This window comes from Electrona antarctica, assembly GCF_951216825.1.
Source record: "Electrona antarctica genome assembly, chromosome: 9".
In the NCBI taxonomy this organism is placed as follows: Eukaryota; Metazoa; Chordata; class Actinopteri; order Myctophiformes; family Myctophidae; genus Electrona; species Electrona antarctica.
In genome coordinates this window covers 54,772,521-54,844,609 of record NC_136790.1, presented here as the reverse complement: position 1 = coordinate 54,844,609, position 72,089 = coordinate 54,772,521, and the positions used below count along the sequence as shown (strand labels likewise).

The following is a 72,089-nucleotide window of genomic DNA, read 5'->3' as shown; positions in this document are numbered from 1 at the left end:
TGGTGGATCACGTATCGCCATGCAGAACCGTCATAATCGGAGATCGCTCGGACGTGTGATTGTAACGCTTTTTTATTCATTATAATTGTAGTGATAAGACCGCAATGAACGCATCGGGGACGTAATCGACCCGGGTGTAATGTATAACGAACTTTTCCGCGTCCTAAACCGTGGTGTTGTGATCCGTTGTCGTCGACATCACAGCCGGGTGAATCTTTTTTTCCTCCTCCATCGCCTCCAACCTGCATGCCCAGGCATGTTCTCTTGTTAGTAAATATACTTCACTAGCTTGAAAAACAAAATCAGCTGATGATGACAACGCGTCTCACCGTTATACTATAGTTCTGAACCGAACGGTGGAATGGGACTTTTTATAGCCGTACGGATCAAGACTTTTGCTGCCCAATGTGCCCATGAACCCCCCCCCCCCCCCCCCAATGTTTTGCGATCAAGACAATGAGGCAATGAGGCAATCATCATCATCATCAAATCAAATTGTAAATTGTAAATTGTAATCATCTAAGAAAGCAGAGTTATGAAGGTTTATAGTCAGACATTGACAGGCAGATATAACAATAAACACAATAAATATGCTATACATCCTATACATCGAATGAAAGCCCTGAATGTGTACTTTTACGAGGAAAAGAGTAAACATTGATCCCATGTACAGTTTGTCATAAATTGGTTACATTGCACATTGCGCCCACCAGATATAACTGCAGAGAAGACATGGACCCGAACTCAATATTCACAAAATAAGGCCTATAGCGACATATAAATACTATATACCGTATGAAACAGAAGACTCTCTGCTTTCATAAGAAAAAAACTTCTACTGTAGTAATAATAAAAATCACACCCATGTGAAGTGAGTGGTGCAACTCTGTCCCATATTCTGTTCTCTGCTTATTCAATACAGCTCGCTATATACGGACTGAGGCAGAAAGTCATGTAAACCTTTTATTTACAGTTTGGTCTGTAAACTTCTACTGTAATAATAAAAATCACACCCCTGTGAAGTGAGCGTTGCAACTAGAGAACTGCGGATGAGCTTTTTTGTCACCCTAATCCGCCCGTACATATTAATGATCCGCCCGTTATCCGACCGCATTAATTAATTAATCCAATTAATATATCCGCAACCACCCGAAATCCGCTGCAGGGCTAGCCAATCTACAAGCTCACAACGCGTCGCTGGCTCGCTGCGACGCGTTGTGAGCTTGTAGATCGGCTATTTATAAGTTGTGTCACTCACCACTGCCGACAGTTCACCAAAGTTACGGTTGTATATTCCCATTTCCATGGCAACAAGGCTGCCGTCCGTTCAGTCAGTCACGTTCGCACATCGCAACGAACGTCTTTTCATGTGGCATATATCCAGCCCTCGCTCCCATGCAGTCCCATGGCACCGAGTCCCACGCCAAACTTATATTCTTCCCTTCTGTTTCAGTTAGTTGTAAGTTTCTTTCATACTCTCAGCTGCCTGTTAGCCTAGCAGCTAGCAGCCCACTCGTTGTTGTGGTCCTTCTTAGCCAATATAGGCGTCTAATTTATGCCTGATGGAAAATATTAAAATACTACTAACGCACGCATGCTGAGATTTTGTGCCTTTTAAAAAATATATTATAAGACTATAGATAGATAATGATATCATTAATTTATTTCCGTTTTAAAAGTTATAAAGCCTATAGATAGATGGCTGCCATTCATTTATTATTTCCAGCATTATTTCACCCGCGGTTTATCCGATATTAATTTATAATATATTGAATTGACCCTAATCCACCCTAAACTGCGGTTCACCCGCGGCAACCGCGGCTAAATCCGCCACCCGCTGGTCTCTAGTTGCAACTGTTCTGTACTTATTCACTACAGCTCGCTATATACGGACTGAGACAAAGTCATGTAAACCTTTTATTTACAGTTTGGTCTGTAAACTTCTACTGTAATAATAAAAATCACACCCCTGTGAAGTGAGCGGTGCAACTGTTCTCTACAGTTGCGCGGTGCAACTGTAGAGAACTGTATTGAGTTGGACTGTACCTATTCTGTATTGAGTTGGACTGTACCTATTATTGTATTATTGTATTGAGTTGGACTGTACCTATTATTGTATTATTGTATTGAGTTGGACTGTACCTATTCTGTATTGAGTTGGACTGTACCTATTCTGTATTGAGTTGGACTGTACCTATTATTGTATTATTGTATCGAGTTGGACTGTACCTATTATTGTATTATTGTATTGAGTTGGACTGTACCTATTCTGTATTGAGTTGGACTGTACCTATTATTGTATTATTGTATTGAGTTGGACTGTACCCATTATTGTATTATTGTATCGAGTTGGACTGTACCTATTATTGTATTATTGTATTGAGTTGGACTGTACCTATTCTGTATTGAGTTGGACTGTACCTATTATTGTATTATTGTATCGAGTTGGACTGTACCTATTATTGTATTAAGTTGGACTGTACCTATTATTGTATTGAGTTGGACTGTACCTATTATTGTATTATTGTATTGAGTTGGACTGTACCTATTATTGTATTATTGTATCGAGTTGGACTGTACCTATTATTGTATTATTGTATTGAGTTGGACTGTACCTATTCTGTATTGAGTTGGACTGTACCTATTATTGTATTATTGTATTGAGTTGGACTGTACCTATTCTGTATTGAGTTGGACTGTACCTATTATTGTATTATTGTATCGAGTTGGACTGTACCTATTATTGTATTATTGTATTGAGTTGGACTGTACCTATTCTGTATTGAGTTGGACTGTACCTATTATTGTATTATTGTATCGAGTTGGACTGTACCTATTATTGTATTATTGTATCGAGTTGGACTGTACCTATTCTGTATTGAGTTGGACTGTACCTATTCTGTATTGAGTTGGACTGTACCTATTCTGTATTGAGTTGGACTGTACCTATTATTGTATTATTGTATTGAGTTGGACTGTACCTATTCTGTATGGAGTTGGACTGTACCTATTCTGTATTGAGTTGGACTGTACCTATTCTGCATTGAGTTGGACTTATTCTGCATAGCCTACTGTTAATAAATACTTTGATCAAGCAATCAAAGAAATGGGAGGTGTGGCGTGAGTGCGTGTGAAAGACTGTGTGAGTGTTGGCAGTAGGGCTGGGTGCAATAACCGCAATATCGCCATACCGCCGGTATACAACGCATACCACGGTATCGGGTTCGTTACCGCGGTAAAAAAAAAACCTGGCGCCCTAGGTTCTAACCCTAACCCTAGTTCTAACCCTAACCCTGGGTTCTAGGCCTAAGTGCATATGGTTGATATGAAATAAAGTGTATCATAATAAACAGTGAGGCTCAGTCAGTCTAATCATATGCCAGCAACACCAGAGGGAGTTCAACAAACCATGTGCAACCCAGATTCGGCACAAACAAGTATTGATTGATTGATTGATTGAACTATTTATTAACAGTTTGCAGAATTACAGTAGCCTACATTTCAAGCACAACTCAATACAAAGACTGTTAACTGCGAGTGGACGACCCAATAAAGCATTACACTTGTTTACAAGAGGGTCCACCTAAATTCATTTCACTCCTATGCCACAAAAATGTGGAACGCCCTACCAACTGTCATTAAGACATGTAAATCCCTTGACTCCACCCACCCCCACCCACCCCTTCCCCCCCCCCACTGTATATGTTTTCCCCCCTTTTTACCTCCTTTATGATGATTTCCTGTTTTTGGCTTTATAGAAGTACTAGTGTACAAAATGTTATGATGAATTGAACAAGGTGGACCCTCTTGTAAACAAGTGTAATGCTTTATGGTGTCGTCCACTCACAGAGTAACAGTTAACAGTTTTTGTATTGAGTTGTGCAAATGTACTGTAAACTGTTAATACAAACTTAAATCAATCAATCAAGCAATAATGTTAACTCATGGCTTGGGGACTGGGGAGGCGCGCAGTTGCTGTGTGGTGTGGAGCGGCTGGAAGTTGAACCTTTCAATTCATCATATATTAAATCTATCAGTTAACTTGGAATTTGTTTAATATGTTTAAGATTTTAGGTTCCATGATGAGGGGACGTTTTTGAATGGTGACGTGTTTGTTTCATGCGATGCGCTGCTGAGCGGGCATTTCATTGGAGTGAGAATGGTTGCCATTGCGATTCCAAGTGAAGACAGTGTGCAGGATTTTTTTTTCTCTACTTCTCAGTTCCAGTTATCCGACGCACCTGTCCATTGTAGGTGTGCAGAAGGACTTTTTCTTATAGTCAGTCAAAAGATAAAAACAGTTATGTCCGTCCTGTCTGTACAGCTCTCTCTCTCTCTCTCTCTCTCTCTCTCTCCCTCCCTCTCCCCCTTTCTCTTCTCTCGCTGACAAACATCAATACAAAGTTGAAACCGTTACAACGATGCGCCCTTATCCATAGGCTACACGTTTAGCCTAATGTTTCTCTCTCTCTCCCTCCCTTCCTTTCTCTTCTCGTCTCTCGCTGACAGACATCAATACAAAGTTGAAACCTGTTACAACGATGCGCCCTTATCCATAGGCTACACGTTTAGCCTAATGTTTCTCTCTCTCTCTGACGGTCTGAGCAATGCACGATGCACCTGTGATGAATTGAACAAGGTGGACCCTCTTGTAAACAAGTATAATGCTTTATTGGGTCGTCCACTCACAGTTAACAGTCTTTGTATTGAGTTTGTGCTTGAAATGTACTGTAATTCTGCAAACTGTTAATAAATACTTCAATCAATTTTTTCAGCATCACAAACAAACACATTCCATTTCATAACAAAACAGCAACAAAACTATTTCCCCCCAATTGAGACTGTCCTTATATTATCCCTGAATGCACACACAAACAGTCCACTCCACAAACAGTGGATTCAACCCTTTTCCTAAAAGTAAACATATCAGAACAGAGATAGAGTTGATAAACGTCACAGGAATGTAAAATATTAAGTCAGGGGTGAAACAAGCACTTAAATCAGACTTGAATAAAAATGTAGTCCAGTCAACCCTCGTCCGCATGCGCAGTGCTGCTTCCGTACGATTGCATAGTGAAAACATGGTAGGCCTACTGTCTGGCTGCGTTCGAATTGCTAGGGTTGTTCCCTACTCCCTACTCCCCATACGGGGACCCAGACTCAGTGGACTCAAATAGTGATTAATTCGGACAATACTCCCTGTATGGGGAGCACCGACTCTGACGTCAATATCGGTAGAGGGCGCTATAGGTCCGCGGGTTCATGTACTTTTTATTTGCATTGTAATCCCCATAGGGTTTTTTCAGATCAAATATTTCTTGGCTGGTCAACCTTGGGTGCTGTGCGTGGGACAACGCGCACAGTGTTTTGTTGGCATCATTGGTGTATCAAGTTAATGAATACACACAGTATGAATCAGTCACCCCACATACACTCTCGGTCATGCCAGCATGGTCTAGTTCAGTGGTTCTCAACCTGTGGGTCGAGACCCCTGGGGGTCCCCACATAATATTCTTTTAATTGTATTTATTTATGTTTTGACTGTATATGTAATGACTCAACTCCTACAATCCTAAGTGCTTGTCAGGGTGGGGATCCATAGATCAAATATGATTATTTTGGGGGGGTCACGGCCTAAAATAAATTGAGAACCACTGGTATATCTTCTCCATCTGTAACCTCCTTTTTCCATGTGATGGTAGCAACTTTGGGATTATCAGTGTCCTCTGTTTGATTTTTGGAGGGTCACACTAGTAAAATACTTCTCAGCAACAATCACTGGAATTTAACAATAATTTCAAAATGAGATATCCACCAAAATATGGCCTCTCTTAATGTCTGCCATTGAGATATAATAATCACCATGGCACAAGTTGAAACTTGTGTTGCCAGGCATTATGACATTGTTTACCCCGCTTCCTGAAATAAAGCTGGTCATATTGAAATACAATTTATGGTTTTATGATCACCAATCCGGGAATCTTGCTGATCTTTGTGCAGTACAGTGTGGTTGGAGAGGTATGTTTCCAGACTCCAGGTGATGTAGGCTGTATATCAGGCATTTTTGCTTTGAGGAAAAACTTTCAAATGAAAAGATGGGTGTTCTAGTGACTTTTAAGAGGCTTGCCTCTGGCATACTCTCCAGCCATTGCTCCTGCTTTGATGAGTAGCAATTTGCGGTGTTCTTAGTTTTATATTAGCTTAGTAGTTTCTTGATGTATTGTTCTTATTAGTCTCTTTTAGTCTGTACTTGGTTTAGTGGTTAGCTATTTAGACTCTCTCTGAGTCTCCCTGGTAGTAGGTTTTTGGTATTACGGAGGTCATATGTTTGTCTTGTCATGTCCTGTATTTGTTGTTACTGGCAGAGCTGTGTAACACTTATTTGCCTCTTCTCTTGGCCAGTGCGCACTTGTAAAAGAGACTTTGGTCTCAATGTGATTTTACTGGTTAAATAAAGGTTAAATAAATAAAATAAATATTTTATTTGGGTGACATAAAAACCTCCAGTCCCATTTCTTCCTAGTATTTCCTGCCTGTTTTACTAGCATTATGTAATAGATATTATTTCCTAAATAATACCAAATTGTATTTCAATTACAAAAAAAAAGAAAAAAAGAAAAAATAATTTAATAAAATTCTACAGAATTGTTTTGAAATGTGTTTATAGTTGTCCTGAATTGACATTTACTTTCACTTTTAGGCTGTAAAAATACAATACGAATAACTGCATGATAAACGCTTGTTCTGTCTTGTTCAAATGTTGGATCAGTCACCACCAGTATACGGTGTAACACAAGTTTAAAAAAAGAAGAAAACAAAGTGTTTCTTCACATTGAATAAACTGACCAATGGTTGTAGGATATATTAGTCCTGATTAGAATTAGTTAAAAACACAATACTCACCACAGTTCACTGTCCACAATGTCCCAACAATCAGGAATGTTAATATGGAATACATATTGTTACTATCCAATAGTCTCAGGACATTGCTTGGAAGGTTTCAGTGAGGACTTATTCCGGCTGTTGAATTGACCTGTTATGCGAGTATACTGTACTTTACCCGTCTACCCGTTTGCCTTGGGTCCAAAGTCCTGTTAATATGGGTGCCGCCTTTGTAGGAGACATTACATTCATATAAAGGCCAGGTGAAACAGTTCTGCTTCTACATTCTGTTAAAAGTTGTCATGTCACAGGCCTATTTCTTCTTAGATACAATCCTTGGGTATTACTGTTTTACCAGCATTATGAGAGCAGAGCCACAATCAGACAAGAAAGCCACACTTGCGGCTTGAAGATGTTGTAAATGCACTTTATTGGAAGTAAATGCAAAGCAAAAATGACGTACAACTAAAAGGCAATTTAAGGTGTGTTCTACAAATCTGAAATCGAAAGAGAAATTGTTTATAAGCCATTAATGTATAAATATAATCACCGTATAACATATAATATATATATATATATATATATATATATATATATAAATACTCCCTGTATAATATACAATATATAGAAATATAGTCACGGTATCATATATAATACATATAAATATACAATAATCGAGTATGTAACAGTAAAATATAATGAAATGTACCCATTCTACATACTGTGAAATATAATGAAATGTACCCATTCTACATACTGTGAAATACAATGAAATGTACCCATTCTACATACTGTGAAATATAATGAAATGTACCCATTCTACATACAATTTACAATTACAATTTAGGCATTTAGCAGACGCTCTTAATCCAGAGCGACTTACATTAAGCAAGAACAAAAAGCATGGGAATACATCACATATGTAAAATGCATTTATCGCGAAACATGCGTAAGCTAAGAACGTGACTAGAGCATATCTATATAATGACACTATACATATAAACTATAACTAGAACATATCTATATAATGACACTATACATATAAACTATACATATATGCTATACTATGCTGTACATATATACTATGAAGTGCTATGACTACATACAATGCACTTATTGTGCTGTCTACATGACATGCTATAAGTCTGTTTCAAATGCTATATAAGTCTAAGATACATACTGTGAAATACAATGAAATGTACCCATTCTACATACTGTGACATATAATTAAATGTACCCATTCTACATACTGTGAAATATAATGAAATGTACCCATTCTACATACTGTGAAATATAATGAAATGTACCCATTCTACATATTGCGAAATATAATGAAATGTACCCATTCTACATACTGTGAAATATAATGAAATGTACCCATTCTACATACTGTGAAATATAATGAAATGTACCCATTCTACATACTGTGAAATACAATGAAATGTACCCATTCTACATACTGTGAAATACAATGAAATGTACCCATTCTACATACTGTGAAATACAATGAAATGTACCCATTCTACATACTGTGAAATATAATGAAATGTACCCATTCTACATACTGTGAAATATAATGAAATGTACCCATTCTACATACTGTGAAATATAATGAAATGTACCCATTCTACATACTGTGAAATACAATGAAATTTACCCATTCTACATACTGTGACATATAATTAAATGTACCCATTCTACATACTGTGAAATATAATGAAATGTATCCATTCTACATACTGTGAAATATAATGAAATGTACCCATTCTACATATTGCGAAATATAATGAAATGTACCCATTCTACATACTGTGAAATATAATGAAATGTACCCATTCTACATACTGTGAAATATAATGAAATGTACCCATTCTACATACTGTGAAATATAATGAAATGTACCCATTCTACATACTGTGAAATAATGAAATGTACCCATTCTACATACTGTGAAATATAATGAAATGTACCCATTCTACATACTGTGAAATATAATGAAATGTACCCATTCTACATACTGTGAAATACAATGAAATGTACCCATTCTACATACTGTGAAATATAATGAAATGTACCCATTCTACATACTGTGAAATATAATGAAATGCACCCATTCTACATACTGTGAAATGTAATGAAATGTACCCATTCTACATACTGTGAAATATAATGAAATGTACCCATCTACATACTGTGAAATATAATGAAATGTACCCATTCTACATACTGTGAAATATAATGAAATGTACCCATCTACATACTGTGAAATATAATGAAATGTACCCATTCTACATACTGTGAAATATAATGAAATGTACCCATTCTACATACTGTGAAATATAATGAAATGTACCCATTCTACATACTGTGAAATAATGAAATGTACCCATTCTACATACTGTGAAATATAATGAAATGTACCCATTCTACATACTGTGAAATATAATGAAATGTACCCATTCTACATACTGTGAAATATAATGAAATGTACCCATTCTACATACTGTGAAATATAATGAAATGTACCCATTCTACATACTGTGAAATATAATGAAATGTACCCATTCTACATACTGTGAAATATAATGAAATGTACCCATTCTACATACTGTGAAATACAATGAAATGTACCCATTCTACATACTGTGAAATATAATGAAATGTACCCATTCTACATACTGTGAAATATAATGAAATGTACCCATTCTACATACTGTGAAATATAATGAAATGTACCCATTCTACATACTGTGAAATACAATGAAATGTACCCATTCTACACACTGTGAAATATAATGAAATGTACCCATTCTACATACTGTGAAATATAATGAAATGTACCCATTCTACATACTGTGAAATATAATGAAATGTACCCATTCTACATACTGTGAAATACAATGAAATGTACCCATTCTACATACTGTGAAATATAATTAAATGTACCCATTCTACATACTGTGAAATATAATGAAATGTACCCATTCTACATACTGTGAAATATAATGAAATGTACCCATTCTACATACTGTGAAATATAATGAAATGTACCCATTCTACATACTGTGAAATATAATGAAATGTACCCATTCTACATACTGTGAAATATAATGAAATGTACCCATTCTACATACTGCGAAATATAATGAAATGTACCCATTCTACATACTGTGAAATGTAATGAAATGTACCCATTCTACATACTGTGAAATACAATGAAATGTACACATACTGTGAAATATAATGAAATGTACCCATTCTACATACTGTGAAATATAATGAAATGTACCCATTCTACATACTGTGAAATAATGAAATGTACCCATTCTACATACTGTGAAATATAATGAAATGTACCCATTCTACATACTGTGAAATATAATGAAATGTGCCCATTCTACATACTGTGAAATACAATGAAATGTACCCATTCTACATACTGTGAAATACAATGAAATGTACCCATTCTACATACTGTGAAATAATGAAATGTACCCATTCTACATACTGTGAAATATAATGAAATGTACCCATTCTACATACTGTGAAATATAATGAAATGTACCCATTCTACATACTGTGAAATAATGAAATGTACCCATTCTACATACTGTGAAATATAATGAAATGTACCCATTCTACATACTGTGAAATATAATGAAATGTACCCATTCTACATACTGTGAAATACAATGAAATGTACCCATTCTACATACTGTGAAATATAATGAAATGTACCCATTCTACATACTGTGAAATATAATGAAATGTACCCATCCTACATACTGTGAAATATAATTAAATGTACCCATTCTACATACTGTGAAATATAATGAAATGTACCCATACTACATACTGTGAAATACAATGAAATGTACCCATTCTACATACTGTGAAATATAATGAAATGTACCCATTCTACATACTGTGAAATATAATGAAATGTACCCATTCTACATACTGTGAAATATAATGAAATGTACCCATTCTACATACTGTGAAATATAATGAAATGTACCCATTCTACATACTGTGAAATATAATGAAATGTACCCATTCTACATACTGTGAAATACAATGAAATGTACACATACTGTGAAATATAATGAAATGTACCCATTCTACATACTGTGAAATATAATGAAATGTACCCATTCTACATACTGTGAAATATAATGAAATGTACCCATTCTACATACTGTGAAATAATGAAATGTACCCATTCTACATACTGTGAAATATAATGAAATGTACCCATTCTACATACTGTGAAATATAATGAAATGTACCCATTCTACATACTGTGAAATACAATGAAATGTACCCATTCTACATACTGTGAAATACAATGAAATGTACCCATTCTACATACTGTGAAATAATGAAATGTACCCATTCTACATACTGTGAAATATAATGAAATGTACCCATTCTACATACTGTGAAATATAATGAAATGTACCCATTCTACATACTGTGAAATAATGAAATGTACCCATTCTACATACTGTGAAATATAATGAAATGTACCCATTCTACATACTGTGAAATATAATGAAATGTACCCATTCTACATACTGTGAAATACAATGAAATGTACCCATTCTACATACTGTGAAATATAATGAAATGTACCCATTCTACATACTGTGAAATATAATGAAATGTACCCATCCTACATACTGTGAAATATAATTAAATGTACCCATTCTACATACTGTGAAATATAATGAAATGTACCCATACTACATACTGTGAAATATAATGAAATGTACCCATTCTACATACTGTGAAATATAATGAAATGTACCCATTCTACATACTGTGAAATATAATGAAATGTACCCATTCTACATACTGTGAAATATAATGAAATGTACCCATTCTACATACTGTGAAATATAATGAAATGTACCCATTCTACATACTGTGAAATATAATGAAATGTACCCATTCTACATACTGCTAAATATAATGAAATGTACCCATTCTACATACTGTGATGTATATGTATAGGTTTGAAATTCTGAAAAAGGAAGGGATGTCCGCACACTGAGTTGTAGCTCCCAGGAAGATTCTTTATTTGTTACAACGTTTCGACCTCTGTGGGTCTTCGTCAGGTATGAGTACACAACATCAAGAGGCGTATTGATTGATTGATTGATTTAAATATTTATTAACAGTTTGCAGAATTACAGTACATTTCGAGCACAAACTCAATACAAAGGCTGTTAACTGGGACGACCCAATTAAGCATTACACTTGTTTACAACAGGGTCCACCATGTTCAATTCATCAAAACATTTAGAGACGTACAAATAGACACTTCTATATAGACAAAGAACAGAACAGGAATTCATCAACAGCATATGGGCAGGTCAACAAGGAACAAGCTCTGTTGCAATGATGAAAATCAAGCTAGACACGCCCACCGCATCAGAAAGGATGAGGCTGCAATCAGCATTTAGGGAATGTCTAGCTAAGGACTCTATATATATATAAATATATTGAAAATAGTGGCTCTAAGGCCAACTCTTTAGAACCCAAAAGAAAAGTATAAAGGTGCAGACATAGTTAAAAGTAAGCTGCAAACCAATAAGAACATTGCAAAGGATACAAATACTGCCTACAGGATGAGACCAAAATATAATAGGAAAATAATCAAAATATATAATAGGGTACTGTAAAATAATGAGGACATAGCATAGGGCCAAAGAATGGCAATAACACAAATAATACACAAAAGTTAAAAAGATAAAACATAAAAAGAAAGAATGAATTAACCCCGAAATGGCTTGACATCAAATTTCTCATTAAGCCCTTGAGGCGCCATATAGTGTTGAGTGTATAAATGTAAAAAGCTTCACGTTGGAGTAGGAGTCGATTATGGTCACCACCCCGAGGGGGTCTCTCTACTTTTTCAATGCCCCAATATTTTAAAGTAGAAATATTATGTCCCATTTTTTAAAAATGGGCTGCGACTGGATTTCGGAACATGTGATGGCACCTCTTATTGCCATCTCTTTGCCACTGTGGGGATGTGTAAAGTATTTGCTTTTGGACGTGAAGCTTAAGTTTAGGATCAGTCTGAATGATATGCCAGTGTTTGTGTAGGATCCTTCTGAATTCAAAGCCCATAGAGGAGTATCTAGTAATACAGAAAGGGGAATTATCATTTGGTTTAGTGCATGTAGTGGGTTTCAAACACTCCTCCTGTGTGACAGACTCAAAACGTTTAGCTGCTGTGTCAATCCATTCTGGTTTGTACCCCCTTGTAAGAAATCTATTTGTTAAATCAACTGCTTGCCTTTGATCCAGCTTCACGTCCAAAAGCAAATACTTTACACATCCCCACAGTGTCAAAGAGATGGCAATAAGAGGTGCCATCACATGTTCCACCACTTTTGTTGTTTATCTTATTAAATGCCCCTGTGGCTTAGCCTATGTTGGCAAAACTAGCAGAGCCCTACGCACACGTATCAGTGAACATAGAAGTAATATCAGATGTGGCGACGAGCGAAATCCAGTCGCAGCCCATTTAAAAAAAAATGGGACATAATATTTCTACTTTAAAATATTGGGGCATTGAAAAAGTAGAGAGACCCCCTCGGGGTGGTGACCATAATCGACTCCTACTCCAACGTGAAGCTTTTTACATTTATACACTCAACACTATGGCGCCTCAAGGGCTTAATGAGGAATTTGATGTCAAGCCATTTCGGGGTTAATTCATTCTTTCTTTTTATGTTTTATCTTTTTAACTTTTGTGTATTATTTGTGTTATTGCCATTCTTTGGCCCTATGCTATGTCCTCATTATTTTACAGTACCCTATTATATATTTTGATTATTTTCCTATTATATTTTGGTCTCATCCTGTAGGCAGTATTTGTATCCTTTGCAATGTTCTTATTGGTTTGCAGCTTACTTTTAACTATGTCTGCACCTTTATACTTTTCTTTTGGGTTCTAAAGAGTTGGCCTTAGAGCCACTATTTTCAATATATTTATAGAGTCCTTAGCTAGACATGCCCTACATGCTGATTGCAGCCTCATCCTTTCTGATGCGGTGGGCTTGATTTTCATCATTGCAACAGAGCTTGTTCCTTGTTGACCTGCCCATATGCTGTTGATGAATTCCTGTTCTGTTCTTTGTCTATATAGAAGTGTCTATTTGTACGTCTCTAAATGTTTTGATGAATTGAACATGGTGGACCCTGTTGTAAACAAGTGTAATGCTTAATTGGGTCGTCCACTCACAGTTAACAGCCTTTGTATTGAGTTTGTGCTCGAAATGTACTGTAATTCTGCAAACTGTTAATAAATATTTAAATCAATCAATCAATCAATACGCCTCTTGATGTTGTGTACTCATACCTGACGAAGACCCACAGTGGTCGAAACGTTGTAACAAATAAAGAATCTTCCTGGGAGCTACAACTCAGTGTGCGGACATCCCTTCCTTTTTCATTGTACGTATATTCTTTGACCAGCACCTGCAGAATGTCTTGAGATGTGCGTGCTTCCTGTCGGATCCTATCTCAAGGTTTGAAATTCTACCACTAGGTGTCAGAGTTGAGTCATATTTACTGGCTATATATCCTGAGGCCTCCAGAGTTCTGGAGGTAGCCTAGAGTTCAGATTTTTTTTTAACTAAAAAGTTGTATGAAATACTGACCAGAACTAAATAGTTCCGGTCATTTTGTGGGGGGTACTGGGGCCACACAATTAATTCACAAAACTAACGTTTTTTGTATTGTTGACCTATTTCTAAAATATTAATATAATGAAATGTACCCATTCTACATACTGTGAAATATAATGAAATGTACCCATTCTACATACTGCGAAATATAATGAAATGTACCCATTCTACATACTGTGAAATATAATGAAATGTACCCATTCTACATACTGTGAAATACAATGAAATGTACACATACTGTGAAATATAATGAAATGTACCCATTCTACATACTGTGAAATAATGAAATGTACCCATTCTACATACTGTGAAATATAATGAAATGTACCCATTCTACATACTGTGAAATATAATGAAATGTACCCATTCTACATACTGTGAAATAATGAAATGTACCCATTCTACATACTGTGAAATATAATGAAATGTACCCATTCTACATACTGTGAAATATAATGAAATGTACCCATTCTACATACTGTGAAATATAATGAAATGTACCCATTCTACATACTGTGAAATACAATGAAATGTACCCATTCTACATACTGTGAAATATAATGAAATGTACCCATTCTACATACTGTGAAATATAATGAAATGTACCCATTCTACATACGGTGAAATATAATGAAATGTACCCATTCTACATACTGTGAAATACAATTAAATGTACCCATTCTACATACTGTGAAATATAATGAAATGTACCCATTCTACATACTGTGAAATATAATGAAATGTACCCATTCTACATACTGTGAAATATAATGAAATGTACCCATTCTACATACTGTGAAATACAATGAAATGTACCCATTCTACATACTGTGAAATATAATGAAATGTACCCATTCTACATACTGTGAAATATAATGAAATGTACCCATTCTACATACTGTGAAATATAATGAAATGTACCCATTCTACATACTGTGAAATACAATGAAATGTACACATACTTTGAAATATAATGAAATGTACCCATTCTACATACTGTGAAATAATGAAATGTACCCATTGTACTGTGAAATATAATGAAATGTACCCATTCTACATACTGTGAAATATAATGAAATGTACCCATTCTACATACTGTGAAATACAATGAAATGTACACATTCTACATACTGTGAAATATAATGAAATGTACTCATTCTACATACTGTGAAATATAATGAAATGTACCCATTCTACATACTGTGAAATGTACCCATTCTACATACTGTGAAATATAATGAAATGTACCCATTCTACATACTGTGAAATAATGAAATGTACCCATTCTACATACTGTGAAATATAATGAAATGTACCCATTCTATATACTGTGAAATATAATGAAATGTACCCATTCTATATACTGTGAAATATAATGAAATGTACCCATTCTACATACTGTGAAATACAATGAAATGTGCCCATTCTACATACTGTGAAATATAATGAAATGTACCCATTCTACATACTGTGAAATATAATGAAATGTACCCATTCTACATACTGTGAAATATAATGAAATGTACCCATACTACATACTGTGAAATACAATGAAATGTACCCATTCTACATACTGTGAAATATAATGAAATGTACCCATTCTACATACTGTGAAATATAATGAAATGTACCCATTCTACATACTGTGAAATAATGAAATGTACCCATTCTACATACTGTGAAATATAATGAAATGTACCCATTCTACATACTGTGAAATATAATGAAATGTACCCATTCTACATACTGTGAAATACAATAAAATGTAACCATTCTACATACTGTGAAATATAATGAAATGTACCCATTCTACATACTGCTAAATATAATGAAATGTACCCATTCTACATACTGTGATGTATATGTATAGGTTTGAAATTCTGAAAAAGGAAGGGATGTCCGCACACTGAGTTGTAGCTCCCAGGAAGATTATTTATTTGTTACAACGTTTCGACCTCTGTGGGTCTTCGTCAGGTATGAGTACACAACATCAAGAGGCGTATTGATTGATTGATTGATTGAAATATTTATTAACAGTTTGCAGAATTACAGTACATTTCGATCACAAACTCAATACAAAGGCTGTTAACTGTGAGTGGACGACCCAATTAAGCATTACACTTGTTTACAACAGGGTCCACCATGTTCAATTCATCAAAACATTTAGAGACGTACAAATAGACACTTCTATATAGACAAAGAACAGAACAGGAATTCATCATTATATACAACAGCATATGGGCAGGTCAACAAGGAACAAGCTCTGTTGCAATGATGAAAATCAAGCTAGACACGCCCACCGCATCAGAAAGGATGAGGCTGCAATCAGCATTTAGGGAATGTCTAGCTAAGGACTCTATATATATATAAATATATTGAAAATAGTGGCTCTAAGGCCAACTCTTTAGAACCCAAAAGAAAAGTATAAAGGTGCAGACATAGTTAAAAGTAAGCTGCAAACCAATAAGAACATTGCAAAGGATACAAATACTGCCTACAGGATGAGACCAAAATATAATAGGAAAATAATCAAAATATATAATAGGGTACTGTAAAATAATGAGGACATAGCATAGGGCCAAAGAATGGCAATAACACAAATAATACACAAAAGTTAAAAAGATAAAACATAAAAAGAAAGAATGAATTAACCCCGAAATGGCTTGACATCAAATTTCTCATTAAGCCCTTGAGGCGCCATATAGTGTTGAGTGTATAAATGTAAAAAGCTTCACGTTGGAGTAGGAGTCGATTATGGTCACCACCCCGAGGGGGTCTCTCTACTTTTTCAATGCCCCAATATTTTAAAGTAGAAATATTATGTCCCATTTTTTAAAAATGGGCTGCGACTGGATTTCGGAACATGTGATGGCACCTCTTATTGCCATCTCTTTGCCACTGTGGGGATGTGTAAAGTATTTGCTTTTGGACGTGAAGCTTAAGTTTAGGATCAGTCTGAATGATATGCCAGTGTTTGTGTAGGATCCTTCTGAATTCAAAGCCCATAGAGGAGTATCTAGTAATACAGAAAGGGGAATTATCATTTGGTTTAGTGCATGGAGTGGATTTCAAACACTCCTCCTGTGTGACAGACTCAAAACGTTTAGCTGCTGTGTCAATCCATTCTGGTTTGTACCCCCTTGTAAGAAATCTATTTGTTAAATCAACTGCTTGCCTTTGATCCAGCTTCACGTCCAAAAGCAAATACTTTACACATCCCCACAGTGTCAAAGAGATGGCAATAAGAGGTGCCATCACATGTTCCACCACTTTTGTTGTTTATCTTATTAAATGCCCCTGTGGCTTAGCCTATGTTGGCAAAACTAGCAGAGCCCTACGCACACGTATCAGTGAACATAGAAGTAATATCAGATGTGGCGACGAGCGAAATCCAGTCGCAGCCCATTTAAAAAAAAATGGGACATAATATTTCTACTTTAAAATATTGGGGCATTGAAAAAGTAGAGAGACCCCCTCGGGGTGGTGACCATAATCGACTCCTACTCCAACGTGAAGCTTTTTACATTTATACACTCAACACTATGGCGCCTCAAGGGCTTAATGAGGAATTTGATGTCAAGCCATTTCGGGGTTAATTCATTCTTTCTTTTTATGTTTTATCTTTTTAACTTTTGTGTATTATTTGTGTTATTGCCATTCTTTGGCCCTATGCTATGTCCTCATTATTTTACAGTACCCTATTATATATTTTGATTATTTTCCTATTATATTTTGGTCTCATCCTGTAGGCAGTATTTGTATCCTTTGCAATGTTCTTATTGGTTTGCAGCTTACTTTTAACTATGTCTGCACCTTTATACTTTTCTTTTGGGTTCTAAAGAGTTGGCCTTAGAGCCACTATTTTCAATATATTTATAGAGTCCTTAGCTAGACATGCCCTACATGCTGATTGCAGCCTCATCCTTTCTGATGCGGTGGGCTTGATTTTCATCATTGCAACAGAGCTTGTTCCTTGTTGACCTGCCCATATGCTGTTGATGAATTCCTGTTCTGTTCTTTGTCTATATAGAAGTGTCTATTTGTACGTCTCTAAATGTTTTGATGAATTGAACATGGTGGACCCTGTTGTAAACAAGTGTAATGCTTAATTGGGTCGTCCACTCACAGTTAACAGCCTTTGTATTGAGTTTGTGCTCGAAATGTACTGTAATTCTGCAAACTGTTAATAAATATTTAAATCAATCAATCAATCAATACGCCTCTTGATGTTGTGTACTCATACCTGACGAAGACCCACAGTGGTCGAAACGTTGTAACAAATAAAGAATCTTCCTGGGAGCTACAACTCAGTGTGCGGACATCCCTTCCTTTTTCATTGTACGTATACTAGAATTTCGCGGGCCTTCGGCCCGCTCATCCTCGCGCCATGCGATGCGTCGCAAAAGGGAAGAAGGCAATGGCAAGCCATGATGTTTGAATTGATGCATTTGCTTGGAAAGCGCAAAGTTGCCAAGCTGGCTGAGTGGCCCTGTGTGGTTTTGTGTATTTGCGTCTGAAAGTGAGCATGGCAAGGCGCAGGAACAGTATACTGTACTGTACTGTGCTGTACTGTAAGTCTTTGTACTGTACTGTACTCATGTGTACTGTACTGTACTGTTCTCTGTGCTGTTGTATTAGTGTTATTTTTTATTATTATTATTATTATTATTACATGGATTAATATTCTGATGTACTGTACTGTACTGTTCTCTGTACTGTTGATATTATAGTTATTAGTGTTGTGTTATTATTTATTATTATTATTATTAGTATTATTACATGGATTAATATTCTGATGTGAGCTTTGTTTCTGTACTGTACTGTACTCATGTGTACTGTGCTGTTCTCTGTGTTGTTGATATTATTGTTGTTATTAGTAGTGTTATTGATTATTGTTATTATGATTGAAAGAGAGCATGGCAAGGCGCAGGAACAGTATACTGTACTGTACTGTACTCATGTGTACTGTACTGTACTGTTCTCTGTACTGTTATTAGTGTTGTGTTGTTATTTATTATTATTATTATTATTACATGGATTAATATTCTGATGTACTGTACTGTACTGTTGTCTGTACTGTTGATATTATAGTTATTAGTGTTGTGTTATTATTTGTTATTATTATTATTATTGGATATGGATTAATATGCTGATGTGAGGTTTGTTTCTGTACTGTACTGTACTCATGTGTACTGTACTGTTCTCTGTACTGTTGTTATGATTAGTGTGTTGTTGTAATTTTGTGTTATTATTATTATTAGCGTTTTGTGGCGTGTGTGTGTGTGCCATTTCAGCTGCATCGCGAGGCGATCCAAATTCCCCCCCCCCCCCCCCCCCCCCCGCGCACGCACACACACGTGTCTGCAGTGACACTGCGTTGTACACAGCTGTTGTATTTCATCCGTACTGACTGCCAGAGGCAGTGCTTAACACTGGACGCAAATCATCCAGTGTTAAGCAGTCATCCAGGATTCATAGAACCATAGTTACATACGTAACTTACGTGTTGTGTTGCATCGCGTTGTTGCAGCGTCTGCGTGTAGTGTTGGCGTTGTTGTTGTTATCCATATATGCGGCTCGGTTCGGCCCGATTGTACCACGTCAGGTGTCGATGCGGTCGTGTTTGCATGATTGTAACGTTGTATGTATGTAATCGCGGCGCTCTCCATCCAAGTTAGAATCAGTGTAGAACCTGTGTTGTTGTTGTTCTTCTTCTTCTACTGTTGGTTTCCGGCAGGCTGTACACTGTGTGTGTGTCACACCAAAAGTGGTGACCTATAGAATCCTGTACATAGAAGCATCACGCAATCGTCTCCCTCCCTGTGTGGGTCACGTGGTGGGCTGTGAGCCAATGGGAGAGGGAATGTAGTGTTGCCAGGTCCGCGTATTGTAAGCGAGTGGTAGTGTGTGTAAGTAGCGTGTTGAATGGCATTTTTTCTGTGCTTGTTTTCATAGACGTGGCAACAAATTAGGCGGGGGTGTCGGTGCTTGTGGCGTGTTTGTGTTTATTATTGATATTGATATTGTTTGCGAGTGTGGACGGGAGCCGGCTGTAGTGGCAGTGCGATGACAATTTTTACGCGGCTGGTGTCGAGTGTGGCCGTGCGGCGCGACATGAGGAGATAGGGAACCAACGACGCGGAGGGTAAGTGTGTGACGTGTTAGTGTGTTGTTGCAGTGTGTGTTGCAGCGTGTTGCAGCGTGTCAGTGACGTAGTAGCTGGTGCCTTTTGTTCCTGTCCTGGGGACACCTCCTGGGGACACCTTTTCAATTGTATATAAGATTCTTTGACCAGCACCTGCAGAATGTCTTGAGATGTGCGTGCTTCCTGTCGGATCCTATCTCAAGGTTTGAAATTCTACCACTAGGTGTCAGAGTTGAGTCATATTTACTGGCTATATATCCTGAGGCCTCCAGAGTTCTGGAGGTAGCCTAGAGTTCAGATTTTTTTTTAACTAAAAAGTTGTATGAAATACTGACCAGAACTAAATAGTTCCGGTCATTTTGTGGGGGGTACTGGGGCCACACAATTAATTCACAAAACTAACGTTTTTTGTATTGTTGACCTATTTCTAAAATATTAATATAATGAAATGTACCCATTCTACATACTGTGAAATATAATGAAATGTACCCATTCTACATACTGCGAAATATAATGAAATGTACCCATTCTACATACTGTGAAATATAATGAAATGTACCCATTCTACATACTGTGAAATACAATGAAATGTACACATACTGTGAAATATAATGAAATGTACCCATTCTACATACTGTGAAATAATGAAATGTACCCATTCTACATACTGTGAAATATAATGAAATGTACCCATTCTACATACTGTGAAATATAATGAAATGTACCCATTCTACATACTGTGAAATAATGAAATGTACCCATTCTACATACTGTGAAATATAATGAAATGTACCCATTCTACATACTGTGAAATATAATGAAATGTACCCATTCTACATACTGTGAAATATAATGAAATGTACCCATTCTACATACTGTGAAATATAATGAAATGTACCCATTCTACATACTGTGAAATACAATGAAATGTACCCATTCTACATACTGTGAAATATAATGAAATGTACCCATTCTACATACTGTGAAATATAATGAAATGTACCCATTCTACATACGGTGAAATATAATGAAATGTACCCATTCTACATACTGTGAAATACAATTAAATGTACCCATTCTACATACTGTGAAATATAATGAAATGTACCCATTCTACATACTGTGAAATATAATGAAATGTACCCATTCTACATACTGTGAAATATAATGAAATGTACCCATTCTACATACTGTGAAATATAATGAAATGTACCCATTCTACATACTGTGAAATATAATGAAATGTACCCATTCTACATACTGTGAAATATAATGAAATGTACCCATTCTACATACTGTGAAATACAATGAAATGTACCCATTCTACATACTGTGAAATATAATGAAATGTACCCATTCTACATACTGTGAAATATAATGAAATGTACCCATTCTACATACTGTGAAATATAATGAAATGTACCCATTCTACATACTGTGAAATACAATGAAATGTACACATACTTTGAAATATAATGAAATGTACCCATTCTACATACTGTGAAATAATGAAATGTACCCATTGTACTGTGAAATATAATGAAATGTACCCATTCTACATACTGTGAAATATAATGAAATGTACCCATTCTACATACTGTGAAATACAATGAAATGTACACATTCTACATACTGTGAAATATAATGAAATGTACTCATTCTACATACTGTGAAATATAATGAAATGTACCCATTCTACATACTGTGAAATGTACCCATTCTACATACTGTGAAATAATGAAATGTACCCATTCTACATACTGTGAAATATAATGAAATGTACCCATTCTATATACTGTGAAATATAATGAAATGTACCCATTCTATATACTGTGAAATATAATGAAATGTACCCATTCTACATACTGTGAAATACAATGAAATGTGCCCATTCTACATACTGTGAAATATAATGAAATGTACCCATTCTACATACTGTGAAATATAATGAAATGTACCCATTCTACATACTGTGAAATATAATGAAATGTACCCATACTACATACTGTGAAATACAATGAAATGTACCCATTCTACATACTGTGAAATATAATGTGTAAGCGCCCTCGGTTTGTGAAATAATTAGAAGTGGATGGTCTCAACGGGTGTCGTTTATTTTTTCTTCGGGTACAGATGAAGATCATAGGAACACCGTGAAAACTATAAAACAGAATAAATACTTTAAGAATCATACCAAACATTTCATAGTTTCATTCAATAAAATCAGTGCATTAAGTTAATCACTTTTGTACAATTCAACAATAAAATAATTCATTTATAGTTGATCATAATCAGTGATTCAATATAACTCAAGTCATTTCAATAAACAAACAAGCAGATCGTGAAGCAAAAGCACCACAAACAATGAAAATAAACCAAACATCAACCAAACAAAATGCAACTAAAACTAAAGTAAATCATGAAAGAGACCCAAACAAACAAAACAAAGGTAAGTCTGTACCTCGCTCCGCTAACTGAGGGGCTAAAGGCTGAGTAGAAAGCCACCTTAGACTTCAAACATCACCAAACGATTAAGGGATAATTAGATGCAGGTATTTGGCACATCGGTCACTGTCCCAGCAAAGCAGACACTGTGGACAATATGGACAGGTTCACTTAACGGTCGACCAGCGCTACACATCATCTAGCAGGTTTTCAACATTACACAATTAGTATGAACATGAATGCTGCAAACAAAATAAAACATACCGTCTGGCGCTGCTACTTTCAAACATACACTGCTCTCTCCCCTGTCACTCTGTCACTGTTTGTGTGTGAATGATCAGGTGAGTGAAGTGAACAGACTTATGTGCGTGTCGGTGCGGTGACAGGAAGTTCCAAAGTAAAAGGGGAACCAAATTACAGGAAATGTCAAATTAAAGGTTAACCACATAAGTAACGAAAATAACAATTAAAGTTAAGTTAAACACTAAGTGTCACGGGCAGTTACACTCCCCCCAATCATGTTACCTAGGGCAATCATTTTGAATTGCAGATTACATGATTCACGACATCTTTACAGGTCAATGAGATTGAGGATTATTTGGTCATTCGCTCTACGAAAATAACCACGTTTTTAGTTGGCCTTTCGATGACAAGATTAGCGGAAAAGATCTTACTTCCAATTGGGTTTCTAGCTCCCGAATCTCCACGTAGGTCTCCATTTCCCCTTTCAGCTTGATTGGTGTTAGTCCTAATGAGTCGGATTGGTCCTTGGTTAGTGCTTTGCTGCTGTCCACGCTTGGTAGAGGCAACCTCTCTAGCAGCATGCATGTCTCCCAGCTCCCAACTTCCAGGGGAGTCGTTGTACTGGAAATGTATGGGGTCATCCATTTTTCCCACAGCATCCGGTATGATGCCCTTGGCTTCCACTACAGCACACTGGAGCGGACAGGACTGGTTTTCATGGAGCTTCTGTATCAGCGTGTCTTCATGACACCCCTGCTCAAGTTGGGCCCGTGGGCTTCCCAGTTCTTTTCTCAATCGCTCAGTCTCCTGCTCTGCCGTGATGGCAAGCTGTTGTTGAAGCCGAGCTCGTAAGGCCTCCAGCTCTCTATTACTTCTATCCATCTCCATGTCTTTATTTCGTAGAGTGTTGTGTACGTCAGCCAACTCAGCTTTCTGTTCCATCAACTCTTTGTTCAGTCGATTGATCTCTTGATGCTGCTCATTCGTCTTGATTCTGGTGTTGTGTCGGAGGAGGTCTAACTCACTGTCTAGCTGCCCTTTGGACCTGAGGAAGTCATCCTGGCTCCGTTTTATGGTATTCAGAAGTTTAGCTGTTTCCATGTTCCCTTTCATCAGCTCAGCCACTTCCAGCCGCAGGTGTTCATTATCTGCCAAGGCCATCCGTTTGTGGGTGCGCAGGTCGTCTAGCTCGTCCTCTAAACGGTTTACTTTAGACTTCAGCTCAGTCGCCCACCTCTGTGGGTCCTCTGTAGATGGCATGTAGACATGACTGGCAGTATGGGTCTCCTTACTTGTACAGCTATCCGTGGACTCCTTCGCCATGTCTCCCCCCGTTCTCTTATCTCTGCCATGATGCAGACAGGTAGGATGAGGTCGATAACATATGCCACATGTATGTCTTCTCCTGCATCTCTTGCCGACGTGTCCCCTTCTCAGGCATCCAAAGCAGAGGTTATTTTCAAATATGTAAGCCTTCTTGTCTTCCATAGTTGTGCGCGCAAATCTGGGGCATGTAGCAATACCATGCGCTTTCCGAGCACAGATGGGGCAGGTGAATGGAGGCTTGGGGTTGGACTCATTCTGGGTAGTCGTGTGGAAAGCTCTGGCTTTTTTAGAAGTCCTCTCAGACGCAGGTCTGCGATTAATTGGGGAGGCAATAGAGTGACAGGATATACATGGTTCTGCTTGGAGGTACTTTGTGAAACATGTGAGGTTTGGAGGAGCAGAGGGTAGTTTATTGCAGTGTTCATTATCACCTTCAAATAGCTTATACACTTGAACCCGTGCTGCTGCTACTCTGATGTCCTTTTGGACCTCAAGTCGCTGTAGTTTCATCTTTTCCTCTTGTAGTTTGGCTTGCTGGTTAAGGATCTCCTGCAGTGCTTTGGCCTTTTCCCGTTTGGCGGCAAGATCTGCTTCTGCATCAGCTATTTTCCAGGAGGCTTTGGAGGAAGTGTTAGAGTGGTGGCTGGAGGTAGATTTTGAATCATCACTGGAGGCTTTGGAGGAAGTATTGGAGTGGTGGCTGGAGGTAGATTTTGAATCATCACAGTTTGCTATGGAAGGGGTTTTGGATGAATGCAATGGATGGGTTCCACGGGACTGTGCATGGTTTTCCGTCCCCTCTGAAGAGTCAGAGATGATGGTTTCTGTATTGGTGTGTCCGAAAATGGATCCATACTCCTCCTTATCTAAGGCCATCCTGACACGCAACTTTGCCAGCACCTCATTGAAAGGCTGATTAACAGTATCCAGGTATTTATCAGCCATTTCACAAATCTCTGAGGTGATTATTATACAGGCATCCATTTGTTTGACAATGTCTGGGGTAGTAGTGCCGTTGCGTTTGATGGATTCATAATGTTCATTTATTGCATTGTGTTGGTTCTGAATACCTTCCTTTATGTCATGGAGGTCCTCTGCTAAGCAAAATGTTTTTAATGCCGTTCGAATATTTATTGCCATATGCGTCCAGGTGGTATAAGCCTTGGTGAAAGCCTGTTCGTGTTCAGCAGTCTGTTCAGAATTGATTGGCTGCTGCATATTTACTGTTGTCTCATCAGGGGTTGGCATTTGTTATATTGTTTGATGCTTACACTTCAGAGAGTATTTTGGGTCAGTTTGAAATTCAGAGTATACATATACACCATGAGGCAACTCAACAGACAAACTTTGCACCCCAAAATGAATGATATCAAACAATTTAACCATAATTTATGCAAAATGTCCCATTTAATGTTTCATTGGTTCATGCAGCAACTCTGTTTTGAGAAATACCTCAGGACCAGAAATAGATGAATAACTTAGGACCAGAAATTAAAACCCTTCACCTTGGGAAAACACATTAGGTTTTCCCACATTTTTTTTATTTTCATTTTCTTGTTTTTATAATTTTTTCATTTTTCCCTTCGTCCCTTTAGAACCTTTAGTCCAGCAGCAATAAATGTAGGTCCAAGGTACCTCTTAATGTGTAGGTTACTGTGGTGTGAGTGTGACAAACTTGTGACTATGGGCTGGTGACTTGAAGAGCAGGGTGGCTGTAGATGAGATGTAGGTGTCGACGTTGAGCTGCTGTGCATCCAGCGTCGAGTTTTCACTGTAAGCGCCCTCGGTTTGTGAAATAATTAGAAGTGGATGGTCTCAACGGGTGTCGTTTATTTTTTCTTCGGGTACAGATGAAGATCATAGGAACACCGTGAAAACTATAAAACAGAATAAATACTTTAAGAATCATACCAAACATTTCATAGTTTCATTCAATAAAATCAGTGCATTAAGTTAATCACTTTTGTACAATTCAACAATAAAATAATTCATTTATAGTTGATCATAATCAGTGATTCAATATAACTCAAGTCATTTCAATAAACAAACAAGCAGATCGTGAAGCAAAAGCACCACAAACAATGAAAATAAACCAAACATCAACCAAACAAAATGCAACTAAAACTAAAGTAAATCATGAAAGAGACCCAAACAAACAAAACAAAGGTAAGTCTGTACCTCGCTCCGCTAACTGAGGGGCTAAAGGCTGAGTAGAAAGCCACCTTAGACTTCAAACATCACCAAACGATTAAGGGATAATTAGATGCAGGTATTTGGCACATCGGTCACTGTCCCAGCAAAGCAGACACTGTGGACAATATGGACAGGTTCACTTAACGGTCGACCAGCGCTACACATCATCTAGCAGGTTTTCAACATTACACAATTAGTATGAACATGAATGCTGCAAACAAAATAAAACATACCGTCTGGCGCTGCTACTTTCAAACATACACTGCTCTCTCCCCTGTCACTCTGTCACTGTTTGTGTGTGAATGATCAGGTGAGTGAAGTGAACAGACTTATGTGCGTGTCGGTGCGGTGACAGGAAGTTCCAAAGTAAAAGGGGAACCAAATTACAGGAAATGTCAAATTAAAGGTTAACCACATAAGTAACGAAAATAACAATTAAAGTTAAGTTAAACACTAAGTGTCACGGGCAGTTACATAATGAAATGTACCCATTCTACATACTGTGAAATATAATGAAATGTACCCATTCTACATACTGTGAAATAATGAAATGTACCCATTCTACATACTGTGAAATATAATGAAATGTACCCATTCTACATACTGTGAAATATAATGAAATGTACCCATTCTACATACTGTGAAATACAATAAAATGTAACCATTCTACATACTGTGAAATATAATGAAATGTACCCATTCTACATACTGCTAAATATAATGAAATGTACCCATTCTACATACTGTGATGTATATGTATAGGTTTGAAATTCTGAAAAAGGAAGGGATGTCCGCACACTGAGTTGTAGCTCCCAGGAAGATTATTTATTTGTTACAACGTTTCGACCTCTGTGGGTCTTCGTCAGGTATGAGTACACAACATCAAGAGGCGTATTGATTGATTGATTGATTGAAATATTTATTAACAGTTTGCAGAATTACAGTACATTTCGATCACAAACTCAATACAAAGGCTGTTAACTGTGAGTGGACGACCCAATTAAGCATTACACTTGTTTACAACAGGGTCCACCATGTTCAATTCATCAAAACATTTAGAGACGTACAAATAGACACTTCTATATAGACAAAGAACAGAACAGGAATTCATCATTATATACAACAGCATATGGGCAGGTCAACAAGGAACAAGCTCTGTTGCAATGATGAAAATCAAGCTAGACACGCCCACCGCATCAGAAAGGATGAGGCTGCAATCAGCATGTAGGGCATGTCTAGCTAAGGACTCTATATATATATAAATATATTGAAAATAGTGGCTCTAAGGCCAACTCTTTAGAACCCAAAAGAAAAGTATAAAGGTGCAGACATAGTTCAAAGTAAGCTGCAAACCAATAAGAACATTGCAAAGGATACAAATACTGCCTACAGGATGAGACCAAAATATAATAGGAAAATAATCAAAATATATAATAGGGTACTGTAAAATAATGAGGACATAGCATAGGGCCAAAGAATGGCAATAACACAAATAATACACAAAAGTTAAAAAGATAAAACATAAAAAGAAAGAATGAATTAACCCCGAAATGGCTTGACATCAAATTCCTCATTAAGCCCTTGAGGCGCCATAGTGTTGAGTGTATAAATGTAAAAAGCTTCACGTTGGAGTAGGAGTCGATTATGGTCACCACCCCGAGGGGGTCTCTCTACTTTTTCAATGCCCCAATATTTTAAAGTAGAAATATTATGTCCCATTTTTTTTAAATGGGCTGCGACTGGATTTCGGAACATGTGATGGCACCTCTTATTGCCATCTCTTTGCCACTGTGGGGATGTGTAAAGTATTTGCTTTTGGACGTGAAGCTTAAGTTTAGGATCAGTCTGAATGATATGCCAGTGTTTGTGTAGGATCCTTCTGAATTCAAAGCCCATAGAGGAGTATCTAGTAATACAGAAAGGGGAATTATCATTTGGTTTAGTGCATGGAGTGGATTTCAAACACTCCTCCTGTGTGACAGACTCAAAACGTTTAGCTGCTGTGTCAATCCATTCTGGTTTGTACCCCCTTGTAAGAAATCTATTTGTTAAATCAACTGCTTGCCTTTGATCCAGCTTCACGTCCAAAAGCAAATACTTTACACATCCCCACAGTGTCAAAGAGATGGCAATAAGAGGTGCCATCACATGTTCCACCACTTTTGTTGTTTATCTTATTAAATGCCCCTGTGGCTTAGCCTATGTTGGCAAAACTAGCAGAGCCCTACGCACACGTATCAGTGAACATAGAAGTAATATCAGATGTGGCGACGAGCGAAATCCAGTCGCAGCCCATTTAAAAAAAAATGGGACATAATATTTCTACTTTAAAATATTGGGGCATTGAAAAAGTAGAGAGACCCCCTCGGGGTGGTGACCATAATCGACTCCTACTCCAACGTGAAGCTTTTTACATTTATACACTCAACACTATGGCGCCTCAAGGGCTTAATGAGGAATTTGATGTCAAGCCATTTCGGGGTTAATTCATTCTTTCTTTTTATGTTTTATCTTTTTAACTTTTGTGTATTATTTGTGTTATTGCCATTCTTTGGCCCTATGCTATGTCCTCATTATTTTACAGTACCCTATTATATATTTTGATTATTTTCCTATTATATTTTGGTCTCATCCTGTAGGCAGTATTTGTATCCTTTGCAATGTTCTTATTGGTTTGCAGCTTACTTTTAACTATGTCTGCACCTTTATACTTTTCTTTTGGGTTCTAAAGAGTTGGCCTTAGAGCCACTATTTTCAATATATTTATAGAGTCCTTAGCTAGACATGCCCTACATGCTGATTGCAGCCTCATCCTTTCTGATGCGGTGGGCTTGATTTTCATCATTGCAACAGAGCTTGTTCCTTGTTGACCTGCCCATATGCTGTTGATGAATTCCTGTTCTGTTCTTTGTCTATATAGAAGTGTCTATTTGTACGTCTCTAAATGTTTTGATGAATTGAACATGGTGGACCCTGTTGTAAACAAGTGTAATGCTTAATTGGGTCGTCCACTCACAGTTAACAGCCTTTGTATTGAGTTTGTGCTCGAAATGTACTGTAATTCTGCAAACTGTTAATAAATATTTAAATCAATCAATCAATCAATACGCCTCTTGATGTTGTGTACTCATACCTGACGAAGACCCACAGTGGTCGAAACGTTGTAACAAATAAAGAATCTTCCTGGGAGCTACAACTCAGTGTGCGGACATCCCTTCCTTTTTCATTGTACGTATATTCTTTGACCAGCACCTGCAGAATGTCTTGAGATGTGCGTGCTTCCTGTCGGATCCTATCTCAAGGTTTGAAATTCTACCACTAGGTGTCAGAGTTGAGTCATATTTACTGGCTATATATCCTGAGGCCTCCAGAGTTCTGGAGGTAGCCTAGAGTTCAGATTTTTTTTTAACTAAAAAGTTGTATGAAATACTGACCAGAACTAAATAGTTCCGGTCATTTTGTGGGGGGTACTGGGGCCACACAATTAATTCACAAAACTAACGTTTTTTGTATTGTTGACCTATTTCTAAAATATTAATATAATGAAATGTACCCATTCTACATACTGTGAAATATAATGAAATGTACCCATTCTACATACTGCGAAATATAATGAAATGTACCCATTCTACATACTGTGAAATATAATGAAATGTACCCATTCTACATACTGTGAAATACAATGAAATGTACACATACTGTGAAATATAATGAAATGTACCCATTCTACATACTGTGAAATAATGAAATGTACCCATTCTACATACTGTGAAATATAATGAAATGTACCCATTCTACATACTGTGAAATATAATGAAATGTACCCATTCTACATACTGTGAAATAATGAAATGTACCCATTCTACATACTGTGAAATATAATGAAATGTACCCATTCTACATACTGTGAAATATAATGAAATGTACCCATTCTACATACTGTGAAATATAATGAAATGTACCCATTCTACATACTGTGAAATACAATGAAATGTACCCATTCTACATACTGTGAAATATAATGAAATGTACCCATTCTACATACTGTGAAATATAATGAAATGTACCCATTCTACATACGGTGAAATATAATGAAATGTACCCATTCTACATACTGTGAAATACAATTAAATGTACCCATTCTACATACTGTGAAATATAATGAAATGTACCCATTCTACATACTGTGAAATATAATGAAATGTACCCATTCTACATACTGTGAAATATAATGAAATGTACCCATTCTACATACTGTGAAATACAATGAAATGTACCCATTCTACATACTGTGAAATATAATGAAATGTACCCATTCTACATACTGTGAAATATAATGAAATGTACCCATTCTACATACTGTGAAATATAATGAAATGTACCCATTCTACATACTGTGAAATACAATGAAATGTACACATACTTTGAAATATAATGAAATGTACCCATTCTACATACTGTGAAATAATGAAATGTACCCATTGTACTGTGAAATATAATGAAATGTACCCATTCTACATACTGTGAAATATAATGAAATGTACCCATTCTACATACTGTGAAATACAATGAAATGTACACATTCTACATACTGTGAAATATAATGAAATGTACTCATTCTACATACTGTGAAATATAATGAAATGTACCCATTCTACATACTGTGAAATGTACCCATTCTACATACTGTGAAATATAATGAAATGTACCCATTCTACATACTGTGAAATAATGAAATGTACCCATTCTACATACTGTGAAATATAATGAAATGTACCCATTCTATATACTGTGAAATATAATGAAATGTACCCATTCTATATACTGTGAAATATAATGAAATGTACCCATTCTACATACTGTGAAATACAATGAAATGTGCCCATTCTACATACTGTGAAATATAATGAAATGTACCCATTCTACATACTGTGAAATATAATGAAATGTACCCATTCTACATACTGTGAAATATAATGAAATGTACCCATACTACATACTGTGAAATACAATGAAATGTACCCATTCTACATACTGTGAAATATAATGAAATGTACCCATTCTACATACTGTGAAATATAATGAAATGTACCCATTCTACATACTGTGAAATAATGAAATGTACCCATTCTACATACTGTGAAATATAATGAAATGTACCCATTCTACATACTGTGAAATATAATGAAATGTACCCATTCTACATACTGTGAAATACAATAAAATGTAACCATTCTACATACTGTGAAATATAATGAAATGTACCCATTCTACATACTGCTAAATATAATGAAATGTACCCATTCTACATACTGTGATGTATATGTATAGGTTTGAAATTCTGAAAAAGGAAGGGATGTCCGCACACTGAGTTGTAGCTCCCAGGAAGATTATTTATTTGTTACAACGTTTCGACCTCTGTGGGTCTTCGTCAGGTATGAGTACACAACATCAAGAGGCGTATTGATTGATTGATTGATTGAAATATTTATTAACAGTTTGCAGAATTACAGTACATTTCGATCACAAACTCAATACAAAGGCTGTTAACTGTGAGTGGACGACCCAATTAAGCATTACACTTGTTTACAACAGGGTCCACCATGTTCAATTCATCAAAACATTTAGAGACGTACAAATAGACACTTCTATATAGACAAAGAACAGAACAGGAATTCATCATTATATACAACAGCATATGGGCAGGTCAACAAGGAACAAGCTCTGTTGCAATGATGAAAATCAAGCTAGACACGCCCACCGCATCAGAAAGGATGAGGCTGCAATCAGCATGTAGGGCATGTCTAGCTAAGGACTCTATATATATATAAATATATTGAAAATAGTGGCTCTAAGGCCAACTCTTTAGAACCCAAAAGAAAAGTATAAAGGTGCAGACATAGTTCAAAGTAAGCTGCAAACCAATAAGAACATTGCAAAGGATACAAATACTGCCTACAGGATGAGACCAAAATATAATAGGAAAATAATCAAAATATATAATAGGGTACTGTAAAATAATGAGGACATAGCATAGGGCCAAAGAATGGCAATAACACAAATAATACACAAAAGTTAAAAAGATAAAACATAAAAAGAAAGAATGAATTAACCCCGAAATGGCTTGACATCAAATTCCTCATTAAGCCCTTGAGGCGCCATAGTGTTGAGTGTATAAATGTAAAAAGCTTCACGTTGGAGTAGGAGTCGATTATGGTCACCACCCCGAGGGGGTCTCTCTACTTTTTCAATGCCCCAATATTTTAAAGTAGAAATATTATGTCCCATTTTTTTAAAATGGGCTGCGACTGGATTTCGGAACATGTGATGGCACCTCTTATTGCCATCTCTTTGCCACTGTGGGGATGTGTAAAGTATTTGCTTTTGGACGTGAAGCTTAAGTTTAGGATCAGTCTGAATGATATGCCAGTGTTTGTGTAGGATCCTTCTGAATTCAAAGCCCATAGAGGAGTATCTAGTAATACAGAAAGGGGAATTATCATTTGGTTTAGTGCATGTAGTGGGTTTCAAACACTCCTCCTGTGTGACAGACTCAAAACGTTTAGCTGCTGTGTCAATCCATTCTGGTTTGTACCCCCTTGTAAGAAATCTATTTGTTAAATCAACTGCTTGCCTTTGATCCAGCTTCACGTCCAAAAGCAAATACTTTACACATCCCCACACTGTCAAAGAGATGGCAATAAGAGGTGCCATCACATGTTCCACCACTTTTGTTGTTTATCTTATTAAATGCCCCTGTGGCTTAGCCTATGTTGGCAAAACTAGCAGAGCCCTACGCACACGTATCAGTGAACATAGAAGTAATATCAGATGTGGCGACGAGCGAAATCCAGTCACAGCCCATTTAAAAAAAAATGGGACATAATATTTCTACTTTAAAATATTGGGGCATTGAAAAAGTAGAGCGACCCCCTCGGGGTGGTGACCATAATCGACAGGAATTTGATGTCAAGCCATTTCGGGGTTAATTCATTATTTCTTTTTATGTTTTATCTTTTTAACTTTTGTGTATTATTTGTGTTATTGCCATTCTTTGGCCCTATGCTATGTCCTCATTATTTTACAGTACCCTATTATATATTTTGATTATTTTCCTATTATATTTTGGTCTCATCCTGTAGGCAGTATTTGTATCCTTTGCAATGTTCTTATTGGTTTGCAGCTTACTTTTAACTATGTCTGCACCTTTATACTTTTATTTTGGGTTCTAAAGAGTTGGCCTTAGAGCCACTATTTTCAATATATTTATAGAGTCCTTAGCTAGACATGCCCTACATGCTGATTGCAGCCTCATCCTTTCTGATGCGGTGGGCTTGATTTTCATCATTGCAACAGAGCTTGTTCCTTGTTGACCTGCCCATATGCTGTTGATGAATTCCTGTTCTGTTCTTTGTCTATATAGAAGTGTCTATTTGTACGTCTCTAAATGTTTTGATGAATTGAACATGGTGGACCCTGTTGTAAACAAGTGTAATGCTTAATTGGGTCGTCCACTCACAGTTAACAGCCTTTGTATTGAGTTTGTGCTTGAAATGTACTGTAATTCTGCAAACTGTTAATACATATTTAAATCAATCAATCAATCAATACGCCTCTTGATGTTGTGTACTCATACCTGACGAAGACCCACAGAGGTCGAAACGTTGTAACAAATAAAGAATCTTCCTGGGAGCTACAACTCAGTGTGCGGACATCCCTTCCTTTTTCATTGTACGTATATTTTTTGACCAGCACCTGCAGAATGTCTTGAGATGTGCGTGCTTCCTGTCGGATCCTATCTCAAGGTTTGAAATTCTACCACTAGGTGTCAGAGTTGAGTCATATTTACAAGCTATATATCCTGAGGCCTCCAGAGTTCTGGAGGTAGCCTAGAGTTCAGATTTTTTTTTAACTAAAAAGTTGTATGAAATACTGACCAGAACTAAATAGTTCCGGTCATTTTGTGGGGGGTACTGGGGCCACACAATTAATTCACAAAACTATGTCTTTTGTATTGTTGACCTATTTCTAAAATATTAGCGCAACTTTCGTTCAACTTTGACCACTCTATCACATGGAACTATTTTTTGGGCGTAGTGATATGGACACAAAAAACATAGTTCTGTGTGATAGAGGGGTCAAAAATGAACGAAAGTTGCACTAATATTTTAGAAATAGGTTTTTTGATTGATTGATTGAAATATTTATTAACAGTTTGCAGAATTACAGTACATTTCAAGCACAAACTCAATACAAAGACTGTTAACCCAATTAAGCATTACACTTACGTTTACAAGAGGGTCCACCATGTTCAATTCATCAAAACATTTAGAGACGTACAAAGGTCAACAATACAAAAAAGGTCAACAATACAATGTGAATTAATTTACTTTTACTGCGTGGCCCCAGTGCCTCCCCCCCACAAAATGACTGGAACTACTTAATATTTCACCAAAACCAGAGCAGAACTCCCACCACGGGACTCGGCCAATCAATTAATACAGTTGCAATCACTATATTAAAGTATTTCATACAGCTTAAGTTAAAAAAATCTGAACTATCCCTCTAACTTTTTGTCTATTTATTCAACTCATAAAACATGAAATTAAATTATATTAAAAGGCACAACATGTATTAGAGCGCCGTGTGTGTGTATGTGTGTGTGTGTGTGTGTGTGTGTGTGTGTGTGTGTGTGTGTGTGTGTGTGTGTGTGTGTGTGTGTGTGTGTGTGTGTGTCTGTGTGTGTCAGAGTGTCAGAGCATCTTACCAGCAAGGAAATGGTCTCTTCATCCAGCCAGCAGAGCTGTGTATGTATGTGAAACCACACAGTCAGTGTGTGTGCGTGCGTGTGTGTGTGTGTGTGTGTGTGTGTGTGTGTGTGTGTGTGTGTGTGTGTGTGTGTGTGTGCGAAACCACACGTACAGCTCTGTTCTCCGTCAGTGCGTGTGTGTGTGTGTACTCAGCTCTCAGTCAGTGTCAGTCAGTCACTTCGACACCATGACATGTACACCATCCTACATCACAGCATGTGAGTACTTTTACCGTGTTTATATATGTGAGTACTTCATGTATATCTCAGTTTACTGTGTTTATATATGTGAGTACTTCATTTATCTCAGTTCACTGAGATTCAATTAATTCACAAAACTAACGTCTTTTGTATTGTTGACCTATTGTGTATTGAAGTATTGTGTATTGAAGTAGTAGGCCTACTTCTATTGATTACTAACTACTCTACTGACTAGTACTTCTATTAATTATAACTACTCTACTGACAAGTAGGCCTACTTCTATTGATTACTAACTACTCTACTGACTAGTATTTCTATTAATTACCGCATGCAGACTAGAATTCATGGATCATGTTTTGTCGCATCCTGTGATGACTAGCAGTGGTTTGGGGTTAATGGTAGTTTCCTCTGGACAGAAAATTCATGTCAAATAAAAGCAGCATTCTGTCTTAGTGTTCGTACCAGTTCTACATTGTGTCTTAGTGTTCGTACCAGTTCTACATTGTGTCTTAGTGTTCGTACCAGTTCTACATTGTGTCTTAGTGTTCGTACCAGTTCTACATTCTGTCTTAGTGTTCGTACCAGTTCTACATTCTGTCTTATTCTCCACCTCACCCTATAGCCTCCACCTCACCCTATAGTCTCCACCTCACCCTATAGCCTCCACCTCACCCTATAGTCTCCACCTCACCCTATAGCCTCCACCTCACCCTATAGCCTCCACCTCACCCTATAGCCTCCACCTCACCCTATAGCCCTCACCCTATAGCCTCCACCTCACCCTATAGCCTCCACCTTACAGGTACCACTCACCCTATAGCCTCCACCTAACCCTATAGCCTCCACCTGACCCTGTAGTCTCCACCTTACCCTATAGCCTCCACCTCACCCTATAGCCTCCACCTCACCATATAGCCTCCACCTCACCCTATAGCCTCCACCTCACCCTATAGCCTCCACCTCACCCTATAGCCTCTACCTCACCCTATAGCCTCCACCTCACCATATAGCCTCCACCTCACCCTATAGCCTCCACCTCACCCTATAGCCTCCACCTCACCCTATAGCCTCCACCTTACAGGTACCACTCACCCTATAGTCTCCACCTCACCCTATAGCCTCCACCTCACCCTATAGCCTCCACCTCACCCTATAGCCTCCACCTTACAGGTACCACTCACCCTGTAGTCTCCACCTCACCCGATAGCCTCCACCTCACCTAGCCTCCACCTCACCCTATAGCCTCCACCTTAAGGCCTATTCATAGTCTGGATTTTCGGTGGTCAGCTCACCACCGCTCCGGTGGTGAGCTGACCACCGGTCAGTGCTCAATGCTGAAATAACATTGAGCGGTGGTGAGTAAAAACAGAGAGAAGGGCTGGAGCGGTGGCGGTGGTTTGCTCTTCACCGCGGCTCGTGACGTCATGTTGTAGTTCGGTGGTCACCTAACCACCGTAATTCCAGACTATGTATGAGCCTTTACAGGCAAATGCAAATTTAAGCTCAATTTATGTAACTCAGACAGCATTTTATGTAGACATAGCACTATAGTGTAGGCCTATACTCATAGTTTCCTTATAGATATTCTACTGTTATAGACTTTTACCATGTGTTGTTCTTGCTTACTGTAAATCTCTCTGGATTAAGAGCGTCTTAAATTAGGGAAAATTACATTACCTTTATCAGGCGATATTTAATTTAATTATTAAAACTAAGTCTGTCTGTCTGTCTGTCTGTCTGTCTGTCTGTCTGTCTGTCTGTCTGTCTGTCTGTCTGTCTGTCTGTCTGTCTGTCTGTCTGTCTGTCTGTCTGTCTCTCTCTCTCTCTCTCTCTGTCTCTCTCTCTCTCTCTCTCCCCCCCCTCTCTCCCCCCCCCTCTCTCTCTCTCTCTCTCTCTCTCTCTCTCTCTCTCTCTCCCCCCCCCCCCCTCTCTCTCTCTCTCTCTCTCTCTCTCTCTCTCTCTCTCTCTCTCTCTCTCTCTCCCCCCCCTCTCTCTCTATGTCTCTCTCCCACAGTGATGTATTTCCTCATCTGTTGTGCTCCTGCTCAACCAGAAGGTGAGATGACGTCATTTCATTGCATTATGGGTAGTGTAGTGTGAGACGATCATTTAGAGAACTACAACACTTTATAATTATATGTAGGGCTATTTATAAAAAGGCATCGACATAGAAGCACTAAAACCACAGAGGATTGTGAGGTGGAATTTACACAACAACACGCACGCACACGCACACACACACACAGGCTTCAGTCTGGCAGAGTAGATAATATCTCACAGTATCATGTTTATGATCTTAGTTCATGAAACATGAGATCTTAAGAAGTTTTAAAATAAGAATCTGGAATCATAAGATTGTATTAAATCAATCATATTGATATTGATTGTCATTGAATGCATTGCTTAGCGTGTGTCGAGGAAACAGCAGTCTGTGTAGTTATATGTATATTATGTAAGGGATAATATCTGGCTAGGTGGTCATTATCGGGAGATAATTCACCGACAGGGAGTTTAACCACCGAGGCGAAGCCGATTTATCTTGATTTATCATAATATTTATCATAATATAAAAAACATGAACAATATAATATACAATATAATATACAATATACAATATAAAAAACATGAACAATGACTGTACATCCTCAACAGATTTGCTCTTCTAACTAATGTATTTCTTTCTCTCTTTCTCTCTCTCTTTCTTCCTTTCTTTCTTTCTTTCCTTCCTTCTTTCCTTCCAGATCCAGATCCAGATCCAGATCCAGATCCAGTGTCTCTGAGAGTTCGCCCTGACCAATCAGACTTCTTCCCCCGTGAGTCCATCTCACTGAGTTGTGCAGCAGGATGGACTGTGAGAAGACAGAGCAATAAGGCATCTGGGACCTGCGGCCGTGACTGGGGAACTATTGAAGGTAAGACTGGGGAACTATTGAAGGTAAGACTGGGGAACTATTGAAGGTAAGACTGGGGAACTATTGAAGGTAAGACTGGGGAACTATTGAAGGTAAGACTGGGGAACTATTGAAGGTAAGACTGGGGAACTATTGAAGGTACTGAGTCAGGGTTAGGGTTTTGGAAGTCTCGTGTTGCCAGACTGTTGCAGAGCAACGGAAGCTCTGATCATGAGTAAAATATAAATGCTTCCGTCGTACAGTCTGGAGCAACGGAAGCTCTGATCATGAGTAAAATATAAATGCTTCCGTCGTACAGTCTGGAACAACGGAAGCTCTGATCATGAGTAAAATATAAATGCTTCCGTCATACAGTCTGGAGCAACGGAAGCTCTGATCATGAGTAAAATATAAATGCTTCCGTCATACAGTCTGGAGCAACGGAAGCTCTGATCATGAGTAAAATATAAATGCTTCCGTCATACAGTCTGGAGCAACGGAAGCTCTGATCATGAGTAAAATATTACAATTATAATAATACATATATGCCCATAGTGAATGGGGCCCATAGTGAATGGGGCCCATAGTGAATGGGGCCCATAGTGAATGGGCCCATAGTGAATGGGGCCCATAGTGAATGGGGCATAGTGAATGGGGCCCATAGTGAATGGGGCCCATAGTGAATGGGGCCCATAGTGAATGGGGCCCATAGTGAATGGGGCCCATAGTGAATGGGGCCCATAGTGAATGGGGCATAGTGAATGGGGCCCATAGTGAATGGGGCCCATAGTGAATGGGCCCATAGTGAATGGGGCCCATAGTGAATGGGGCCCATAGTGAATGGGCCCATAGTGAATGGGGCATAGTGAATGGGGCCCATAGTGAATGGGGCGGCCCATAGTGAATGGGGCCCATAGTGAATGGGCCCATAGTGAATGGGGCCCATAGTGAATGGGGCCCATAGTGAATGGGGCCCATAGTGAATGGGGCCCATAGTGAATGGGGCCCATAGTGAATGGGGCATAGTGAATGGGGCCCATAGTGAATGGGGCCCATAGTGAATGGGGCCCATAGTGAATGGGGCCCATAGTGAATGGGGCCCATAGTGAATGGGCCCATAGTGAATGGGGCATAGTGAATGGGCCCATAGTGAATGGGGCCCATAGTGAATGGGGCCCATAGTGAATGGGGCCCATAGTGAATGGGCCCATAGTGAATGGGGCATAGTGAATGGGCCCATAGTGAATGGGGCCCATAGTGAATGGGGCATAGTGAATGGGGCCCATAGTGAATGGGGCATAGTGAATGGGGCCCATAGTGAATGGGGCCCATGATAACGTCTCTGTTTTCATTGTGATTCTAACAGGAGTTAGTCACTCTCAGTGCTCTGTCACTCTCTACGACGGAGACTCTGCAGTTTACTGGTGTGAGTCTGAGTCCACTGGAGAACACAGCCCAACCGTCCACATCAAGATCTCTGGTACAGTTTATATAATTATTACACAGCCCAACCGTCCACATCAAGATCTCTGGTACAGTTTATATAATTATTACACAGCCCAACCGTCCACATCAAGATCTCTGGTACAGTTTATATAATTATTACACAGCCCAACCGTCCACATCAAGATCTCTGGTACAGTTTATATAATTATTACACAGCCCAACCGTCCACATCAAGATCTCTGGTACAGTTTATATAATTATTACACAGCCCAACCGTCCACATCAAGATCTCTGGTACAGTTTATATAATTATTACACAGCCCAACCGTCCACATCAAGATCTCTGGTACAGTTTATATAATTATTACACAGCCCAACCGTCCACATCAAGATCTCTGGTACAGTTTATATAATTATTACACAGCCCAACCGTCCACATCAAGATCTCTGGTACAGTTTATATAATTATTACACAGCCCAACCGTCCACATCAAGATCTCTGGTACAGTTTATATAATTATTACACAGCCCAACCGTCCACATCAAGATCTCTGGTACAGTTTATATAATTATTACACAGCCCAACCGTCCACATCAAGATCTCTGGTACAGTTTATATAATTATTACACAGCCCAACCGTCCACATCAAGATCTCTGGTACAGTTTATATAATTATTACACAGCCCAACCGTCCACATCAAGATCTCTGGTACAGTTTATATAATTATTACACAGCCCAACCGTCCACATCAAGATCTCTGGTACAGTTTATATAATTATTACACAGCCCAACCGTCCACATCAAGATCTCTGGTACAGTTTATATAATTATTACACAGCCCAACCGTCCACATCAAGATCTCTGGTACAGTTTATATAATTATTACACAGCCCAACCGTCCACATCAAGATCTCTGGTACAGTTTATATAATTATTACACAGCCCAACCGTCCACATCAAGATCTCTGGTACAGTTTATATAATTATTACACAGCCCAACCGTCCACATCAAGATCTCTGGTACAGTTTATATAATTATTACACAGCCCAACCGTCCACATCAAGATCTCTGGTACAGTTTATATAATTATTACACAGCCAAACCGTCCACATCAAGATCTCTGGTACAGTTTATATAATTATTACACAGCCCAACCGTCCACATCAAGATCTCTGGTACAGTTTATATAATTATTACACAGCCCAACCGTCCACATCAAGATCTCTGGTACAGTTTATATAATTATTACACAGCCCAACCGTCCACATCAAGATCTCTGGTACAGTTTATATAATTATTACACAGCCCAACCGTCCACATCAAGATCTCTGGTACAGTTTATATAATTATTACACAGCCCAACCGTCCACATCAAGATCTCTGGTACAGTTTATATAATTATTACACAGCCCAACCGTCCACATCAAGATCTCTGGTACAGTTTATATAATTATTACACAGCCCAACCGTCCACATCAAGATCTCTGGTACAGTTTATATAATTATTACACAGCCCAACCGTCCACATCAAGATCTCTGGTACAGTTTATATAATTATTACACAGCCCAACCGTCCACATCAAGATCTCTGGTACAGTTAATATAATTATTACACAGCCCAACCGTCCACATCAAGATCTCTGGTACAGTTTCTATAATTATTACACAGCCCAACCGTCCACATCAAGATCTCTGGTACAGTTTCTATAATTATTACACAGCCCAACCGTCCACATCAAGATCTCTGGTACAGTTTATATAATTATTACACAGCCCAACCGTCCACATCAAGATCTCTGGTACAGTTTATATAATTATTACACAGCCCAACCGTCCACATCAAGATCTCTGGTACAGTTTATATAATTATTACACAGCCCAACCGTCCACATCAAGATCTCTGGTACAGTTTATATAATTATTACACAGCCCAACCGTCCACATCAAGATCTCTGGTACAGTTTATATAATTATTACACAGCCCAACCGTCCACATCAAGATCTCTGGTACAGTTAATATAATTATTACACAGCCCAACCGTCCACATCAAGATCTCTGGTACAGTTTATATAATTATTACACAGCCCAACCGTCCACATCAAGATCTCTGGTCATTTAAATGCCCTTCCACATCATACATACAAGTACAGTATAATTATTACATTTAAATGTCCTTCCACATCATACTGGAGGTCGTTGTGTTCTACTGTGTATCATTAATATGACAGAATGTTACTGTAGATAGACACTAGTACAGATACACAATACTATAACCTGTCTCTAATAGTAGAACTACAACATGTTGTTCTAGATGTGATCCTACAGAGTCATGTTTCTAATAGTAGAATTATAACATGTTGCTCTATAGATGTGATCCTACAGAGTCCTGTTTCTAATAGTAGAATTATAACATGTTGCTCTATAGATGTGATCCTACAGAGTCCTGTTTCTAATAGTAGAATTATAACATGTTGCTCTATAGATGTGATCCTACAGAGTCCTGTTTCTAATAGTAGAATTATAACATGTTGCTCTATAGATGTGATCCTACAGAGTCCTGTTTCTAATAGTAGAATTATAACATGTTGCTCTATAGATGTGATCCTACAGAGTCCTGTTTCTAATAGTAGAATTATAACATGTTGCTCTATAGATGTGATCCTACAGAGTCCTGTTTCTAATAGTAGAATTATAACATGTTGCTCTATAGATGTGATCCTACAGAGTCCTGTTTCTAATAGTAGAATTATAACATGTTGCTCTATAGATGTGATCCTACAGAGTCCTGTTTCTAATAGTAGAATTATAACATGTTGCTCTATAGATGTGATCCTACAGAGTCCTGTTTCTAATAGTAGAATTATAACATGTTGCTCTATAGATGTGATCCTACAGAGTCATGTTTCTAATAGTAGAATTATAACATGTTGCTCTATAGATGTGATCCTACAGAGTCATGTTTCTAACAGTAGAATTATAACATGTTGCTCTATAGATGTGATCCTACAGAGTCCTGTTTCTGACAGTAGAACTATAACATGTTGCTCTATAGATGTGATCCTACAGAGTCCTGTTTCTAACAGTAGAACTATAACATGTTGCTCTATAGATGTGATCCTACAGAGTCCTCTACTTCCTGTGCCAGAGGGAGGTAACGCCACGTTCCGCTGCCTCTACAACCACCAGACAACAAAGGAACGGTCCTCCGACCTTCCGGCTGACTTCTACCAAAACGGATCCTTCTTCAGGGCTGAGTCTGCAGGACAGATGACCATCCTCGGCGTCAACAAGTCTGACCAAGGACTCTACAAGTGCTCAATCTCTGGCCTCGGAGAGTCCCCAGAGAGCTGGATGGAGGTGACAAGTGAGTCGTTGTCAGATGATTCGACCACGAGAAGATAATCCAGTGTTTGGAAACTATAAAACCATTTGTTGTCTTTCCCAGATTCCTCTTCCTCCTCCGACCCGAGCGCCGACCCAGCAGAACCTCTCATGACTCTGACCCAGCTGATCATCAAGATACTGGTGTTCACTCCCTACGTCATCTCTACCTTTCTCTACTTCTCTATCCAGAAGGACAGAGCCAGAGCCAGAGCTAGAGGTGAGAACACACTTATCTATGTAGTTCTAGTTCTATCCAGAAGGACAGAGCCAGAGCCAGAGGTGAGAACACACTTCTCATATGTAGTTCTAGTTCTATCCTGAAGGACAGAGCCAGAGCCGGATCATTAAATAGGACTGGCCAATCACAGCCACGGATCATTAAATAGGACTGGCCAATCATATCAGATCATTTCTATTTAGACTCTTGAACCTTCACTCTGATACTCATACAGACATTAAACACATTCAATGCCAGGTATCCAGTATTCACCCCTGCCAATGCCTTCCATTCTGAACGTCTTTGATTGAGGCAAAAATTACCCCAGGTCTTGAACCTGAGCAGCTAGCATTCCAGAGCTAATCAGATGTAGCATCACATGGCCTTTAAATTAAAGTGATTGTGATCTCTCTCTCTCTCTCTCTCTCTCTCTCTCTCTCTCTCTCTCTCTCTCTCTCTCTCTCAGCTGCAGCAGCCAATGCGAGGAGAAGAGGCATCAATGCTGTCATCATGGAAGTGGCTGTGTAACTACGACACACACGCGTGCACACACGCACAGGATTAGAAAGCTATAGTTGCAAACAAAGCACAAGGAAGAGTGTTGTCCAAGTGTCTCTGCTTTGATTGGTTGAATAGTTTATTAGACATAAATGTATAAACAGCAACAGAGTACAGTCTAACACTCATTCCTTGCGGTCTTGTTTCCATTTTGTGTGTGTGTGTGTGTTTGCATGCATGTGTGTGCGCGTGCGTGCGTGTGTCCGCACGCGTGAGTGAGTGCAGTCTTTAAAACGTTTTAATTTTCCTTCTACATTTTATTAAGTTTGAATGTATGTACTAAATATGCATTATTAGTCTATTGTTCTTTTCTGCGTGATGTAAAACATATTTCACTATAATCTATAATCTATTGTTTTATTTTAATAAATATTTTCTATAAAGACATTCAGTGCAACATGTTTCTTTTTAGTAAAACGTATAGTTGTAACAGGAAGTAATGTCTCTGTGCAGACAACAGGACGTCATGTGACAGGAAGTCACCATGAGCACGACCACGACCACGACTTAGACGTGTTGTTGTGGTTTATACACACACACACACACGCACGCACGCACGCACACACGCACAACTAATTGGCATAGATTTTAGGACCGACGCTGCCCTAAAACGTCAAACAGACAGAACAGAACTATTATTGTTATTATCATTTAAAAAAATGCAAGGCCTATATATATTTTTTTTCATGGAGCCCGAGGAACGGCCTCTAATGCCCCCCCCCCCCCCCCCCCCCCCAGCATACCCCCCCAAACACACACACACACCTCCCCTATCCTGTGCTTATAGTTTCGATATTATTCACACACACACACACACACACACCTACCCTATCCTGTGCTTAGTTTCGATATTATTCACACACACACACACACACACACACACACACACACACGCACACACACACACACACACACAAAAAAACTCTCGAGGGCTGGATATTGATATAGTTGTTTGCTGTTTTGTTTTGTTTGTTATTTTGTAACCAACAAACAAAACAAAACAACAAACTATAGCTAAGCTGGTCTGGATACTACTCTGCCTTACTCCCAGAACCCACCTCACCCTGCTCATATTGGCAGGCTGGAATGGTTTAGGGTTGACGACAGAGTACAGCATCTTGCAATGGGTCTGGTCCACAAGATTCACTACACCACCAAGATACCAATGTACCTGTCTAAATACTTCACTGTTGTTACAGAAAAACACTTTTTAATCACATCCCTGGACGTTTCTACTAATAGAGTTGTAATGTAATCCCCTATCGTGCCGGCCGATAGGGGCGCCTATTTGAAGGCATGGTGAAACAAACAGTGAAAACGTCCAGGGATGTGATTAAAAAGTGTTTTTCTGTAACAACATTGAAGATTCGGTTCTTCCACCGACCCGAGGAGGATCCTACCATCCGTGGCTCTGAGTAGAGAGCTTTAGATAACATTTATAAAGCTTTATAAACAAAGGTTATAAACGGAGGAAGACACACAGCAGGCTGAGCTTCTGTCATCATGACTCGGCTCAGAGCTGCTGGACGCCCCCCTAGTGGCGAAAAATAAAACTTCTGGGAACTCAGATTACTGGAACACAAACAAACTCAAGATGAAAACGAAATAAAAAAGAATCAGGGAGTGTCTGTGGATCACTTTGTGGAGGAGCAGGAAAGCATGGCGCTTCAGTCCGTCTCTCGCGTGCCTTTCCAACTCCGTGTTTTCAGTGTAAAACCATGGATTCACGTCTTCATGTTCCTGACGTGGAGCAGCTGTTGCAGCAACGCAGCGGTCACAGACAGACACAGACACACACACACACACACACACTATAGTCTATTTTTGTATTGACTGACTGAAGTTATCTGGCTGCATTGAAGGCCTATAGGCTATGACTTAACTTTTAACGTTTGATATTGTTTATAATTGTTTTAAAATGTTATAGTGATATATGTATCTAGGCATACATTTATGAATTCAAATTGAACAAACAATATATATTTTTTAAATATAGGCCTATGTTTTATATATGTTGGATTCAGATTTAACAAGCCAATTCTAGTCCTATACTAAGGTACCCTGACCTCCTACATACTTACACCTAGGAAGTAGAAACCCCTTTGAAACTTTAAAAACATCTTACGGTGGACATCATAGGCCTACATGTTTGACTGAAAATGAATCTTGTTGTTTCATAGTTTTCGAAATATAGTGCTTTCAAATTTGAGAAATGTATAACGGGGGTCAGTGGCAGATTTTGTATCAAAAATATCACTTTCTCCTAGAAACTCCATTCACACGTTTTATAATTCAGCTTACTGTGGACAAACATGATGGAACCTTTTGCTTTGAAATATGTTGCAGTTTTTGAGTTATTTAACTTAAACGCCCAATGCATTGTCAATGGCAATATAGCACAGACTTTATGGCACAATTAAAAATGTAGGCATTTATCAGACGCTCTTAATCCAGAGCGATTTATACATTAAGCAAGAACAAAACTACATGGCAATACATCACATACATAAGAAGTAGTTATCATGAATCATATGTAAGCTAAGAACGTAACAGTGGAATATCTATATATCCATAATGACACTATATAGAGGAACACTTGACAGAACACGACTCGCTCAATCAAAAAATGAAGGAAAACTTCTATAGACCGAGACTTCAAGGCCTGACGTCAAAATAAAAAGTCTTCTGAAAGAATATATATTCAAAGATTTGTGCCACATTTTCACGATTTAAAAAAAATAGCAGACCTACAAGCTCATAGCGCGCCACTCTGTGCCGCGCTATGAGCTTGTAGATCTGCTATTTTTCAACAGCTAAAGTATAACATAATGCTTAGTTAAAACACCAAAAGGGGTTCCCGTCCAGAATGGGTTAAATCATGTGACGAGTGAACAAACAATCACTTCTACATCAATAGTAAATCTTTATTAAATAAACAAACTTTATCAGCTATCAGCTATAAAAGCACAGTGCGGACATATTTTAAACATTGTTCACTTCGCATTCAAAGTGCTTAGAAGACACACGATGTAATGTTCTTCAGTGAATAAAGTATGTATATCATGTATTATATTAGAGTATTAAATACAATATGACACAGTGGTTGACGGTTGCATTATCGTTGTCGTCAGGCCAGTGGCGTATCCAGGAATTACGTTTTGGGCAGGCAAGATGCTGTGTTAATTGTCGTCTCCCCGCGCACAATCGTAGCACTAAAGGTTTTCAAAGAGATATACCTGCCAGACGAGTAGGATACAAAGGCTGAAAGGCATTCATTTACATTCCAATGGGTGATTGAGGGTCGCGCTCTACCGCAACGGCCAATCAGCTGTCCACTAATAGTTCTCAGGTCTTGTTTTTGTCCTCTTTTTTTCTCATTGTATGGATTTTGGCCAGGCCAGAAATGGATTTGGACAGGCGGACGCCTGCCCTCGCCTTATTGTAGATACGCCTCTGCGTCAGGCAGAAACATCTCATATCCATAATATTTCAACTTTCTTTTTTTTTTCATACTAATGTCACACAAAAGTATAGAAAAATAGAGACAAACTCCAAGCTTACAATTTACACTCGCAAGAGTTAAGCATCAAAATAAGGGTCTTTGGATAGCGTACGCCTCGAGGACCACTGGTTGAAAACCACCGTACTACAGCGGGTCCATTTGGTTACTACAGCGGGTCCATTTGGTTACTACAGCGTCACACAGAGCTTGAAACACGTCCACCTTTCATGCTTTTATTTGAATCCTGAAAAGTGACAGTTTTGGAAACTAGGGATGCACTTTTTTCGTTTCCGATCCGATCCCGACACCAATTTCTGTGTTAGCCGATACCGATACCGAATTATACCGACACCAGAGAATAATATTTATACTAATACAAAAAGAAAAAAGATCTTATTTTGAAGTCCAACAACCGGGAATAGTGTTTATAGCTATCTCGCTGTATATCTGGTGTTGTGTTTATAGCAGACTCCTCACTCAAATTCTCAAAAAAAAACTCCAAAGCAAACTCCACATGCCCCAACATTTTATTTACCTGCCATATTGTCAACCCCTTACCCCTGTGTGGGATCGCTGGTTAGATTGGCATATTCGCCGATACCGATATGACCAAATAAGGGCCGATACCGATACAGTATCGGGACATCTCTAGTTTTGGACATGTGAGATTACCACCCCACACAGACGATATGTGGTAAACAACGCAACAATGACCTGCTGATCCACATTTTGGCAAAATTATCGATTCAAAAGATATATATTTTGATCAAATTACCAGTTTAATGACATCATGTTTATTTATATACTGTATAACACTACCTTAACTAGCTACCAAGTCGCCCAAAAGAATGCTACGTCTGTCTCTCTCACACACACTCGTGCTGTGTGTGTGTTAGTACGTGTGAGACTGACTGTGTGCGTTAGTACGTGTGACTGTGTGTTTGTACACGTGTGATTTTGTGCGTGTGTGTCTGCGTGCGTCATCGTCGTATCCACAGCCATGTGTTGAGCAGACAGGTAGAGAGCAGCAGAGAGAACAGAACCACCTCAGAGTTCCTCCTCTCAGCGTTCTGACGCTCCAACCCGGCCAGACGACGGCTGATCTTCACCACCTAGACACACACACACCGCACGCACGCACGCACACGCACACACACACACACACGCACGCACGCACACACACGCACGCACATACGCACGCGCACACACCGCACGCACACCGCATGCACGCACGTGACACAGGTTTGTAATTTCTATATTTGTACATTTTAAGACAGTGGATGTTATGTTCTTTTAGTCTAAAACCGAAAAATAGCAGATCTACGAGCCTACAACGCGTCGCCGTTTAGAAATCGTAATAGAGTGTCGCAGTCCCGCATCTGACCCAGGAAAGAATCCCCCGGCAGATCAAATAATTAGTGAGAAGAAAAACAAAACAGAAAGTGTTGTATCCTGCCATTGTTTTTCTTCTTACAAATTATTTGATCTGCCCAAAACATTGTGTTTATTGTCATGATTTGTCACAACTCGAGTTGGCTTTGTCCGCGGCGTAACGTCTTTAAATAAATACTTTCTGAAAAGTCTATGAGGAAAATGAATGGGGGATTATTTCCTGGGTCACTCGTCCTTCTGAAAGGGTGCGGGACTGCGACGCTCTATAGATATATTTGGCATGAATGTTGAGGTTGACACACACACACACACACACACACACACACACACACACACACACACACACACACACACACACACACACACACACACACACACACACACACACACACACACACACACACACACACACACACACACACACACACACACACACACACACACACACACACACACACACACACACACACACACACACACACACACACACACACACACACACACGTCAGTGATTGGTCGGTTGAGCTGTCACTCACCTGTCTCCTCAGGACAATAAACTCTACGGCGGCTCCGCCTTCATCGTCTAGACTCCAACTGTCTCTCTGCCCGCTGAGAGAGAGACAGGTAGAGAGACATAGAGACACAGAGAGACACAGAGAGAGAGAGGACCTCATTCACAACATCGTTTACGTTTACGAGCGGACTGACAGTATCAGTACAGTACAGGATCGGTACTTGCTGCTTGCTTGCTTACTTCTCTCTTTTGAATAATTATGTGCAATTAGTACATTCAACACAAACAACTGTTTCCATAAAACAGGCTACTTCTGTATAAGTAGAATCATGAATAGGCCTATTTAATTTATGCAAAAGGAAGAGAAGAGATTGAGCGAGGACATGTGTTTGTGGCTCAAACTGTGTCTAATATTGTTTTAGAGCAGTGGTTCTCAAACATGTTCATGCCAAGAGCAAAGGACCCCCAATATTTTTTCAATCTACAAAGATAATCCCAAAATCGCTTATAAACAGATTTGGCAACACTGGCCAGAAAGGACCAGTGTTGCTTCTTTTTGGCTTATTTTGTATAGACCTAGGTTGCTTGTTTCTGCCATAGAGTTATACTGGCAACACTTCTGGCTTCTAGCTTTGTGGATATGAACATGCTGCTCCTCGTCGCGTCTGTCAGTCCCAGCTACAGTATGACTGGGAGATGGGACTGTGGATAGTCTGTGTCAGTCCCAGCTCTGTGACTGGGAGATGGGACTGTGGATAGTCTGTGTCAGTCCCAGCTCTGTGACTGGGAGATGGGTCTGTGGATGGTCTGTGTCAGTCCCAGCTCTGTGACTGGGAGATGGGACTGTGGATAGTCTGTGTCAGTCCCAGCTCTGTGACTGGGAGATGGGACTGTGGATGGTCTGTGTCAGTCCCAGCTCTGTGACTGGGAGATGGGACTGTGGATAGTCTGTGTCAGTCCCAGCTCTGTGACTGGGAGATGGGACTGTGGATAGTCTGTGTCAGTCCCAGCTCTGTGACTGGGAGATGGGACTGTGGATGGTCTGTGTCAGTCCCAGCTCTGTGACTGGGAGATGGGACTGTGGATGGTCTGTGTCAGTCCCAGCTCTGTGACTGGGAGATGGGACTGTGGATAGTCTGTGTCAGTCCCAGCTCTGTGACTGGGAGATGGGACTGTGGATGGTCGGTGTCAGTCCCAGCTCTAAAACAACCTCCACTAACCAAATTATCAAAATGCAACAAGAACATTATATCACATATTGGAAAAACACAACAAAAACCCAAAGTAAATTAGAATGCTATATTTGGCCCTCAACCGAGAATACACAGTGGCAAATTACCTGACCACTGTTACTGATCCAAAACTGAGGAAGTTACTCAGCGACCACCGCCTGGCAATAGAAACAGGCAGACAGACAGAACTGGCTGCCTAGAGAAGACAGACTGTGTTCACTCTGCTCTCAAGGGGAGGTGGAGACGGAAGGTTCAAGGTTCAAGGTTGTGCTTTATTGTTACATCTTGTGTACAGGTACATAAGAGTAAAACTTATTTTTGTTTGGCTTCCTTCAGACAATGCAGCAGCAATAATATAATACGACATCAAAACAGCAAAACACAGCAAACAAAATAGAATATAGAGTGCAAAAAAGAGCAAACAAGTGTAGAAAAAGAGTATCATATGTACATGTGCATGTTTTCCTTGTAGGACAATTATTTACAATTAGTATTCTTTTATTATTATTATTATTTTTAACTTCACAGTTAGTTTTAGAGGTGCAATTCGAGCTCAATAGTGCGAGGGCTACACTTTCTTTTACAATGCGACAAATATAAAGACATCAGAGAATCATTCTTGCCTAAATTTAAAGAAAAATATAAAGAATTTGAATCCACCATTAATAACGCATCACTTCTGTATGAAGTATATGTTCTGGGAGAACAGTCCAAATGCACAGTTTTGGCAGCAAAATACGTGTGGAGTTGTCATCAACTGAGGGACAGCCAGTGGACAGAAGAGACAGGTATATCTGTCTGAACAGGGTCATTAAGTTGCTGTTATGTTTCTGTCTGTTAATTTATTGTCATTGTTACTGTATTGCTTGTTGTTCATTATTGTTGGGATGTTTGTTGTTGTCTCTGTGTGCGCAATGTTGACTTTTGTTTTGTTTTGTGTATGCTTTGGCAATGTAGAACATATTTATCATGCCAATAAAGCCTTTTGAAATTGAATTGTGTGTGTGTGTGTGTGTGTGTGTGTGTGTGTGTGTGTGTGTGTGTGTGTGTGTGTGTGTGTGTGTGTGTGTGTGCGCGTGCGTGCATGTACCTCTTCCTGTTGTGTTCAACCGGGACTAGAGACGATCCTACTGGAGTCAATGGTGATACTGGACTGGAGAGAGAGACATAGAGAGAGAGAGAGAGAGACATAGAGAGAGAGAGACATAGAGAGAGAGAGAGAGAGAGAGAGACATAGAGAGAGACATAGAGAGAGAGAGAGAGAGAGAGAGAGAGAGAGAGAGACACACACACACACACACACAGAGAGACACAGAGAGATTAAGACAATAAGTGTCAGAGCTGAAATCGACATGTAAATATTCAATACATATAGCTAGGTGTAATGTTAGAGACCACAGAAGACATGTAAATATGAAATAAATGCTTAAACATGTAGCTAGGTGTAATGTTAGAGACCACAGAAGTGAACCTTTCAAGCCTGTTTTATCATGTCGCTGTTTCTCTGCAAGACATTACTCTATAAGCCATATCTCCAAAACTGGTGGGTCAAACTGAACAACCAATATGTGAATTTGAAACTATGATTCCCTGCTTTCATATGACGTGAAAAAACTAAAAATAAATCCAATGGCAGTCCCTCAGTCAAATTAGGCCCCATTTATTTAGAAGGAAAGGCCAACCAAAATAAAAAAAAAGGACCTAAGGTTACTACTAAGGACGTCCTTAGCATACTAAGGCCCTTTCCCAATTCCCCCCTTCTCCATGGCCCTTAGCCCTTCCCCTTGCTGATGCGCGTTCACGTGAGGAGGAAGGGTTTTCTCAATTATCTTTGGAGCGAGGGTTAGGGCCGAGGGCGAGGGTTAGGATCCCCTTCAAACCAAGGGACATCGCGACCAGACTTAAAACGGAGCGACATCACAGAGGGCGGAAGGCGGACGAGGTAAGACGCCTTTTCCGTCCTTTATTATGGAACTTATGGAAGAATATGATATTAACCAATATTATTTGAATGTGTTAACAATCTGCATCGCAATCTCTAGCAAAGGTTAACGTTACCTCACTTGAACTAACGATATGCTACGGCGTTGCATTCATACAATGTTACGGTAACGTTACCCATTAATTTCGCATCGGCGCTTTAGGTGGAACAACTCGGATGCAAACTACTAGCTTACCGTAACTAGCAGGCATCAGTCCGACCCCCCAGACCACGATATGTCAACATTCTGCAGTTTTGGAGCTCTTAAAAGCCGTGAAATAGCCTACTGTACCTACATAACGCTGTTGCTGCATAACGTTGGCTACTCGCTGCAGTGATAGCTGGTATGGTTTTATCATGACCAATGTTATGCTAATCCCCACAAGTTGCAAAAGTTACATCTAATTAGCAATGGTGTTGTTTTTTCCCCCCCAGCCAAACCAGCTATGGAACAGACTGCAAGCTGCTGTACAGCCTGTACATTGGATGGAGATGAATCCCGATTGTCCTAAATGTTGTTGAATTTGAAACATTATCATTCATATTATGTAGCATACCACGACTTCCATGATAGAAAATGACTGTTCTTAATGATATTAAAAACAATGAACACAGTGACCACAGCCCTTTCTTTCTATACTGTAAATTGTTTTTCCTTTTTCTAACCCTGTAGGCTATATGATATATAACTGTACCCATTCTATACAAACTGTTAATACAATAATCAATGAATCAGGTACAACTGTTGAGCAGGTGTCAGAATGAGCTATATCTAGCTGAATTACATTCTGGTGGGCTACCAAGATGAGACAAAATTACAATATATTTATTTCATCATAACCACAGCCATGTTATATTTACATTCCATCTCTTCTCCCAAAATAGCCGATCTACAGCTTATAGCAGTGGTTTCCAAAGTGGGTTATGGGAACCCCCAGGGGTCCTTGAGAGACTTCCAGGGGGTCCCCAGCTAAATGATAGTTTGGAACCAAATGGACCCATAAGGGTCCATTTGTACACTCTCAGAGTTAATTAACAATGATTTTACAATATAAATTGGGGATCCCAGAGACAGAAATGCCATCAAATGGGGGTCCATGGACTAATGCATGTCACACTGGTGGTCCGTGACACTGCTAGATTCGTAAAAATCTATGGGGTCCCTGGCATATCTCTTCAAATGGGGGTCTGCGGGCTAATTCGTGTCAATTTGGGGGTCCTTGACATGAAACAGTTTGGGGACCACTGGCCTGTATAGTGTGAGCTTGCAGATCAGCTATTTTCTGAGAACAGGTTGTCAATATATTATATCACATATCAATATCTACAAGGGACGTTCAATATTTAGGGGCGTTCCAATTCTTAGGGGGATGATTTATCTCCCTACCCCTTGACACTCATTATGTAGGGGCAAGGGGAAGGGGCAAGGGCTGAGGGGTAGGGTTAAAAAAGGAATTGGGAAAGGGCCTTAGTGTTAGTAGTGTAATGGGCGACAGCCCTAGTTATTAACACTTTCAGCGCCATTGCCGAAGTCCTTTGTCAATTGAAGCCTAATTTTGATACTGACTCTTAACGCCATTGCTGAAGACCTTTGTCAATTGCGCTTTTATAGTGCATTAATTCGGTCGAGCTATAATGCTACTTACGCTAGCATCGGGTAGCTAGCTGTTGTCACAAGACTCCGTCGCCCATCTTAGATCATCGGCACCATAAGAATCCATTCTATCCCTTTCTTTCAATCGCCTGTATCTCCTATTCCTTGTCCCAGATGGCATTTTTGGTCAAAACAACGTTTCTTTGACGGCACAGAGCTGACGATCTGGAGCTCACCAGAGCTCCGGTCTGGATTCACAATGAAAACAAGGCCTGCGTGTAAATTCCTAACTTATGACTACTGCTAGTGGAGCGGAAATGGCGGCTTTAAAAAAAAAAGAGCTCAAATTAAAAAAATGCTGGCGTGAATTAGATCCTAATTTTTCAATAAATGATAGCGCTGAATGGGTTAATGGTTTATCATGTTATGGTTAAACGGACGCGGCGTGTTAGTTGTTCTTATCGTCGGCGGTGTGTGTACCTGGACCTGTACTTGTGTCCCATGGCCTGCAGGAGGCGCTGTGACGCGTGCTGTCCCAGCTCCCTGGCCGCCTGCAGCACCGTGTGGGGAGACAACAGGCTGGGAGGAAGGGGAGGAGCCACATGGGGAGGAGGAGGAGGGGCCGCGGGGGAGGTGGGAGGGGCTGAGCGGTGTTGGAGAGAAGAGGAGGAGGAGGAGCCGCGACTGAAAAACCCACAACGTTTTATCAGTTATTTACCACCAGTTCAGTGGTTGGAAAAGAACCTCAACTCACATTTTTCCGCATATATGTTGCACACTTGGCACCTTCCCAGAGTCAAAACTACTAGCAACTGGTGTACTGACCATGGTATTACTGTGCTTAACTGACCAGCCAACTGGCCTGACCTGAACCCCACAGAGAATCTAGGTTGTATTATCAAGAGGAAGGTGTGAGACATGAGACTGGCTGTTATCAAAGCAAACCTGGGCATCCATAACACCTCAACAGTGCCACAGGCTGATCACCTCCATGCCACGCCCCATTGATGACATCATTTGTTTAAAAGTAGCCCAGACCAAGTATTGAGTGCATATTAACATACTTTTCAGACTGTGGTTGTACTGGTCAGTACAACAGTATCAGACTGTGGTTGTACTAGTGGTCAGTACAACAGAATCAGACTGTGGTTGTACTGGTCAGTACAACAGTATCAGACTGTGGTTGTACTGGTCAGTACAACAGTATCAGACTGTGGTTGTACTGGTCAGTACAACAGTATCAGACTGTGGTTGTACCGGTCAGTACAACAGTATCAGACTGTGGTTGTACCGGTCAGTACAACAGTATCAGAGTGTGGTTGTACTGGTGGTCAGTACAACAGAATCAGACTGTGGTTGTACTGGTCAGTACAACAGTATCAGACTGTGGTTGTACTAGTGGTCAGTACAATAGTATCAGACTGTGGTTGTACTAGTGGTCAGTACAACAGTATCAGACTGTGGTTGTACTAGTGGTCAGTACAACAGTATCAGACTGTGGTTGTACTGGTCAGTACAACAGTATCAGACTGTGGTTGTACTAGTGGTCAGTACAACAGTATCAGACTGTGGTTGTACTGGTCAGTACAACAGTATCAGACTGTGGTTGTACTGGTGGTCAGTACAACAGAATCAGACTGTGGTTGTACTGGTCAGTACAACAGTATCAGACTGTGGTTGTACTAGTGGTCAGTACAATAGTATCAGACTGTGGTTGTACTAGTGGTCAGTACAACAGTATCAGACTGTGGTTGTACTGGTCAGTACAACAGTATCAGACTGTGGTTGTACTGGTCAGTACAACAGTATCAGACTGTGGTTGTACTGGTCAGTACAACAGTATCAGACTGTGGTTGTACCGGTCAGTACAACAGTATCAGACTGTGGTTGTACTAGTGGTCAGTACAACAGTATCAGACTGTGGTTGTACTAGTGGTCAGTACAACAGTATCAGACTGGTTGTACTGGTCAGTACAACAGTATCAGACTGTGGTTGTACCGGTCAGTACAACAGTATCAGACTGGTTGTACTGGTCAGTACAACAGTATCAGACTGTGGTTAGGTCAGGAAAGGGTCAATACTTACGGTGTGTGTCCGTGGTGCAACAGCGCCTGCTTGTGGTGAGACGGTGGAACAAACGCCTGGTCACTGTAGGACCGCCTTAATGGACTCTGATACACAGACAGACAGACAGACAGACAGACAGACCGACCGTTTGAGTTGGACTAGTTGCCTCACGTGAACTAATGCATTCCCTACAGTAGCTCATGGAATAAAGCAAAATAACATCTCAACACTGAAAATGTAACAATGGTGATGATTTTAGGAATGATCATTCTAAACATATTGCTTCTTCAGCCAACCAGCTGGAGAAATCACAGATTTGAGGCATTTCTGAGACCATTCCTGTTTCTGACAGTGATTCTCTGGCAAATAGAGACATTATAAATATATAAAGACATTATATTTGAACACTGTAAGACAAACGCGTACCTTAACATGAACACAGACAATTCATTACGTTAGCCACCGAGTGGCGCGCTACGAGCTTGTAGGTATGCTATTTTTGAAAAATGGACGAACGACTGACATAGAAACATAGCTTTTTCAGAAAACTGTCAGGATGTAGAAGACATTTTTAGAATCTGATCTCAGGTCAAAAGGGGGTTAAACTCCTCTTTTTATTTTTTGAGTGGTGCAACCACTCCAAGGAACAGCAATGTCCCATAGGGACCAGTGTTGTTTTTGGCAGCAAAATTTGATTTTAGTTTTAGTCATAGTCTTTTGAATAGTTTTCATTTAGTTTTAGTCACATTTTAGTCACCTGGAATGTGTTAGTCTAGTTTTAGTTGACTAAATGTCATAAGATTTTAGTCGAATAATCTACAGGTGATTTAGTCGACTAAAATGACTAATGACTGGTTTTACACTTGCTGAAAATAGCCGATCTACAAGCTCACAACGCATGGCGCTGCGATGCGTTGTGAGCTTGTAGATCTGCTATTTTCAGCATGCAACCAAGTGTAAAATGACTTATACTGGATCTCTGAGTCTTGTCCACTAGTCCCTTCCTGACATTTTAGTCTAGTTTTTATTTGTTGACGAAATTTTCAGTATATTTAGTCTTAGTTTTAGTCATCATAGCTTAGTTTTCATTTAGTTTCCATTTAGTTTTCATCAGTGGAAAAAGGTAGTCGACGAACATTTTTCGTCATACTTTTAGTAGGGGGGGGGGGCCCTAGCAACCGTGCATAGCAACAAAAAATGAAACACAGCGAAGCGATCTTATAGCGATATCAAACACCCAAAGACGATCCCGGTCGCCATTAGCGTCGTGCGTAATTCATGTATATGACGAGTATACCTGTGCTTAGGATACAATGTGTTAAGCGAAGGCTGCCCATGTATGGTCTATGACGTCAGTCATCTACGACACACTGTGACATCATGTCTACGTCACACGTAGGCCCGCTAACCTATATAAGTGCTGACCCACACAGTAGGACTGCATTCCTTCAAGTCATTCATTCAAGGTATTCAGGACTGCATTCTTTTACAGGGAGAAACCTATAAACTACTGTGTGAAATGCTTCATTGGACGGTACACCTAAAGGGGCTTCCAGAGACACCGTATCATGCTGCTGTAGCAGTGGACCACAAAGTGTACTGCTTTAGAGGAGACTTTATCGAGTCAGAGCGTCGGACTGAAGTGCATGTCTTCAACACAGAGTCTTTATGCTGGACCAAGTTGCCCCCAGAGACGCCTGGAAGAGGACAACGCCCCCTTGAGGTTCGCCCCATGCACTCCAGCCGCACAGCTGTGCTGATCGACCCTTTCATCTACATCTGGGGGGGAGTTACTGACACAGGGAACTTCAGCAAGGTGCTTAATGCATTTGATGTCGACGACCACAGAATGCTCACACCCAAGGTTTCTGGGACTGTTCCAAAGGGGAGGTTTGGCCACTCAGCCTGTGTTGTTGGGAAGGTCATGTTTATCCATGGAGGATACAACAATAGATACTCTAATGACATCTACAAGTTGGACACCACCACGATGGTCTGGACTTTAATTAACACCAGAGGAACTCCTCCACCTGCTTCAATATGGCACTCTGCGACCATCATCGGGACAAAGATGTTTGTATTTGGGGGCATTAGGACAGTGGTCAGCTACAACAACCTCAGAGTGTTTGACACAGAGACAAACCAATGGATGAACACTCCTTCTGCACAGCCTCTTCCAGAAGGACGCTACGGTCATTCAGCCTTTTCCTACAATGGAGAGCTGCACATATTTGGTGGCAGGAAAAATAACCAGGACTTAAATGATCTGTGGAGATTCAGTCCAGCGACCTTCACCTGGAAGAAGGTTGAGTCCAAAGGGAATGTTCCATGTTTAAGAACTTATTACACAACATTGAGTCGCATATTCTGTTGCATGGTTGGAGATCGTATCATCCTCTTTGGAGGACATGGATACAACACAGTCAATGATGACCTGTATGTCTTAGACTTGAGTCCTAGTCTGAAGACCTTATGCAAGCTGGCAGTTATTCAGTACGGTCTGGATCAGTCTGAACTCCCACACAACATCAGGTGGGAACTGGCAGCCATGACAACCAACAGGAAAAGACAGGCCACTAAAGAAAAAGAGGGGGGAGAGCTAAAAAAGGGAAAAGAATGACAGCATTCAACAAATTCTTGCCATATACTGTAAAAATATATAGAAAAAGAGAGGCCCATTGGTTTTTACACCTGCGCTGTTGTGCCAGAAACAGAGAGAGAGTGTTGCACTTAAAGTTCTCAACGGGCCCAAAAATCATGGCCCGGCCCGACCCTACCCTAACTGGGTCGACCCGAGGCTCGGCCCGACCCTAAAGATTACCGTAATGTTAAGCCCGAAGCCCGAGAAAAGCCTGACAGAAAAAAAAAGAGAAAAAAAAGCAGCGCGATGCGTTGTGAGCTTGTAGATCAGTGTTGCGGCGCAGCGGCGCCGTGTTTCAGTGTGAAAGTGAGAACGGAGATCAACGGATTTATCGAAATAAAGGATGTATGTAACTCACGTTAGAATAGGCTATTAATGTTCCATAACTTCCATTTCCAATCATTCTAATGGATTCCATACAGTGGTGGTGGTGACTGACTGGTGAGTAAACACGAATAGCAGCTGCAGCTCCCTCCCTTAAGTTTCCTCTGAAGTGAAGTTGCTTTACGTGTAGCGTGTAATTATATATTACCATGGATCGTTTGGTGAGGTTGATTAATAATTAGGTTTTATTCATCGCAGCCAGCTGGGTTAACGAGACTCAGTGCAACATGACGAAAACCTGACGCTTCTTCAGCTGTGATAATCCGATTGATTTTATAAAATATTTAAGCATATGGCAACTTGGCAAGTTAACTGGTGGTTAGTAGAAAACCAGAGGGAAACCAGCGGTAGCAAGGCAAGCAAGCAAGTCTCACACCGTTCACTGTTCTCTCTACTGTACTGCCTGCGCGCAGTGCAGGACTGCAGGGCAGGCTGCATGTTGCTCTGGCCTCGTACACACATGCCGGACGGACATGATCTGTTCTGTCTGTGTTTCATGGCCGCCTCAGGCTCAATGCTTTTCCAATGGAAGTCACGTGGTTTGACATGTGTGATTGTGTGTAAGAGGCCTCCGAGTCTGAAATGCCAGTGCGATGCGACCCCCGTCTCCAGTCCTCCTCCTGTCACAAGTGAATCGCCTAGCGCAGCCCTCTTCATAATAAATACATAAAGTACATGTATACACAATCAGATTACACAAATAACAGAATTGCTATTTTTATTATAATAACTCTTTTAAAAAAATAAAGAAAAAAATAACAAAATCGCGGAAAATCACCGAGCCCAAGGCTCGGCCCGGCCCGACTAATTAGCATAATTGTTTGGGCCCGGCCCGGCCCGAAAACGTCGGGTCGGGCGAACTTTAGTGCACTGTTGCCTGCTAATTACAGAGAGAGAGAGAGAGAGAGAGACAGGGGGAGAGGGGAGTTGCACCACTCAGTTCACACAGGTGTGATTTTTCTTCTTAAAATTGCTAAATACAACACATACGTACTTAGTATTGATACAATTGATCATTTGCATTGCAAAACGATACGATACAAAGTGAAACGGTGTGATATGTTGCTGTTTACGTTTCACTACAATTTGATTCTTGAAATTAAAATGTATTTTGTTTCCTATACTGTGATCGTTACATCACCCCTACATATTAGCACTAATCCAGAACCTGACTTTTGGGGGACAAAAACAGGACAGGACACCTGCCAGCGGATTCACCCGTTATCACTGTATTAAATAGACAAAATCAACCGTTATCAGGACGTTGGAATACGGCCAATATGGCCATACTGGCATACTAGACATTGTGGTGTTTGGCTGAACGTGTCATTTCCAACTCTATTGTCGGCGCATGGAAACTAGGGGCTACTAATATATACTATTCTCTGCCTATCGGGACGTAACTCGGACGGCGCTGAGTCAGGTCTGGTGGCCGTCGCAACGCTCGGCACGGTGCCTCAAGGCCACCAGACACGGCGCGCCTCCGTCATTGACATCAGTGACACAAAAATACCATTATTACCACATGTGTGTGTGTGTGTGTGTGTGTGTGTGTGTGTGTGTGTATGGGTGTACCTGTGGGGGTCTTCATCTGGAGGAGGGGCAGTGGGACCCTCCCAGCAGGGTGTGTGTGTGTGTGTGTGTGTGTGTGTGTGTGTGTGTGTGTGTGTGTGTGTGTGTGTGTGTACCTGTGGGGGGTCTTCATCTGGAGGAGGGGCAGTGGGACCCTCCCAGCAGGGCTCCAGCGGAGCAGACCAGTAGGTGCTGGGGGGGGCTTTAGAGGGGCCGAACATGGGTCTGGGGGACATGTCCGGGGCCTCTGGACAACACACACACACACACACACACACACACACTTGGTGATTTTCCCCCTTACATTTCCTGTGTGTACTAGTGCCAGCCTTTAACTGAGGGGAGTAAAAAGGTGTCCTGCTTTCTTTGGCCCCCCCTGGTGGTCGTGGAATGACCTGCAAGCCAGATTAAAATTGGCCTTGAAAGTTCCCTTGAGAAGATTCAAAAGGATCATCTTAACCCATTCTGGGCGGGAACCCGTTTTGGTGTTTTAACTAAGCATTATTTAGCTATTGAAAAATAGCAGACTGCTATTTTTGAAAAATCGTGAAAATGTGCCTTAAATCATTGAATATATATTATTTCGGTGTTTCAGTTTTGAACTCAAATCTTTGCTTATATTTTCAGATGGGGGTCATAGTACATATATAATTTTTGGGGTCCTTGACATGAAATATTGAGAACCACTGATGTAGAAACATGAGGTTTTTCAGAAAAAATACATATAAAAAAAAATTGTTGAAAGTGTAATTATGTATTCTGTCCGCTCAATGTGTTTTTACTGGTTAAATAAAGGTTAACCCTTTTAGGCCTGAAATTAAAGAAATGTTGAGTGGTCCCCTCTCAGAAGCAAAGATTTGAGTTAAAAACGTTGGCTCTGAAAGAATATATATTCAAAGATTTGCGACGCATTTTCACGATTTTTCAAAAATTGGGTTAAATAAAGGTTAAATTAAATAAAATCAGGAGCAGTCATGTTGTGTAGTATACCTGTGTATCTCAGCCAATCAGGAGCAGTCATGCTGTGTAGTATACCTGTGTAGCTCAGCCTATCAGGAACGGTCATGCTGTAAGCAGGGGGCGTGGCCTCCTCCTCCTCGTGCCTCTGCTCCGCCCAGCGGGCGGAGCCAGGCTGGGGGCGGGACTGCACCGTCAGCCTATCAGGGACCCTCATGTTCTGACCGATGGAGTCGGCGCGGAACCGCGGATCCGATTGGTCCTCTGCGCTGAAGGAAGCCATGACGCCGCTCCCTGTTCAGAGACCATAGAATCACTGTTAATTAGTCACATTTTAGTCACCTGGAATGTCTTAAGTTAGTCTAGTTTTAGTCGACTGAAAGCCGTTGATCAAAATAACAATTATTCTACATTCTCTAATTGTGTAGACTTCTTGTAAATTAAGTAATGCAGACTCTCGACAGCGTAAAATGAAACCAAATGGACCTGTATACGGGTCCATTTGGTTTCAATTTACACTCTCAAAGAGTTAAAGATCCATAAGGGTCCATTTGGTTACCAACTCTCCATCATTTAGCTGCATGGGGACCACCTGGAACCCCCTCAAGGACCACTGGTGGTCCCCGGACCACTGGTTGAGAACCACTGAATTAACCCATTTTGGGCGGGAACCCCTTTTGGTGGTTGAAGCATTCTGTTCTACTTTAGCTATTGAAAAATAGCAGATCTACAAGCTCATACGAGCTTGTAGGTCTGCTATTTTTGAAAAGTCATGAAAATGTGGCGCAAATCTTTGAATATATATTTCAGAGCGAACATTTTTAACTAAAATATTGGCTTCTGGGGGGTCCCTGGAACAACATATTTTGAGATGGGGGTCCGTGGCCCAATAGAGATAATTCTGGGGGTCTATGAAAAAGGTTGAGCACCACTGACATAGAAACATGGGTTTTTCAGAAAAATAATAGGATTTAGAAGCCTTTTTTTTAATCGACCTCAGTCCAAAATGGGTTAAATTAATTGCTGATGACACTGATTTGATCATAACGGACACCGACTTCCATTCACTCATATCTGAGGTTTAAAAAAAGAGGCATGGAATGGAACACATTGCCAAGTGGTACCAAGTGGTACCAAGCACCCATTTAGGCCTGACATCGAAATAAATAAAGTCTTCTGAAAGAATATATATTCAAAGATTTGTGTCGCATTTTCACGATTTTTCAAAAATAGCAGACCTACAAGCTCCACTCGGTGGCGCGCTATGAGCTTGTAGATCTGCTATTTTTCAATAGCTAAAGTATAACATGATGCTTAGTTAAAACACCAAAAGGGGTTCCCGCCCCGAATGGGTTAAATGTGGAAAAAAATGAATCCAACTTTATTGTCTTTGCTAATAAAAAAAATCACACCCGTGTGAAGTGAGGGGTGCTAATATATTAAAGTCTATCTCATGTTGATATGGTGATGTAATGGTGATGTAAAACAAACGGGGCAAACACAAACATTAAACGCCATTAACAATAAAGAGACAATATGACGTAAATGAGGGACAATATGACGTACATTTTCCCTTCATTGTCAATGGAGTTTTTAAAACCAACATTGAACTAAAGACAAACATTAAACCTGTGTATAGGAGGTAATGGTGCATTTATATAGCCTTTACATAGATTGTGCATTACATTCACCCATTCACACACACATTCATACACCGATTGTGGCGGAAGCCATGCAAGGTACCAACCAGCACATCGGGAACAATTTGGGGTTCAGTGTCTTGCCCAAGGACACTTCGACATGTAGACAGGAGGAGCCGGGATTCGAACTGCCGACCCATGGATCATTGGACGATCTGCTCTACCTCTTGAGCCACAGTCGCCCCTAGCGCCCCTCAAAAATCACACCCGTGGTGAAATGAGGGGCGCTCTTATCATTATACATCATCTCATCTCATGAACAACTGAAGTTATGTGATTGGTTAGCCGATTTGCTCGTCTACATATGACGTGAATCTTCCCTTCATTGTCAATGTTTTGTATTATGTTTGTGTTGCCACAAATTTACGTCATATTTGAAGGACATTTGACCTAATTTCTCCTTTCATTGTCAATCTGGCAAATACGAGACGTGAGGGGACAAAAGCTGTATATAGGAGGGGCTAGCACCCCTAACAAATAATGATAGTTAGTCAAATTGAGATAGGCTGTAACTTCTACGGGTGCTTCCAAACTCCAACACTTAGAAAAAGAATCACCTGCACAGAATTTCTTAGGTACAGAAATGTCTATAGTGGATTTTTATAAAACAAAAGCTTGGCAGATTGAAAGAGAATAATTCAAGCTTGGCCTGCAGCTGCAATGTTGGTGAGTTTAACGTCGTTTAATACAAGCAGATCGCAAAAGTAAATTGGATGAGTGGGGAGTCAATGGAGGGTATTGCAACTCTAGATTCATCCCATTATTTTAAAAAAATCTAGAGTTGCAAATTGCGGCTTAAAGCTGTACCCATTCTAATTTCTACCAATCACTTTATCTGTGACGAATATTCCTTAATAGTCAGTGATGGTGAAATGTCTCCCCCTGGTGGGGTATTCGATATAGATACGCTATCTATTAATAGGTATACATAGATATACAGCAGGGTTAAAGTGATTCAAAGTGATGGTTGATGCTATTAACTCATTCAGCCGGGGACCCCCTGGAACCCCCTCAAGGACCCACCTTTGACCCCCCCACTTTGAGAACCACTGATTTGATTTAAATAATGACCTTCATTCCATATATTCTAACGTAAACTAATTAACGTGACGTTAATAATAATAACTCGTGTTCGTCATGTGTCTCTAAATGCATCTAAACAACGATATTAGTTGATAAAAACAAAGACCAGAGCTTCAGTATTATTGGTTCATATAATGAATCCCCAAAGGAGTGGTTCTGACAGCTAGCTTAGCAACAACAGGTGGTTGTTGACAGACACTATTATTAAGTGTTGAAGTTGTTAAAGTACAACATTAACATGACAGAATTATTGCGGTTCATAATTAGTTATAAATGTAAACCCACCTGGTCTTATAAGGTCCGTTCACTTAAATAATAAACTTCATCTCTTTAGAGAGAAGAAAAAACACAACACGAAAAGTAGTCGCCGGGTCAAAACGTCAACATGTCAACGTCATGACGTCATCGCGTGATTACGTGGGCACGCGACGTACGTTGTGCGCGCGTGTGTGTACCATAGAGTATATATATAAGGTGTGTACTCCCGAAAGGTGTCAATAAAGTTAGAAGGAGGAGGAGGAGGAGGAGGAGGAGGGGGGGGGGAACTATTTATTACTCTATGGAAAAAAAAAACACGGATTTAAAAAAAAAACCCTGACCTCATAATAGAATAAACATTATTACTGTGTTTGTTTGTTATACAGGTTTAAATAATGTTTGTTTTTAGTTCAATGTTTGTTTGACAATGAAGGGGAAATACGTCATCTTGTCCCTAAAACACAAACATTAAATGCCATTAACAATAAAGATAATGTAATGTTTGTTTTGGCACCGTTTGTTTCACATCACCATTACATCACCTAATCAACACGAGTTAGAATCCTATATGTTGTATGAGCTTAAGATACATGATACAGATATTATGTTAAATGACAGAAAAGGGAAGAACAACTGGCTTTGTTAGTTTACGTGTCTGTCTGTCTGTGCTCAAAAAATGAGCATGGTTGCTACGGTCACCCAGTTCATCCGGGTGTGATTTCATTACGTCAGACCACAGCTGATCAGGCTATATAAGACCTTACACCACTCAGTTCACACGGGTGTGATTTGTTTTAATGAGTGCAGCTGGGCACAGAGCAACTGTGGTTCACAAAGATATAAATGAGAAATTGTAATATTTAGGGGGAATATACAGTACAGAAGCGAGAGCATGCAGAGGCTCCTGGCTGCTGAGCAGGAGCAGGAGCAACAGAGGGCTGCAGCAGAGAAGCGAGAGCAGCAGAGGAGAAGCCCTTTCCACACCTATTAAGCGCAAAACGGTCGACAGCCACGCACTTCTTAAGCTCTGCGCAGCTTAAATTCCGAGTTTTTAGACAGCTGGTGGATGGAAAAGAAGCTCCACCTCCGCGGACTTTTTTGCGCGGAGGAGAGAGTTTCCGGGAATCTGGCCGTCGCGCAAGTCTTCCGCGGAGGTGGAGCTTAATTTCCATCCACCAGCTGTCTAACGCCAGGGCTCCACCGGACGCGTTGCGTCTCCGTCGCGTGCGTCAAAAAACGCACCGGTTCAATTTTAATGCACGCGTCGCGTCTCCGTCAACGCAACGCAACGAGGGCAGTGGAGCCACCCTTCATTGATTAAAAAGGGAACATTCCCTGACGGTGACGGAGACGCGACGCTGACGCGCCCGGTGGAGCCCGGCCGTAACGCCAGGGCTCCAACGGACGCGTTGCGTCTCCGTCGCGTGCGTCAAAAAACGCACCGGTTCAATTTTAATGCACGCGTTAATGTCACGCAACGCGGGCAGTGGAGCCACCCTTCATTGATTAAAAAGGGAACATTCCCTGACGGTGACGGAGACGCGACGCTGACGCGCCCGGTGGAGCCCCAGTGTAAAAACTCGGAATTTAAGCTGCGCGCAGCCGAGAACGTGCGCAGCTCTTTCGATAGTGTGGCAGCACCTAGACTCCTTGCAGTCAGAGAGGAGCAACATAAGGAGATCCACCCGACACAACAGCCAGGCCCGGGTGCTCCGGATGGCGAGAAAGAAATGGGTGTCAAGAAACGGCTGGAGATGGAGGGAGCAGCAGCGGTGAGGCCCAAAGACCCAGCCCAGCAGTGTGCAGCTGCCCTTTACTCAGATCCCGAGGCACCAGGGGGGTTCAGGGAGCTGGTGATCTACAGGTCAGAGGGGCCGAGCTTCATGCAGTGGCTTACAAGGTGGCTGCCAAGGAAGACTCCTCAGCTGCAGTGGAAGTGGAACTGTGTCCTATAGAGCGTCACAGTCCCGCCTCCTACCCTGGACCAGGAAATGAAACCCAATGCATTTTTCCCATAGACATTTCGTAAAGTATTTATTTAAAGACCTTTTAAGCGTCGTACGAAGCCAACTCGAGTCGTGACAAATCATGACAACACACACAATAATTTGGACCAAACAAATAATTACATAGAAGAAAAACAACAAAAAAAGTGTTGTAACCTGCCGTTTTTTCCTTCTTTCTAATTATTTGTTCGGGCCAAAAAATTGTGTTTGTTGTCATGATTTGTCACGACTCGAGTTGGCTTTGTCCGTGGCGTAAACGTCTTTAAATAAATACTTTCTGAAATGTCTATGAGGAAAATGAACGGAGAATCATTTCCTGGTCCCTGGTAGGGGGTGGGACTGCGACGCTCTATAGGAGTGCCACTGCGACGAGGACAACCAGGTGAAACACTGGCATCCCTGCCCAAGGTGGGAGGACGACTCATGGTGGGAGAAGGATGGCACAGGTCATTGCTACCAGTGTTGATTTTGGCAGCACAATTTGATTTTAGTTTTAGTCATAGTCTTTTGAATAGTTTTCACTTAGTTTTAATCACATTTTAGTCACCTGGAATGTTTTAGTGTTAGTCTAGTTTTAGTCGACTAAATGTCATGAAATTTTAGTCGACTAAATCTACGGTTGATTTAGTCGACTAAAATGTATTTTGGCCGGGCTTGATCCCGTCGTAATGACTGTTTTTACACTAGCCGATCTACAAGCTCACAACGCGTCGCGCTGCGACGCGTTGTGAGCTTGTATCGGCTATTTTCGGCTATTTTCAGCATGCAACCAAGTGTAAAATGACTTATACTGGATCTCTTGTCCACTAGTCCCTTCCTAACATTTTAGTCTAGTTTTTATTTGTTGACGAAATTGTCAGTATATTTAGTCTTAGTTTTAGTCATCATAGCTTAGTTTTTATTTAGTTTCTATTTATTTTTTGTCAGTGAAAAAAGGTAGTCGACGAACATTTTTTGTTTAGTTTTAGTCGACGAAAACAATACTGATTGCTACCGATTGTAAGAGTTTTAAATGTGCCTGGGGTTACATGATTTCTTGATGGAAAAAAAATTGTAATTTTTAAACTTTGTGTAAAGGATTTTAAAATCACTGTATTATTGGTGGGAGTGTAACAGACCCAGAGAAGGCTAAACTTTTATTTTGAAGCGCCTGGCCGGAAGCGGAAGTCAGCTCCTTCCGGCTGTCACAAGAGAGGGCTATTTAAATCCAGTTTAGCATGCACAGGGAGGAATTGTTTGGCATGGATGGACGGACGGTACGGGGAATCGCACAAACATGACATGTTTGGTGCGATCCCCATGGACATGGACAATGGAGAACTTGTCATGTAACTTCTAGAGAACACAAGAACGGACCTTGAGAGAAAGAACTGGTTCAATCTCAATGATTTAGCGCCTAGCTGGAAGGGGGGAAAAAGGTATTTGTTTGGATGTTTTCACTGTATTGTTGTTCACTTCACTAGATGTTATAATTGTTATCGAGTTGTATTGTCTCGATCTATTGTGTAATGTGTATTATGGCGGGCTGCCATGGCGGGTATTAATTATAAATGTATGCTATATAATGGGGACTGTGCAATGCATAAATGTGATTAGTTATATATATGAAACTCCTGATGTATTGATATGTGAAGTTATTCATGCAATGTTTATTGATCTTTGATATATGTATTATATGTTTTTCTTTCGGTTTTCACGGTGACAGTTTACAATAAAATGGTAAAATGCATCAGTCGAGCTCCAACTCCTTATTGCCAGCTGGGTCCGCTACAATACGCCACATCCGCCGTTGTAACTGTTTACACAGTAATCCCACGTCACGGTGTTATCACGAGGCGTGACCATATATGGAGGCGTGGGTGACGAACTGAAGGATGGGACAGGGGCGGCAGGTTCCTCTAACGGCAGTGGGTGCCCCCCGCCCCGCCTCCCTGCCCTCCCCCCCCCCCCCCCCCCCCCCCCCCCCCGCCGCAGCGGGGGAAAAAAACATTTTTTTGGTACTTTATAATTTACAGTTTGCTAATAAATACAGTGGTGCACGCTTTCAGTTCACAACAATTAACGGACACATTACATTGTTTCAGCATCTTGTTATTTATTTCCCCCAGATGGTCTAACAATGTCGTGATTTGACCAATTTATTACCAATCTCGTACACCATTGCTCACGAAAGCAAGATCCTTGACCCAATTACAGCCACTGCATCTTACCTTTTAATTAAAGTAAAAGTAGTCTGAGGAAAAGGAACAGTTCCCCGGACATTGTTTTGGGATATTTTGGCTGAGATGGCTCTGTTTGTCAAGTCTCAAGTCATGGCTCTTTACAGACGGGCCGACGGTACACAGACAGCAGCCTCTCCGCTGACTGTGTTAGTGTTGTGTTGCTGCAGGAGACGGAGTGTGAATGAACCGTGCGGTCACTGGATCAAAGCCACCGTATTAGCATTTGAATACCTGTTCTGTGAACACCGTAAAGGTGTGTGCCTACGTGACAAAATGACCAGGGGGAGAGGATCTTCAGCCTTAATCTCAGTGGGTGCTATTTGGCTTATTATCTTTTCAGTGGGCGCCCAAGCCCTCAGGCACTCCCAAAGTTGACGCCGCTGGGACGGGAGATGCAGGTTTTCACCCTACGGGTCGCAATAATTATAATAATGGATTTGTATTTATAATGCACTTTACATTCGTATAAATCTCAAAGTGCTACAAAAAGTAGTTATTTTGAAATTGATAATCAATACAAGAATATAGAATATACAGTCACTCGTTACTGTTCAAGCCTCTCATCCTTGTAAGATGTCGACACATATTTACACCATGCCAGACTTGAGAGAGAGAGATGGAGAGAGAGGACAGAGAGGGGACACTGAGGACAGAGGACAGTTGGAGGAGATATGAGAGAGCCCGCACACACGCACATGCACGCACGCACGCGCGCACACACACACACAAATCCTCTAATCACAAAGTTTGCCTACTTGAGCAGATCAAAGTTCACTTGAAGTTTTAGGGAGAAGACAGTTCTGCTCTAAAACCAGACTTCACACATGTCTCATGAACAATGAGGCAGCTCTACTGCTGTTTCCTTCTGCTGCTGTGCGTTATGAAAATTGTTTACATGCTTATTTGCGATTTATTTATTTATCATTTAATTATTGTTTATTGAATGGATCCCCATTAGCTGGTTGACGGCTAATCTTCCTGGGGAAGAATGTACAAATAAAGGGTAAAGTTCATAGAGAGAGAGAGAGGGAGGGAGAGGGAGAGGGAGAGAGGGAGGGGGAGAGAGAGGGAGAGCGAGAGAGAGAGGGAGGGGGAGAGGGAGAGAGAGAGAGAGGGGGGGGGGGAGAGAGAGAGAGAGAGAGAGAGGGGGGGAGAGAGAGAGAGGGAGGGAGAGAGAGGGAGGGAGAGAGAGAGAGAGAGAGAGAGAAGGAGGGTGGGGGGGAGTTGGGGTACTGGGCCTAGTTGCTAATCCTCCAAGTAATCACAAGGTTTGACTATAGTTGAACAGATCAAAGTTCACCTCGTCAATAGTGGTAGCCTACCGTATTTGTCTGAATTCCCCAGACAAACTAACATTTTTGAGAGGGGCAGAACTTCTGGAAGTGCTCTAGGCTTGTAAAGATTGTGTTTCCAGCTAAATCAAGGTTGTCAAATTCAACTTCTGGAGTTTGAGCTGTCTTTTCCCGCAGTGCAAAGGTACTGTATAGTCTAGACGTCTTCATGTGCATTAGACTGCATGGTCTCTCTCCATAGTATTTCAATTCAGCTCCATTCAAAGTGTGGATAACAAAGGTGTATATATAGGCTACCTTGGCTTGTAGGACCGTTTGCAAGGATTCTACACTACAGTCCATCAGTCCATTCATCTACAGTGACTTCACTTCAGATTCTGAACACTTGGATGCATCAATACAGTGAGTAGGCTATATGTCATTCTTTAGCGTTTGTATGGCTCATGTAATAATTTGAGCACATGGAGTGTTTATACATTCTCATACCGGTATAGAGGGTATGCACATGCTTAAAGTGAATGGCACATCGAGTGGCAAATCGAGTGGAAAAGCAACATGCAAAGTGAGTTTAACATTGTTTAACGTTGTTTAATGCAATCAGTTAGGACTTGTCTGTTTGTATGTATGGGCTGTCAAAGCCAGGAATGTAGTTTTTTGCCACTCAGTAGGCCAGCAACAACAGGTTAGCAGTGTGCATTATATCTACGCTTAACCCAAACTAACCTCAACTCATAAATGTCACCATGACATTGAAACTGTTATAAAATTCCACTGATCTCAGGACCAAGTGGGACTAGAAACCTCAGCATCAGACATTAAGGAGGACTCAGATCAAAAAGTACAAAGAGCAGTGACGTAGAGTCTGTGGGGGAATTGGAATTGGACCAGGGATCTCGGCCCCCATGAGGAATTGGACCTGAATATAATATATATATTTGCCTCGGTTCGTCCCGTTTGTGCCGCATCAGGTCGCGCCCGTTCGCGCAATTCTCGCTTGCATTGACTTTGTATGTAACTCTCTTTGTCAAAGAGAGTTACTGATATGCCACTGGAAATGCTGGGGCAAAATATTACCCTGTCATGAATTCTGATGTTTTTGGTGGTCACATTTCATTATTTTATAATATACAAAGTTTTACGGATAGCAATCTGAACACACTGTAACGTAAAGTCAAACCTCTGACGACAACTGTAAATATAACTAAGTTAAACTAGAAATATTACATATAATAGATATACATAC

At 40.0% G+C, this 72,089-nt stretch overlaps 2 protein-coding genes across 7 annotated transcripts; both read right to left on the bottom strand.

The window, feature by feature from the left end:
• Positions 1-22,790: 22,790 nt before the first annotated feature.
• LOC306929369 (uncharacterized protein) lies at positions 22,791-30,223 on the bottom strand. 6 transcript variants are annotated; one of them, XR_013790773.1, is made up of 4 exons: positions 27,171-27,395; positions 26,923-27,052; positions 23,192-26,621; positions 22,791-22,890 (listed from the first exon to the last, which is right to left on the bottom strand). XR_013790773.1 is itself a non-coding variant. In XM_079509876.1 (4 exons), exon 4 carries the CDS (start codon positions 25,990-25,992, stop codon positions 23,770-23,772), a length of 2,223 nt encoding a protein of 740 aa, XP_079366002.1. In that variant the 5' UTR covers positions 25,993-26,621; positions 26,923-27,052; positions 27,171-27,265; positions 30,190-30,223; the 3' UTR covers positions 22,808-23,769. The 6 variants fall into 6 exon arrangements, 4 of the variants coding, with proteins under 4 accessions (XP_079366002.1, XP_079366001.1, XP_079365999.1 ...); XR_013790774.1 differs by having other exon boundaries at positions 22,808-23,321; positions 23,440-26,621; XM_079509876.1 differs by adding an exon at positions 30,190-30,223 and having other exon boundaries at positions 22,808-26,621; positions 27,171-27,265.
• A 17,698-nt stretch (positions 30,224-47,921) lies between these two features.
• LOC306929504 (uncharacterized protein) lies at positions 47,922-65,490 on the bottom strand. Its single transcript, XM_079510051.1, has 8 exons — positions 65,354-65,490; positions 62,364-62,579; positions 61,445-61,575; positions 56,750-56,835; positions 55,144-55,347; positions 52,179-52,241; positions 49,879-49,951; positions 47,922-49,062 (listed from the first exon to the last, which is right to left on the bottom strand). The coding sequence occupies exons 2-8, from the start codon at positions 62,566-62,568 to the stop codon at positions 48,931-48,933; spliced, it is 894 nt and encodes a 297-aa protein (XP_079366177.1). The 5' UTR covers positions 62,569-62,579; positions 65,354-65,490; the 3' UTR covers positions 47,922-48,930.
• Positions 65,491-72,089: the final 6,599 nt, after the last annotated feature.

Bases quoted from the DNA above. Each gene is read 5' to 3' on its own strand.
- LOC306929369 (XM_079509876.1), bottom strand. From the start codon at position 25,992: ATGCCAACCCCTGATGAGACAACAGTAAATATGCAGCAGCCAATCAAT.
- LOC306929504 (XM_079510051.1), bottom strand. From the start codon at position 62,568: ATGGCTTCCTTCAGCGCAGAGGACCAATCGGATCCGCGGTTCCGCGCC. The intron at 56,836-61,444 runs GTACACACACAC...TCTGTGTATCAG, and splicing joins CAGATGAAGACCCCCCACAG to AGTCCATTAAGGCGGTCCTA. The intron at 52,242-55,143 runs GTACACACACCG...CTCTCTCTCCAG, and splicing joins GGACACAAGTACAGGTCCAG to TCCAGTATCACCATTGACTC.